This window comes from Emydura macquarii, unplaced genomic scaffold (genome assembly GCF_026122565.2).
Source record: "Emydura macquarii macquarii isolate MOO-44397 ecotype Brisbane River unplaced genomic scaffold, CSIRO-AGI_Emac_v2 contig_968, whole genome shotgun sequence".
Lineage (NCBI taxonomy): Eukaryota > Metazoa > Chordata > Testudines > Chelidae > Emydura > Emydura macquarii.
This window is the reverse complement of record NW_027131105.1, coordinates 16,009,628-16,081,716: the sequence shown is the minus strand read 5'-3', so window position 1 is coordinate 16,081,716 and position 72,089 is coordinate 16,009,628.

Genomic DNA, 72,089 nt, shown 5'->3' with positions numbered 1-72,089 from the left:
TGGGTGCACTAGAAATATAAAGAGATCGAACAGAATGGGCTCTAATCACGTAAATGTAAGAAGCAGCTATTTTAAGCTCTGCCATCCATTGTGATCTGCAAGAAAGCATGGATTCTTGCTGCCAATTTGTACTGCAGTTTCTAAAACCATGAAGAGTGAAGTAGGTTGCTGGTAATTGTCACTGGCACAAGTTCCTCACATCCACACTTTTTGTGACCAACAGAACTCCCTCATGGGAAACAGAAGAAAGTACAAGTATATTTCATGGCCCTTAAAGAGCTCGCTGGAACTGGGATCTTGTTCTGCTTACTACAGAGATAGCAATCAATGACATCTCAGAGGCAGCTGGCTGTGAATCCAAGCTTCATCTACGTATGGAGTTGTTCCAATCCAGGTAATTTATTGGGGTCTCTCACTACTTTAAAATAAACTGAATGCAAAATTACAGGGAATCCAACTAAGAAAATGCAAATACCTAAAGTGGGATAAACATATACCCCAGGATATTCTCATCAGAGAACAATAATTTAACTATGTCTTTCCATTAGCATTCACATTTACATGGTTAGAACCTGTTCTCTTCTCTTTATGCCAAGGAAAAATGTCAATAAAATGGAAGTTAAATTTGAGAGTACATATCAGTAATTTAAGATTAAAACTTTACAGGGATATTGTATTTATCCCAAAAACACACATTATAAACCAATACATTGTTAATTAACATAAAACATAAGAGAAATCCAAGCCTGTTAAGATATGGAAGAGCAGTTAAGGCACTCAAACAGCCATAATGCTGCCCTATAGAAACGCCCTGCAAGAACAATATGATTATGATTGATGCATACTAGTCTTTGTGGTCTGAGAGTATATTAAACTGATTTTATAGATACATTAGGTATCACTTTTGACAAAGCTCAAGGAGCTAATTCTGTTCCCCACTCAAGTCTCTATATGCTGTTTCACGTCTGTCACCTGCATTTTGAGGGTGACACCAGCACATATGGTGACACCCACTCATCCTTCAGGACACTCTTGTTACACACATTTGGAGGTTGAATGGCCACATTCTCTGGATCCTATCCCAAAAGAAGTGGGGGGTAAAACAAGGAAGAGAGAACCTTGGAGAGAGATTTGGAGAGAGAAGTGAAGAGGGATGAGTGAGAGAGAGAGAGCGAGAAAAAAAAAACAATTAAGTTATAAAAATAAAAGTAAAGAGAATGGAAAGGTCAGATTAGAGAGAGTTGTCTGGCAGGAAACATGTAGAACAGGAAAAGATAAAGGAAATAAGTGGGGAAAAATAAGGGACATGGATTTAAAAAAAAGTGTGAATCTAATCCTGAGTCAGTGGAAGTTTTGTCAAAAAGTTGCTGAAAGTTTGTTTTAGCCAATATTTTAATTAGTGAAATAAGTGATTTAATAGTGATTTTGCTGTTTCAAGGGAAAAAAGTAAAAATCTGAGAATATCTCCAAAATGCCTCTCCCTGCCCCCCACAGTCCCCTTGAGAGCTATATATCACGCCTACGCACATCTTGTTTTGGAAAGCTTGACAGTCATTTTGATTAATTTCAGTTTGAATCTGTAATTTCCCAGTTCTTCCTCTATTTCCTATGTTGAGGATGAGGCTTGGAAACACCTGCTAGTGACACAAGAGACACATCAGACAAACAAACAGTGTCCCGAGGGAGGCCACTCTGGGACACCACACTAAGGAAGGGCTTTTATTATAAACTGTATCTTATTATGTAGAGCATTTACGATGGCATGTGGTGCTGTATACATTTTATTGGCATGGGGTTTTGATGATCACATTATCAGGAGTGGTGGCGCCAGGAGTGAGCGAGGCATCTCCCCAATTAAGGGGCAATACAAATTTGTTAATATGCCCAAGCTATCAGTTAATTTGTTTACACCAGAAATGTGTCTGATTCTCTTACCGTTTCTATGCTTTTCTGAATCACCTGCTTTTCCCCTCCCGTTGAAGAGCATTGGTTACTACGGAAACAAAGATGTCATGGGTATGGGCAGAACTTTGGCATCCATAATTGCAGAATGAGTGCAATTTATGTAGCCATTTTGCAATTTATAGCATGATTTGAGAAGGTGATGGTATGCTTATGCTGTCCGTGTGACTGCAAATTGCTGTGATTCACACCCATGCAACTCCATTGACTTCAGTGGGTAGCACGGGCATCAGTCACTGCAGAATTTTCCCCGTCATATTCTGTTTTAGTACAACTGAAAATTGCTTTGGCAGCTGAATAGCTTCTTTGTTTATAACCAGCTTTTAACTGGCTCAGCTGCATTATGAAGCTTTGCAAAGAGATTACTTTGTCAAGGACTGAGCATATATGCTCTGAGCATGAACAATTCAGCATGAGGAGCTACACTCATTTTACATGATGCACAGGGCTGTGCAGTCTCCCTGCCTTTAACGTGTTTAAAATAAAGCGTGGGTATGTCTTGGAATTCTGTATTTTAATTTTTACTCCTGCCCCAAATTATTCTGAATTATTAATGCAATGCCAAGAGACCTGAATCAGGATCCAAGCTTGTTGTTTTACATGAGTGATCATTATTCTAATCACTGCAAAATGATCCATATTTAATCCACAATCCTGCAAGCAACCTCATGCGGACGGACCCCTGGGTTTCAATAGGGTTGCACAGAGGGGCAGACTCCTGTGTTTCTGCAGAGTCCTAGGAGTCCATGGCAATATAAGGGGCTGCGTATAGGATCAGGGCCTTGTACTGGAACTTGAGTGAGTTATGTAAGCCATGTTGACTGTCTTCTTTAACGGGGTATGTCTCGGCAGCGCTGGTGGTCTCTTTCTAGATGAGCGGGCCCTGGCTGGTTACATGCTTTTAGCTCCAGGTTGTTTACAAGTTAAATTAATTCAATTGCACGTTGTGTTCTATCTTCAGGCTTAGCATAGACTTAAGGCACTTTCCTCGGGCTTTAACAAACTTTGCTTCCCCCTCCCCTGGCTTTACAAACATTCAGGATTCATTCTGATATGTAAAAAATAAGTTACATCAAAGTTTAACAGGGGCATGATCCTGCATCAGCTGAAGTCAATGGCAAAATTCCTGTTGACTTTGCTGAGCGCAGGAGTGGGCATTTCATTTAATTACACTGGGCTGAAAACCTTACTTAGAGACACCTTGGGGCATTTTGCTTGAGTACTGACCCCAGAATTTGGCCCTCATGTGTCTTCAACTTTTGCTAGTCCATATTATCGCAAAACTCTAATTTGCAATGAGTCCTGTATTTGTGTTGATCGTTATTTTAATAGTTCTGGAGATATAGGAGCCTTGTTCTGAAAGACAAATATTACATTTGTCAGCTATACGTGTCTCCTATCCCCTTAGTCTAAACGGTGCCTCATTTCAGAGAATTTGAGGAACGATGTACTTTCTCACAAATAAATAAAAAGAGAAAGACTTCTTAGCAAGTCAGTATTTGAAAACATAACTGTATTTGTTCCCACTCATATTCCTAATATGCACAAATTTAACAAAAGCTGTCATATTGTGAGCTAATTTGTTGAATATATTATGAACAATCCACCATATGCCTAAATCTTCTTTGTACTTGTAGTTTAGTTCACTTAACTAATCAATTCCTGATTCTTTCATTCTTACAGAAAACCATGCACTGTTGCCCACTACCAACACTGCTGTGAAAGTTTATATGAAGGACTATAAAAAGTAGACAGGCAAATGGGGAAAGTTAGAGCAAAGATTCTCAAACTGACACAACATTGTTTTGTTCTACAAAATTGACTTAGGGGGAAGTTTTGGGATTTTGCAAGTTCAATTGGGGAAGTTTGTGAGATGCTTAGAAAGTCTGTAAATTTCCATGACAAATTCCTGTCCCGCCCCTTGCAAATTTTTCTGAATCATCAAATGTGCATCTGAATTACTGGGCAACCTGCACTGCTTCATGATCAGTAGAAAAACTACAGTGCAGCTGAGAACAATTCTGTCTAGCTCAGAGTTACAGCAAGATACCATTTGTTTTTATGCACCAGGCTTTATTCGACACAGAAATTAATGAAATGATTTTGTAACAAGCGAGAAAGAAAAAGATAGCTGAAGTTTGCAAAGAGGAAGTGACTTGCCTGGGGGTGGACACAGTAATGGAGAGGAAATGAGAAGAAGGGTTAAGGAGAGGCTGGGAAAAATTGTTCAGTATCAGTCAGTTGCATAAATGAAGTTAAGTAAATAAAAAATAAACAGCTTTGTGCATCATGAGGCTTTTTCTTGACTTTCCAGTAAAGAGAGGATAGACTCATCCACTCCATGAACAGAAACGATACCATGTGTCCTGGAGGTCGAAACAAAACTAATCAGCGCAGCTAGAAGGAGGATGATTTAAAAGGAAGAATAGTATTATGGTTAAGGCACCGGCCGGGCCTTGAAGAGACTGGCATACAATCCCTGGCTCTGCCACTTACTTTCTTTGTAAACTTGCACAAGTTGCTTAATCACTAACTGTAAAATATGGATAGTAATCTTTCCCTACCCCACAGGGCAGTTGGGAGGATAGTCATTGGGGATTGGGAAACCATATAAATAGATGATTAGCTTGAATATTGAATACCAGCAATGAACTGCTCACAAATGATCTACAGACCAAGAACTATTGGGCAACTCCCTTTCTCTATATAATTCTGAATACGGAATAAATTTGAGAAAGTTGCTAGCTGCCTCATGGAATTTAACGAATAAGAAAAAGAGGCAAAATTCATTGAGTAACATTTACGTATTTGCTAGGGGTAATTCTCCTCTCAGGTCTCCATGACAGCTTATGGGGCTTGTTCCTGCAGCTGTTACTTACCTGAATAAAGGCTTTCAGATTGGGCCCATCGATTTTCAAATTATGCTCTATTGACCTGTATTAAACTCTTGATGGACAGGAAGAGATATTGCTCAAGAGAGACATCTATTTCTTAGGGCTGGTCCACACTACAGAGTTTTGTCGACAAAATTGTTGACAAAACAGTGGAGGTGTACACACCAATGTAATGCCTCTGCTATGCCAATTTAATAAAATCAGCTCAACAGGAGGTGTAGGGCTTATGTTGGTGTAGATAGGGCGAACCAGTGTCAGTGTAGACACTGCGTTCCCCACATTGGCTGTTGGCTGTCATTCTTGTCAATTTGATAAGAAAGCCAGGCAGCTGGAGCTGGAGTCCAGCTGCCTGAGTGGCTTCCTCGGCTCCTGGCAAGCAACGGGAAGAGGGGTGGCAGCCCCCCAGGAGGCAAGGAGCCTGTGGAGAAGCCAGGCTCCTGGGAGGGAGCTGCCAGCAGAGCAAAATGATGGGGCACCCTCAGCTCCCCACACTGCCCCTTTTAGGTAGGGGGAGGTGCTCCTAGTGAGAACACACACCACTGACCCAAGGAGGGGAGTGTGGACAGAAACCACCTCAGTAATTAATGGTGGCTGTAAGTCAACCTAACATAGGTCAAGTTATCTTTGTAGCGTAGACAAGGCCTTAGTTTAAATTTTAAAAGGTTCAAAAACTTAACGCTGGTGCTTTTAACAGACTGCTATACAGGTGCTTTTTGGCATCTTTATTTTTACAGATTGTTCTGCTAACAGAAAGCTCGTTCATGCTGCTATAGGTCTTTGATACTTCTTGAAAAAAAATTGGCATGTTAGAAGCAGAATTAGGGGCCCAATTCTAGCTTAATTTATACTGATGAAGTCTATGGTGCTGCGCCAGTGTTCCTGAGAGCAGAATCAGGGCTTAGTTTTGACTACTCAGTAACTGGGCATAAAAGGCTACATCCAGTGTGCTACCCCATACAATCAAGAAACTACAAAAGAGGAAGAGAGTTCAGGGATTAGTTCGAGGGGTCCTTTAGTGTGGATGGCAAATACCTCAAAGGAATGACTAACTTTCCCTGGATTGCAGCACGGCAGTTCCTAGAAGAGGCTGCAGTGAAATGTACCTGATTTGTTTAATTTTGAAAATCCTGGGATTTAACAATCTTTGTGTCATCCCAACTCTCCAGATAACCTGCAGAGATTCTGACCTGGCTACTAAGTGACCTTTTATAGGATTAATGTTTTAGGAGCGCATGTGTGCATGACTCTCTCCCCGCATCATTGCATGTTTTGACTTAGTGGGGTATATTTTGTGGATGGATGAGTTGTCCTTGAGTTTGCAAACAGCAGTGACAACACTGTCTAGAATTTTGGTTTCCATTCTTATTCCTCTAGTCATTTTTTTTAGATGAATAACCTGTAGCAATCCAGCAATAGCTATTAATTACATTGCTTTTGGTAATTCATGTAATTTGCAGAGCCTTCCCCAATTGTTGTTGCTGCAGTAAAACACATAGTGCCAGATTCACAGCTGTAGAAGTCCATGTAACTTTGACTTTGATGGAGCTACACCAATTTACAGTAGCTGAGGATCTAGACAATGATGTCAAGAGGGGCACAGAGGAGTAATTGGGAGCAGAGACTGGGCTACTTTGTGATAGGGGCTAGATGAAATTTATCTTGTAGTAGACCTAGCATACCAGGTTAGCCTATTTAGTCATGCCAAACAGTGAGTTGTGAATTGGATACAGATGAATGATATTGTAGGAATATGAGTAGCATTCTGGCCTGGACCATAAAACATGCAGTCTATGATCAGTGAAATGGAATAATATACTAACTTCAACAGGTTGGGGTCCATGTAAGTATCAGCTGTCTCAATCTGTAGACAAGTAGCATCAAGGCAGATCGGTACTTGCCTGGAATACTTTCAAGAAACACTAAATGCTAGTATTTTGGGGTCTGCTCCTACAAACATTTGTTCACTTAAGTAATGCCATTGTCTGCAATGGGCCTGCTCAGAAGATTGGTATGAAGTGTTTGCAAGATGGGCCCTCTGTTTGTAAGGTGTTTTGGGATTGTCCAGGATGAAAGGCTCTGTATTGGGTAAGTATACAATGGGGTTGTTACTCTACATACTGAGTCATATAAACATTTTGTGTTTGGCTTTCCAAAGTGCCCAGCGCTGGCCTAACTGTGCCCTCATGAAAGTCAGGGGGAGTTTTATCATTGATTGAGGGGGAGCAAAATAAGCCAGTGCTGTATGTTTATGAAAATCCCATACGTCAAGCACAAATGGCTCCTAAGTACAGAACGGCTGCATGCCTGTTAACCTCATTTTGAGGGTGCAGATTAGGGGCCGGTACATGTGGGGAGGAAAGGGGTCTCCTTCCCCCCCCCTTCATGTCCCCTTTAGGGCACTGCATGCCCTCAGGGGAAAAAGGAGGGATCAGGGGCTGCAATTCTGCCTGCCCCTGGCACTGGCGGTGCAAATGGGAAGGAAGCTTATTTCTTCGCTCCCTGCAGTGTGCAACCACATATAGACCAGGCAGAATCCAGCCTCACAGAGAAGCAGTCTGAAACTATTTCTCTTACTTGAACAAGGTGGGAGAAACCAAAGGTGTCTTTTGGGTAAGGGCACAGTAGTAACAATTGCCTCATTCTCTAGTTTCAGACACACACAATGCAAATTTACACAGCAAATTTCTACAGCCCAAGTCATCTCTTTCAGCAGCAGCACACCAAGATGTTTTGCACCCTCCCTCAGCAGGGCAGAAGTCCACCCACTAAAGAAATGATTGGTGGGGCATCCCCATGGCCCCATGACAGGACAGCACTGGTTTTGTTGCTATTCCATCTTCCAGCTCAGCACAGCATGCGGTGTTGTAACAGAAATTGCCCTGGGATATTTAGAGAAAGGTGCAGTATTTTGTTGTGAAACACTGCTAATCTCTCTATACTTAAGGAGAAAGCAAGCTTTCTATTATACGCCCTATTAAAACACACACACCTCAGCCTCTATCATCAGCAGAGCAAGCTCCATGTGCGATGCAATGCCAGAGCAGGAGCTCAAGGCACATTTGACAAGGCAATTCTGAACAATGCGGGTTCAGAGCTGGAGCGTGCCTTTAAACTCAGCCATGAGCAAGGATGGGGCGGAGGCAGCATCGCCTCAGGAGTAACCCTGCAAGGAAAGCCTCTGATACACCTGTCTGGGAGAGAGTTCTTTCCCTGCTGCCCTCTTGCAGGGGGCAATAATTTGCTCCTGGCCTAGTCCAACAGCAAATTACAACACCTCCCCCACTCCCATGCTGACCTCACCCAAAATATTTTAAACACAAACGTTGTGGCATTACCTTGCCGTCTGAGGCCACAACATTATTGCTCATTCTGTATGTCTCATCTCTTTCCCCTACCCTTTGTCTGTGTGACAGGGCTGGGCTGATGCATGGTGCTGCCTAGTGGTCAGGTCACTGGGTCCCAGCTCTCCCCTGGCTCCAGTGTCCCTTGGGGGACATCACTCAGACAGTGTGGTGGTCCCCTTTCCGGTAAGTAGCAATTCAGTCCTCTAGCCAGGTCACCAGTTGAGTCCACCCCCATTATGGGGTAACAAAATCCAACATCTCAACAACTGAAAGGATCTTGAGCCCACCTCCAGGCCGCTGGGGGTTGCTCCCCCTTGTCTCAGGGCTTACAGTCTCTCTCTTTCCCCTTATCTCCAGGAACAACAGCTTTGTACCCCCCTTCACAAGAGAGTGCTTGGTAGGCAAGCCCCAGCCCTCCCTCATCACAGGACTCCAGCCCAGGGCAATACAAGAGGCAGTGATAACAAACACGCCAGCGTGCTTTGAGACTGCCCCCCTGGACCACTTCCTACCTCCTTACTTTCCCAGTCCAGCGCATGGTCAAAAGCCTCACAGATGATCCACCAGCAGTTAGAGTGGAGGGTTCCCTAGGGCTAGGGAAAGACTAGTCCCTCCTCTAGGGCCCAGGGTGGCTGCTACTCGCAGTCTTTTCCCCTCAGCCAGAACACCTACTGCAGCCTTACTCAGGCACTCCCAAAAGAAACCTCTCCCACCTACCCCTACTGAGCTGTCTGGGGCTCCTCCAGCTGGTGCAGGTTCCTCAGGTGGGGTGGGGCAGGGCGGGGCGGGGCAGGGCAGGGCAGGGCAGGGCAGAGCTACCTGGACCCAGAACTGTTCCTTAACCTGTACTGTGCCAGTGTAGGCTTTATACACCTCATCACAGTCTGTCTTGTCTCTCTAGATGGTAAGGTCTTAAGGGCAAGGTCTGTCTCCTCACACATCTGCCCCATGCCCAGCACAGTGGGGCCCCACTCTTGGCTGGGACGTCCAGACACCCTGTAATGCAAGTAATAAGGAACAGACCTCAGTTTAATGTTATAGAGAGCAATTTCTAAGATGTCATTACACTTCAAAATGGATATCCAGGACAGGGAAACTCTGGGGAGATGGGTGATGCAGCTCAGATGCTCTTTTCTTTATATGATTTCTGTGTGTGTGTGTTCCTAGGGGTACGGGTTATCTGTTAGCTTTGCTGACAAGTTTACCAGCAGCTGAATGTAACATCCATTTCATTTTCACTGTATACATGGGGCCTGTTTTCTAGTTGGTAAGATAGGGTTTATGCCAGTGTAACTATGCCTCTGCCATGCCACTCCTTACCCTCAACTTACCCCCTATGTCCCACCTGGGTGAGATTGTTCACAGTATGCTCGCTCTGTTGGCATCAGAGAGCTCCTCCATATTTGAGGAACTCACAAATTGGCCAAATTGGGCTGCTTTCTGGGTACTTTGTGCAAAGGGGCTGGAGCACAAATGCGAATCAGACTTGTGAATCAGAGTCTTTAGACTGATTAGATGAACTGAGATTGGTTTATCAATCTCAGGTCCTGGTAGATAAATGCTAACTTTGACTGGAATGTGGGCAGAGCTGCTATACAGGGACACCTGTATATCCCCCTGGCTGTTGCTGAAAGAGTTTCCATGCCAACCAGGGGGATACTGATACAAAGGCAGCAACAGGCATGGGAAGGTGCCACAAGAGCCACATTGATGCATGTACACTGGTTCCAGTACCCTGTGCGGAGGATCTGAGCTTATATCTTGTCCCCAGGAACACGTGTAGGTTCCCCCTCCCCCCTCCCCAGCTCATCCACACTTCTCCCACACACAGCCTGACTACTCAGGTTGTCCGTGGGAGGAATAGACTTCACCCTTTACGAGTGCATTTTAATCAGAAATTAATTCCATAACAGAAGGATCACTAACACCTTATGTTGGTTCAGAGATTACCAATCGACTGTTGAAGACATAGAGGAATCAGTTAAGAATTATCGGAATCCTACTACCAGGCCATAACAGAGTCTGGGCACACGTTGGCAGCAGTGTTATACCCCACCTTTAACCAAATACTTCACGTAATTTCATGTGAGCAACAACAAGGCAGCCAAGACCCCATCTGCAGTGAAACACGTAGAATGGAAGTGACGAGCCACTCTATTTTTAAGTGCACAGAAGACTAATTTTAAGAAGTGCACCAAGTTCAGAATGCCAAATCCAGACATGCACATACCCCTCAAGAGACAGACGGGCTTGTGGCCAATTCATAGGACTAGGATACAGAAGATCTGGGCTGTATTTCTTATCGTGCACAGATTCCCTGTGCAAAGGAGGTGAAATAATTTAACTGCTCTGAGCCTCAGTTTCCCCAAATATAAAAGGAGGGTACTTACCCTGGGTAAATATGGCCACTCTGAGTATGTCTGCAGTGAACCCCCCCAAAAAACATGGTAGTGAATCAGGTCAATTGTCTCAGGCTTGCGGGGTTTGGACTGCGAAGCTGAAAACTGCAATGTAGATGTTTAGGCTTGGGCTGGAGCCCAGGCTCTGAGACCCACCCCCTCACAGCTGACCCAGGCCACCTGGGGCTGTGCCATGGGTCTTTTATTGCAGCATAGACACACCATTAGAGCCATAGAGCTGAAGGCCGGAAGGGAGCACCAGATCATCTAGTCTGACCTCCAGAATATCACTTCATGTTAGTTTCCCGCTCTCGTTAATATTTATAAAGTGCTTTGAAGTCTATAAATGGAAGGCAGCATATCAGGGCAAAGTGTTGTCATATGGAGTTTTGCAGTCTATGTGAAAATTGGGCAGTAATAAAATGAAGTAGACAAGATGTGCTTTGTTTTGGTTTAATTAGCTGGTTTTGTTCTTCGGAAGAGTGAGGATGTTAGCCTCAGCATTCTGATTAAATTACAATTCCAGTAACTTTTATACATTTGTTGCATTCTGCTCATACAAAAAGCAGTTCCAATTGCACACATTTATTTTTCACTTGCTGTCACAAACTGTTGTATAGCTTCATCATTTGTTGCTAAACAGCAGCCACGTGTCTGCCCAGAGATGGTTGCATTTCAGAAGTGGATAAAATGATTGCTGCATATATAGTATGGTCAATATTTTCAAAAGTGGTCACTGACTTTGGGTGCCTAGTATGAAATATCTAATAACAGCCTACGTGGTTTGCCAAGCTCAAACAGACTATCTGTGGCAGAGCCAGGATTAGTACCCAGGTCTCTGGAATGCAAATCCTATGGCCTATCCTCCTTCTAGTCCATTTTTCTCTTGGTTAGTGCAAAATTATTTCCTACAATAATTTTTCTTGTATTTTTTTCCCCTCTAGTTTAAATGACTTTTGGTATCCCAGAAGCACAAATATAGATTCCCAAAGCATATGTTTTAAATGATCCATAATCTTTGGGTATTTGATCTAGGCTCATAGATTGCAGGCTTTTACAACCTCAGATTTCATAGGATAATATCAACTGGAATCACAGCCATCTCTATTACAGAGCAGTTGCCTACGGCAACACAACGTTCATTCAGTGACTGTTTATGAACTGGCTGCAGGGCTCAGAATGGTGGACGGTTGCCAGTTTGCCCAAGAACAGCAAAAACCCTGTAGATGGTGCTGATGGTTTAAGACAATCAAGCTGTTGGAAGCTGCTAATATTGAATTCTCCTACTGCCCTTTTGAAAAGAAGATGCTCCTTTTTCTGCCAGTGTTGATTCATCTCTACTAACTATAATGGAGTGAAAGAAACAGTCATGGATGTGTGTGTCTCCTCAGATGGTAATCACCTTAGAACACGTGTGGTTCTCGGATGCACGTGCGTATTTCCTGTTAATGTCAATGGCAGCCATGCATGCATGTTTCCAAGGGCACCATTTGACCTCTTATATTAGCCACAGAGATTCCAAGTTACTTTGCAAACTGCTTGGGCAAACTATTACATTAAGTTGCTTTTGGCCTGAGTGATCAGTAGGACCTTGGCAGAGCTATGGCTGATGCACCAATGCCTGAAAGATTTCTGATATGCAGAAGAGCCGAAGAGAATACTAAGGAGAAAAAATTAACAGTTCTAATTAAGTTAGCAAAGTGCCTTGGAGAAAAGTTCCTCACTTCAAGGGTACCATGACATTGCCAACCCATTGCAAGTAACGGCAGCAGAGGGGTTACAGAGAATGAATGTAGGGAATTTAGTCTAAGTCAGGGAAGAAAAGAAATGGGTGGAATTTAAAACTGATTTCTTCTTTACAACTAAATCATGTTAGTTTGGAAAACTTACTGAACATTCTTAGCCACTAACGTGTCTTTATTTTGACTGCTGAGGAGGTAAATCATCCTCCTAAACATGGTAGAAAACTCCAGTGACCTAGCATGTTTCATTATTATTATTATTATTATTGATTAGTTGTATTCCTACAGCATCTAGGAGCCCTAGCTATGCACAGGACACTGCTGAACTCCTTGCATCCACTACAAATGTAAATGTATTATTCCCATTGACATACTATGCTTAGCACTGAAAAAGATGTCTTTCTCATTTATTTCCATCCTCCAAGCTCTAGGATTTGAGGCTTTGAGGTTTATGTGTGATAAAGCCTTTCAATATACTGCCAGTTTAATAATACTAATCCTTCCACTCAAAGCAACTTTCATCCAACCATTAATTAAGCGCTATAATATCCCTGTAAAGGAGATATTGTAATACCCATTTCACAAATGGTTATACTGAGGCCCAAGAGAAATCAAGTGACTTAGCAAGGTCATAATGCAAATTAGTACCAGACTTGGGAACAAAACTCAAGGATCCTGCATCTGACTCCTATTTGCCTGCTCTATCCACCAGATAATACTCATTCCCTTATCTAAACACTGAAATTATGTGGCTGACTTGAATGTCCCATCTGAATTAGACATGAGCAGTTCAGGAGACATCTGCCCTTTCTATGATGGATTTGTCCAGGTCACTGGACTTCAGGGCAGAATTTCTGAAGAGCTAATTCATGAGTTGAATGCCTGTAAGACTGTAATATGGTTTAGGAAAAAATTTCAGGATCAGATGGAATCCAAATAATCCAATGCATTATTAATGACCATCCATGTTTGATTTATCCTGCAGATTACTAACTACAACTAAAGTGATCAGATTGCAAGTGTGAAAAATCAGGACAGGAGGTGGGGGGTAATAGGCACCTATAAAAGACAAAGCCCCAAATATCAGGACTGTCTCTAAATTTGGGACATCTGGTCACCCTAACTGCAACTCTTCATCCTAACTCATCTTCATCTGAACTTCATCTGCACTCTTCATCCTAACTCACCATGTTATGAATGACAACCTGAACAGCATGGTAAAGGAACTTGAGACTTTATTTTTACTTATACTTTACTTTACTTATAATTGTACTTATTTACTTACAACTTGACACTTTATTTTTCTGTGAATACTAGAGATGAGCCTGAACCAAAACCAGCTTGGTTCTGAACCCTTGGGCGGAGAGCCCCACACATTGGCTCCCTAACCCTCACTCCAAGTACCCTACTCACAGGAACCCTAATCCTAACTCCAACTGCCCAATCTATAGGAACCCTAAACCTAGGGCGAGGAACCCTACGCACAGGAATCCTATCCCTAGCTCAAAGTACCCTACCCCTAGGAATCCTTTTGGCTTCACTTCTTCCTTGCTACAGTCAGACACCATTAGATAGGCTTGGGGATCTGTGCTCTGTGACTTACGTTTGCTCTGCACTGCATTTGCAAATGGTATTGTGCTATATCCAAGCTGCCCGGTGGGGCACTAAGCTGTTTGTTGGTTTGACATCATAAGGAGGAAAAAGACTTTATTTTTGGTTTGGATAAAGAATAATAACTGGCTCTTGCTTTCCTCCTGTCTCTGCCTTGTGCTATTAATAAAATGCACGTGAGGAATATACAAATATACAACACATGTGTAACTCATCGACATAACTGATCCCTGGTTAGAATATTTTCCATGCTGTGTGTCCCCAGACAGCCCATCTTTCATGAGCATGTGACCCAGAAGAATGTGTCATGAAGACTCAAGTAGTCACCAGACTGATGAAAAGAATTCAAGGAAATTGGCGTAACATTGCCTCTTCTTTCAACCTCCATTGAGCTTACTGCTAATGCTCTCTGTAAGTTACTATAACATTAAAGCTTAGATTTACTATAATTTTACATTTTGTAAAATAGGCTTTTATAAAATCTAAGATCCTTCCATAGCTTACACCCACACACAAAGAATCTAAAAAACACAGGGTTTTTTAAACAAATAATCATTCCTTTGCAGTGTCCGAAAGCCAAAGTTGCATCTTTACAATACTCCAAATGAAACCGACTGTTAGTGTAAAACTGACATGATTGATTTGATCCTTTTTTTATTGTCCAAACTGAAAGAAATGCAAAAAATAAACCAGGCATGATAGAGAAAAGTATGCTGGATTTTTAAAGTTCCTCCACTATTCATAATCAAGAGTGTTATCAGAAACACAAGGTAACAAACGTGTTTGGTTACAGGTATGCTTTTTAATTAGACAATCTCATTTTAAGTCTAATGTTAACACTTCAAATCAAGGATGTTCAGACTGAAAGATGAAACTCCATGAATAAACTGTTTTGTCTAGAACAGTAGACTCAAGGAAGTAAGAGTTCAAGAAGACCACTTCAGCGATCCAAGCCATCATCTGGCCAATGCAAGATTATTCTCTACAGTATATTTGCTAGAATTTTGCCCAGTCTAGTTTTAAATGACTGAAATGACAAAGCTATATATAGCAGCTGTTCCATTTCCCTATGTGCATGAAATGTCCCCCCAGTCTCTATGCACCAGTTCCCTCCACAATCATATCCTTCTGAAGCCCCACTTCTTCCTTATGGCCCACAAGTAGTGAGTTACCCTGTTTAAACAATGTAGCTATCAGGATGTGTACCTATTAAATCAGATCTCATTATTGCTGTAATCCTTCCCCACCCTATTCCTGCTTTTGTTTTTTTGCTGTGTCAGGTTCTAAAACTAGGTTGTCAGCACTTCAGGGCAGAGATCATGTCATGGGTTTTCACATGTTCTGTAAAGCACCTCACAGGATTTTGTGCATCACACATTTACTCCATAACCATAATAATATTACCTGAACGAGGGATGAGGTAGAGATGGGCAAATAATTCTGAAGGCCCTGATCCAGAGTTCTTTGGACTCAATGGCAAAACTCCCATTGAGGTCAATGGTGCAGAGGAGCAGATATAAAGGGGGAGATGCTATGAGGTGATTCTGAGCAACTCCTGAACGGGGCCAAGAGTCCTCAACAGCTTCTGACTTCAACAAGAGGGAAGCGTGCTCAGCACTTTGTAGGACTGAACCCTAAATCCACAAAACAATTATCACGAGAACCATAAAACTCCTCAAACCACATTTCCTAGAAAGTTATATGTTGTCATTTCCCATCATGCAAAGCCTTAAGGGATCTTGATGTTACCATATAATTTTTAGATAGATATATATTTCTTTGCAAACTTAAGAAAGACAGAAGATAAAAAGAGTTACATTTCTCAGCTGTGACTCAATGTACCTGCCTGAGGGAAAACAAACCTACTACACCAGGTGCAAATAATCTTCAGAAGATGACTAAGGACTGATATATGCCACATTTGTGTAGCTACTTTGATATGCAGTACAGATTTATCCTTAGTTTCTTCAGCTTTTGTTCAGTGTTACTCCTTCTTTTACATAAATGCAAAAGAACATTAAAGAACGGTGTCCTAGTAAAACATCTTCAAATAGTTTAAAGATAGACCCTCTTTGTATAAATACATTTCCTCCATACCTTCCCTACCAAAGCAGATCAAAAGGCATAGAAGATTTTTTTTTAGAACTAAAGTGAGAGAAAAGCTTGGTTTCAAAATACTATTTGGAATACAGTAGCAAACCCATACAATCTATAAGGCTCTGAAAGTCAATTTCAAAGATGATTGCCATTTACAACTAGGCGGCACAGTTAGGGTTAGTGACATTACTCTTAATTATACCAAGTTAGATACTGGCATCTTTAAAGAAGAGTTTGTAGAAGATCATAAATAAACTAGATGCATAAACGTTCTGAAAGGGTGGTTTAAATAGTCATCATTTGTGAATACTGTAGAGAAATGAAGGGGGTTGGAGAGTATTCATTAATTAAATAAGTAAATTAACATGAAGGTCCCATCATGCAAGATCTCTGCCTTTCAGATGCAGAAATATTGCCAACAAAATAGCTTAATACATAGGAAAGCAGAAAGGCTGTGTCAGACCTGGGACATGATTGTGTCAGATTTGGAGCTTCGTTATGTTTTAGGGGCTCTACGTTGTATTGTAACCTTTAGTTTAGAGTGTGACCTTGATGCTATGTTCCAACCTCTTTCCTGGACTGGAGCATCATTCTGTAGCAGGGGTTTGACACCTAGTGGAAAGACAATGTCTAAGAAGCTATGACAGAGCAATCAAGGGCCATCAACACTGAATGACCCTCCTCCATTGGAACAGTGGGGTTTCTATCAGTAGGGCCATTGACTTCGAATGACTTTCTACACAAAATGCAGACAGGAGTTGGGGGCTGGAGGCTGGAGTCCAGAACTCCCATAGCTGAAGCACATGGTGAAAAGGGTGACAGAGGCTGTTTTAAACGAGGGACGCTCTTTTTTAAGCAAGGGCCAGAGCACTACAAGATGCAAAAAGGCAGGAAGGAAGTCTAAGGAATGCAGAAAAGCTCCCTAGCTTGAGAACACTGACCAAACACACAACTCAAAGGAGGGTGAGATCAGACTCCGGGAGGGTTGCATTAAGGATTTTATTGTTCATAAATCTGTAACTTTCTAGTGCTTTAAAGACTAAAATGTTATGAAATTCCTTTACTAAGCCTGTGTTCCTTGCCTGTCTTCCATGTGCTCCCTGAAGGGGTTACTCAAGAAGCTCAGAGCACCACAGCAAGGTGGAATTCTGAGGGAGCATGTATAAGGGATTAGTGGAGGACTGGGGTACTAGTTTGGGGATCTAAGGTAGCCCATCTGAAGGGTCCCACTGCCCAAGAAAGGCATCAGACACAGAGTCTGCACCTAGGAGTGTTCCTCAGAGACCCAGAGCTAGGAACAATGATCAGTCACTATCAGTCCATCCAGATAGGGGGACAGGGACAAGTTGTGACTAAAGTAGTTGAGGATTTTGTAGTGAATGAGAGAAAGTAGATCCAATACACATAGAAAAGACTCTTGCCTTTTTATGCAATCTTTTCTGATATTCCTGGTATGTCCCCAGTTACTAAGGTCTCCTTTAATCAAAGTTCTGACACTAAGGGCTGGTATACACTGGTCAACGGGAGATACGCAAGCTACATAATGTAGCTTGCCTATCTCCCATCGACGTACTTACGTTGACGTACCATGGCATCTTCATGCCCTCCCATCAACGCTGCCTTCCGCCTTTCGGGGTGGTGGACTAATTGAGTCGACCGGAGAGCGCTCTCCCATCAATTGAACAGGTCTACACAGACCTGCTCAATGGATGCCACTGCATCGATCCCTGCTACTGCGTAGTGTAGACATACCCTCAATAATTCAGTTCATGACTGTGAGCTCAATTGAATATGTCTAAACTGCATGCATATCCACCCAGCACTGACTAAACCCCCAAAATCATGTCCAAGTATACAGTAGGCTGTTCTTTGTTTTTTCCAGACTCTTGATCAGAAAACTGAATGCAATATCTTCAGGATCTTACCATGCATAAACTATTGCTTTATCCATTTGGCAACACTGGCCTATTGCATAGGGTTATGCCATCAGCTAAAGATTGTGTTCTAAATTAGGACAGATGCCTGTGAGAATTTCCTGGTTTCTTTTATGCGTGCAGTGAACATATTTTAGGGATGGGATAAGGACTCAATTAAGTAGCAAATCGGTGCTCTCCCAGATGTCTAATGAATTGCACATTAATTTCCAGGTTAAAATATTAGGCAAACCAACTTTAAAATGTGGAATTCATTGGAGTTAATTTTTGTTAGAACAAGTGTTCTAAATACCTATCCGGAAGAAAGATCAAATGTAATAGGGTGGAAAGGAAACAAAAATGAAAGAAAATAGCATGGATTTTTTCATGGCACCCACACAAATCCTAATGGAAGAGTTTGCTATTGGGCAATGAAATTGAAAAAAGAAAAAGACTGTGGCTTTACTTGTAGCATAGTAATTTATTTTAGCAATATTATGTTTCATTTAGGCTATAACAAGTATTAATAGCCCATAACTGGTCCCCCTATTGTGAGTTGCCATAGGATGGCTAAGGACAAGATGAGACATGGAGACTGAGTTATTTTCTCAGTTGCTGGGTACATTTCTGTTCTCAGTTATTCTGGTTCAAATATGGAATCACTTCAATAAAGTCAATAGAGTTACCCTTCTGAAAAACGAGGGTGAAAACAGAAGTCCACCATACTCTGTCCATGTTACACCAGTGGGGCAGTGGAGAGGAAACCTGCATCTCAGCTGACTTCGTTGTACTTCTGATCTGGCCTGATCTCACTCCCAATGAAGTCAAGTTGAATTTCCTCATTGACATCTCTTTGGATTGATGAGAGTCTGAATTAATACTGGACCTCACTTTGCAAGATTGTCGAGCTGGTATCTTTCTTTACGGGAAAAAAAAGGTGTAAAAATCTTTAATGGTTTAAAGTGAGACTTATGTTTTTAATGATCGTTTGTGTTTACAAGTTTAGTGTAATTAATAACTGGGGAATGTTTGTTGTTCATTTGAAGTTCTATGTTTACACTTCAGCAAATCCCAAAAGAATCCAGTGAGGAAGGAAGAAATGTAAGATGCATAAGTATTATATCTTACACCAGTGGTTCCCAATCCATGCCCATGGGCTAAAAGTGGACTGCGGCTCCCCTTCCGTTGGCTGCGGAAGGGAGCTGCTGCCCAAGTACCCAGGTGGCGCGTGTTGCCAGTGCAGACAGGAGATCAACGCTCCCCTTCCTCTGGCCGTAGCAGGGAGCACAGCAAAGCGCTCTGCTTGGGTCCTTAGTCTCTGGGGTCCCTGTTGGAGCTGAAGGGAGGGGAACACTGACCTCCCGTCCCACTGGCTGCAGGAGGGAGCCGCTGCCTAAGGACCCAGGTGGAGTGCACAGTTTCCCTGCTGCAGCCAGGGGGAAGGGAAATCCTCCTGGGTGAACTCCTTCCCTCTGGCTGCAGTGGGGGCAGTTGGGGGGCTGGCAGAGACTGGTGGCCCTGGTGTAAAAATTATATTTGTGACCCTCAAGCCAAAAAAGTTGAGAATCACTGTCTTACACAATGGAAGTTTTCTCTTGCTTTTTCCACCTAGAAGCTTATCATTGGTCATTTGCTCAAAATCACATGATTTCCTTGATGACAGCCTTCCTGTGCTCTGTAAACATCGGTAATTGTCAGTTTCACTTTCTAATTCCCAGGCAGTAACAACACTGTTACACAACAGTGTGTCCCAGCACTACAGTGGAATTTTTATGGGCTAAATCCAACTGATGTAAACAGAAATTTTGCCACTGACTTCAGTGAACACAGGATCAGACCCTACATCCATCCACCCATCCATCTGGTTTTTCTGAGCAGAATTTTTTTGCCAACAATGTTTTAAAAACAAACAAACAGGAAAACATTTCTATTTCTATTAGCTGTTGTTAAACACCCAGAAAATACTCTTTGGGGCCTAACACAGTCCCCCCTTGAAGTGCTGGGCTCACTTATCATGGACTGAAATATCATTAATTGAATTATTATTATTATTATTAATTGCATTGTTGGCAAAGAGAGGGGCTAATTAAATCTAATAATAATAATTAATTGCACTGATAGCATTGTCTATCTGAGGATTTGATTGTGCTAAGACTATAAAAGGATGGACTAATTTTCTCCAAGAAGAACATAATACTATTATTCTTCCTGATTATTTGTGTTGAGAAAAGGTATATCATTTAGTACTTTGCTAGTGAAGTCATTAATTTAGCAGCTGGGTATGCTACAGGCTTTCTTCAAGATCTTCAGTAACTCCTGCTTCTGACCAAATTGGATATATCTGGAATACGGCTTCTCTCACTTTATTTTAGCATTATGTTTTCCAATCCGGGTCCCCAGTCAATGGAAACCACCCCACTGACCACAGTGGTACCAGGATCAGACTTCTAGGCCCATTGGGAATCCAGGATAGACCCCGTGCAATAGTCAGAAAAAAATTAAGCAAACGTTTTTGAATCTGCTCAGTGTCTCCCTTGTCATTCTTTGGGAATCTTTGAAAGGACTAACATTGGATAGCTGTGCTGTAGCAGGTTATTAACTAATCGTGATTATGATTATATATGTATCTAGTCCCATGTGAAATGCATTTTAAAGAAATCAAAAACCTGGGGTAAAATCCTGGCACAACTGCAAAACTCCCACTGAGTTCAGTGGGGCCAAGATATCCCAGCTGGTCTCTACCTTAGAGGCTGGACAAGCACAGGCTCAAGCCTTACTGTCCTGGCTATCCCCAGAGCCAACAGTGGGGCTCCTGAACTAGTGAGTGCTACCCTTGGCAGTATGTTTGCCAATTGGGTCCTAACTTAGACCTACCCACAGGAAACAATGACAACAGACAAGGAAGGGGAGAGATGGAGGCAGCAACAAATATGAAGAGCCAAACCATATGTATGGAGTTAGTTATACGCTACATATGCAGGGTAGTTGTAGCCCTGCCGGTCCCAGAGTGACAAGGTGGGGGAGATAATATCGTTTATTGAACCAACTTTTGTTGGTGAGAGAGTCAAGCTTTCGAGCCATGCAGAGCTCTTCTTTTCCTATATATATAACTATGGTATGTATCTATATTTACATATATAAAATATGCTACATATGATAAATATGAGGCTTGAAAGAACATGGTGAGAATTTACCCTGCTATAGATCAACCCGTGGATTCATCTCTATCTAAATTTTATAGTGCCCCTTCTGAACTGGCTCCCCGTTAACTTCACTAAAGTTTACATCCAGATCTGAAATGTGTGCCTCCAGCCTGTCTCTATGATATTCATTATGAAACTAATCGAAAAAGAGTCTGGTAGCATTGGTCAGATAAGATGGCTATTGTTCTCTTGACAGCCTAAAATGTCTTAAAAATGTGAAAATATTCTGTTTCAGGATGAGTCAGAAATTACCATCCTTGCCAACTTGGAAGGCCTAGGATGTTTGTGTCAAATGGTGTCTTGGTAACAAACGTATATGTCACATTTACATACACAGTTCCATACATAATGAAATTAAAGGTCACAGCTCCTCAGAAAAAGCCCAGTTAATACTGCTATATAAAAACTGTCTGTTGTCCACAAATAGAAAGCATTCCACAGGGGTTCCATTAAATGAATAGAGCTGTCTGTATCCGCTACTATATATAGTAAATGTCTAGAGCATGCAGCTCTTCTGACTACAGGCATTTACTAGATATACCGTTAGGCCCAAAATGTTTATTTTTTCATTTTTTATTAGAAATTTTTATCAGGCCTAACTGTTGCAGCTGTATGCCTTCTATTCCATGTGGCTGGAAGTTGAAACTAGACAAATTCAGGTTGGAAATAAGGCATGCATTTTTAAGAGTGGGGGTAATTAACCATTAGAAGAATTTACCAAGGGTTGTGATGGATTCTCCATCACTGACAATTTTTAAATCAAGACTGGGTGTTTTACTGACAGATCTGCTCTAGGAATTATTTGGTGAAGTTCTGTGGCCGGTGTTATACAGGAGGTCAGACAAGATGATTACAACGGTCCCTTCTGCCTTGAAATCTATGAATCACATGGAGGACTGAGGAAGGAATTAACTTAAGGTAGCCACCGGCGCATCCCCAAAATACAGGATTTCCCCACCCCAGCCAACATAAACCTGCCACTGCCTGCATTGGCCCCACCTCCATGTACCCGCCCCCACCTGCGTCAGCCCACCTGCATGGACCCACTTCCAGCTGCACGGGCCTCCCTCCGCCGCTCATTCCACACAGAGGCTGGTGTCCCGCTGGTGTCCTCCGGTGTCCAGTTTCTCCTCCTGTCTCTTTTCATTTTTACTGGACAAAGCCACATTTGGTGCTAAATCCCTACCTGACAGAGAGAGTGCTCCACAAAACTAGGAATGGCTTCCCTAGATTGACTTATAAGGGATGATTAAGGGCCAGATCTGCCGAAATCTACAGGAGTCTTTCCAGTGTCTTCAACGTACTTTCGATCAGACTTAAAAAATGTCAGACCTGAGCCTGCATTCCCTACCCAGGGAAAACCTCCCATTGCCATCTATGAGTTTCATAAAGAGTGGAGAAAAGGGCCTTTAAATATGTGTGGCATAGCTTGACTAAGAAGGGAACATGATAATGGTCCATTGATTGTAAAGGTGTAAATACTGAAGACACAGAGGATTTATGTGCAATATAACTAGGAATAGGAAGGCCCTAAAAAAGAGAAAATTTACGGTGCATATCAGTTTAAACTTTCTAACAGTGGGCTCTACTGGCCTGTAGAATAGTCTCCCCAGGGAAGTGAGGTACTGTATTGCTTGGGACATTTGAAAGTAGACTGGAAAACCAACTAATAAAGGTACAATGGAGATCAAGTCTACACTTATAGGGAGATGGACTGGATGAGCTAATAGGATTCTTCCATCTCTAGCTTATATTATTCTAACCCCAGCAATCATTTTACAGGATGTACATTTTGTGGGGTGGCCCAGCATGTACAAAAGCTCATTACTCTGGATGGAAACAAGAAGTGTGAAAATGATGAGAGTATCACAGAATTTCATGACAAAATATTTGGGGGATTTTTCTGGGCCATTTTGATGACAAATTTTATTTTCATATATATTTATATATGGAAGTAAAACTATACATATAAACTTGAAATGCTGCATGTTTTGATGTGAAAATTGATTTTTGTCCAGCTGTGTTTTTCAACAGCTGAATGTAAAAATATGACAAGTTTGTTTTTTTTAAATTTAAAAAATAAGACTTTTGGGGGGAATGAAAACTCACAAGACTATGCAAGTATGGCTGGGACAATGCAAAAATCAGGTCATTTTTGTGAATTTGAAAGGAAATACTGAAACTTCTTATTTGAAGAGTTGCAAATTTAATTGAATTCTGCATGGCCTTAAGAGCAACTACCAAAACAAAAATGTAATTAACTAGTTAAAAGCCCAGTTATTCAAACAAACCAAAGGCTTGTACTAGTCCCTGAAGACCACCAAGCAGAGGCTTTGCTGCCCATCAGAACAGAGCACAGGAGCACTGGGTTATCCCCAATCCTGCCAAATCTTAAACACACCTATAACTTTATGCATGAGTGGTCTCTGACTTCAATGGGACTACTCCTGTGCTTAAAGTTTGCATATGCTTAAGTCTTTGCAGGATTAGAACTTTGTTAGGAATTCAGTGCCCCCTGAAAATCAGGTACTTTGAAAAAATAAATCTACCCAGGGTCCACTCGCATACTGGCCTAATACCTTTGGAACCATGCAGTGGGTGCTACTGTTATCCCTTTTCCCAAGTGGTCAGCCAATAGTCAAGGCCTTGCAGGATTGTTTCTGTTAGGATGAGAAATTGGTGTTCTGAGTCAGGTATATTATTGGTATAAAACTTGTTTACTTACAAAAAATGTCCACAAAGTCCTATTTCTCAGAACACAGTAGAAACCAACACGACCAGGCAGTTTCCTTGCTCAGAAATCTCTGTCAGTCCTGCAGGTTTTGTGCCCAAGAAGCTCTGAGTCTCTGCTTTTCTTCAGAGTCACATTCACAGCTGCATCTGCTGACTTTTTCTGTCTCCACCACACACTACACTGTAATCAGTATTCTCACCCTTGTGCTTGTAACTTGAGAAACCATACAGTCCACACAACTTAGCTTTGAACTGCCAACCAGTTTAGTGCCATAGGCAATAGTCTCACAACCTTCTTTTTTTTTTTACTACATAAAGGGAACTGATTGGTCTTTCTGTTGAGCCCGAGAGAGAGTTCTTGGCACACCCGTTGTCTCTAAGGAGGTCTGAGAATATATTTGGATGTAAGATGCACCTGCTGGCATTCATTAACACCTTTCAGCATAACACTATTAAATAGTAAGCAAATACTGTACCATGGTTTTGACTTTCCCTCAGTGTTTCCTACCTTTAGCGCATAGACAGCAACAAAAATATTCATACCATACTGAAGTAGTTGTTTGCTTTTTAATGGTGCCCCAGGCTGCTCTGTTAACATTTGGGTCCAATTTCCTACATAGAAATTGAAAGAAATTCTATTGCTATTGCTACCTTCCTTGCTGACCCTACCAAACTTCTCTTGCTTCCTCCCTCCATGTGTCAGGTAAGGTGATAGCTGCTTTCCATTAAATCTGGCAAGCCTGGACATTTCTCTATACTCCATTTTGTGACGCAGTCACTCCTTTTATATTGAAGCTAATTGAACATCAGAAGAACCCCATGACTTAAAACACGCTGTGTTTATTTTTCAGATTTCCTGGGAAAGGGAACAGCAGCCTCAGCTCTCAGCAGGGCTTAGAGATCTAGAGGACATCAGTTTCGGGAGGGCCTAATTTGAGAGATCTTAAAGCAGCCTGATTCTTGGGGAGGGAAGGGGGTGTCCTCAGCTCTGTCTGAAAATCAGAGCCCTTTTTGGAATCCCAAACTGGGCACCCAATAATTGAGGACGTCAAATCCAAATCAAGGGACACTGCTGAAAATCTGGGCCAGCAAGACTTACTGCTGTGTCAGGGAGTGACTTGAACAGTCCCCAATATTCGGAATCCACAGACTTTAACCCAAACTTTATTAAAATTTGAAATATTCACCAAATGGTGATAGGGTCGGAGAGGGTACAAACACCAATAAACACATCCCTCCTAAAAATTGTAATTTATATTTATTATTTTAAGGTCTCTTGTGTCTTTTGTTCTTTATATAACATTTGTAATTTAAAGAAACCACACTGGCACAGTGGAGCCCAAAGTACTGTTTACTAAACATACTGAAGAGGCAAGGCCTGGCTACAGTGGCTTCTGAAACATGGAAGTCAGTGCGGCCATTAAAGGGCTTACAAACTGTTTAAAGTAGGGCTGTCAAACGCAGGGTGCTGGAACAATTTGTATAGCGGGAGTGCTGAGAGCCACTGAACCAAGCTGTAAACCCTGTATATGAGGGAAACCACTGCAAGCCAGGGAGTGCAGCAGCACCCCAGCATCCCTAGTTCCTGCACTTAGGGTCAAATGATTTTTAAAAAATTGCAATTAATCGCAGTTTTAATCACACTGTTAAACAATAATACAATACCAATTTAAATTTATTATTAATACTTTTGGATTTTTTCCCACATTTTCAAATCTATTAATTTCAATTACAACTCAGAATACCAAGTGTACTGTGCTCACTTTATATTATGATTTTTATTACAAATATTTGCACTGTAAAAAACAAACAAAAGAAATAGTATTTTTCAGTTCACCTCATACAAGTACTGTAATGCATCTCTTTATCGTGAAAGTGCAATTTACAAAAGTAGAATTTTTATTTTATTATTTTTTTACATAACTGCACTCAAAAACAAAACAATGTAAAACTTTAGAGTCTATGAGTTGACGCATGAAGGGGTATACAAATGTTTAGCGTATCTGGCACGTAAATGCCTTGCAACCTTGGCCACAGCAGGGCCATGAAAATTCCTGGTCTCACTTTCAGGTGACATTGTAAATCAGAAGCGGGCAACATTATCTCCCATAAATGTAAACAAACTTGCTTGTCTTAGCGATTGACTGAACAAGAAGTAAGACTGAGTGGACTTGTACTAGGTGTATTTGAAAAATACTATTTCGTTTATCTCTTTTACAGTGCAAATATTTGTAATAAAAATAATAATATAAAGTGAGCACTGTTCACTTTGTATTCTGTGTTGTAACTGAAATAAAAACATTTGAAAATGTAGGAAAACACAAAAATACATATAATACATTTAAATTATTATTCTATTATTGTTTAACAATGTGATTAAAATGACGATTAATCACGACTTTTTTTTAATCTAGTTGATTTGTTTTGTGTTAATTACATGCATTAACTGTGATTAATTGACAGTCCTAGTTTGAAGGGATACTACTATATTCCTGTACACTACAGGGCCATATATTAATTCAGTCAAAATCATGCACACCTTCCATGTTTCAGGATGCTCTTCAGGGCTTGGGGGCACTAGCAGGAGACATTTTAGCTACTCCTATGCAACACTAAGGCATAATACTGCCCTTTATGTTTTACCAGGGTTTTCCATATAACTTTATAGATACATTAGAAAAAATATTTCCTCTCTCTTTCCTCACCACCATTGTTGACTCTTATTTCTTGTCACTAGCTTCTGTTTCCCATGGATCTACCTCTCCACCTCCTTTCCTTGTCCCTACCTCTCTTGTCTCATCTCTTCCTTTTACAGTTCCCTTTCTCTCACCTCTCTGTCTTTCATATAAGCTCTCAGGCTCATTTCTGAGGCTCTTCTTTTTAAAAAACAGTCCTATACACAGTGTTTTCTCACCTTCTTTAAAATTATCTTTTGTTGCTGTTTGTCCTGCAGCGAAGAGGAAAATAATACTCTAGTGCTCTGCACTTAATTGATCATTCCTCCATCTAAATCAGTGGTTCTCAACCTTTCCAGACTACTGTCCCCCTTTTAGGAGTCTGATTTGTTTTGCATACACCCAAGTTTCACCTCCCTTAAAAACTACTTGCTTACAAAAGCAGACATAAAAATACAAAGGTGTCACAGCACATTATTACTGAAAAATTGCTTCCTTTCTCATTTTTACCATATAATTATGGAATAAATCAATTGGACTATAAATACTGTACTTACATTTCAGTGTACGGTATAAAGAGTAGTATAAACAAGTCATTGTCGGTATGAAATTTTAGTTTGTACTGATTTCACTAGTGTTTTTTATGTAGCCTGTTGTAAAACTAGGCAAATACCTAGATGAGTTGATGTCCCCCCGGAAGACCTCTGCGTATCCCCATGGGTACACGTACCCCTGGTTGAGAAGCACTCCTTTGGACCAATCAGAAATGACACTCCAAAAGCCATTTTCTAATTGCTGCTGTGTTTGCTTGTTCTCATTCATGGATCATTTGGAGTAAGGATCAGGTTGGAACTGAATTTTTTTTTTGGGGGGGGGGGGGGGATGTTTTGCAAGGAAAGGATGTGTGGGTGTCACTTAGCTGCAGTTAAGGAACTTTATGACTTATGGCCTCTCTAGTTAGAGACAACTATAATCTAACTGATCTGGCATGGCACCAAAATGTTTACCTGCAAAATTCATTTTGTGAAGGGATTTTGCTTCTCCGTACATATGGTTTGGAAAGTCCATTGTTTTCTGGACCTGGATATAGCAATCATTCAGGTATAATAGAAGTTACCCAAATCATTCCTTATATAGTAACATGGTCTTACCTTATATACCATGCACCCTGTCTCCTCACACATACACCCCATTAAGTGTACTGCAATAGCCTCTTTTCCCCTTGTTGGTTAGACTTCCTTCTTGGTTATGGTCATTTGGAATTTGTGGTTAGTGCACCATTTAAAATTCATTTCTTTATCTGTATTTGTATCACAAGTGCTCAGAGACATGTGGCTGTGAAGATAAAGTAATCTTCAAAACACCAGCACAAACGTTCACTGCTGAGAGCATTAGTTGCTCGGATGTGGTGTCGCTAATTATGGTTTGACACCTTTGAGAAATGTGGATCCTGGGGAAGTTTTAAACGAACTGGTTTAAAGCTGTCAGGAGGTGAATCACTATTGCTCTGTACAGTGCACAGAATGCAGTGGGTGCTGAAGCCCTCACATAAATAAAGGGACTTGCTGGGGTTTATGGCTGTTTTGCATCTATGGAGGGCATAATGCATATTTGGGAAGCTGGCTCTTTGACTTTACAAACATAAAGTGGCCTGATGCTCCCCTCCTTGTACCTTTTGTTGCAGTTTGTCACTAGACTAACTACACCACTCACCCCTCCTGGTCTCTTTGAATGCACTTCTGCTTAGGTCTTGGGCCTCAGACCATCACCTCTCATAGGGAGCAATCACATAATTCCCCCACTCTCCGACCAGGCCTAGTCACTATGTACCAACTCTGTGATTGCCTCAGCAGGCCTGAGGTAGGGTCAGTACCTGCAGTTCTGCGCCTCAGCATCTGAAACCAGCATTATCCAGTGAGCAGACAGCCTTCTTAAAGCAAAGCATTGTTTATTTGGAACTAAGCATTTCAGAGAAAAAGATCGTAGAATAATAAACAATCCATGCCATGGGCCTATCTTCCTTGATACCATCCCCTGAAAGTTTGGGGAGGCCCCAACTGCTTCAGACATTGTTGCAGACCTGTCTATGCCCAAGTCAGTCCGGTTGCCCCAGAGAGAAGCTCACTGACTTCTCCCTCCCTCTCTCTCTCCAGAAAATCTATTTAACTGTTTGATCTCTAGGTTCCCAACTCTGGCAAAACAGCAGTGTAATTTTGGAGCCTGGAAGTGGCATTTTCACAACTAATAGCTTGGCCATTGTCTTGTTATTGCCCCCAAGTGTTTGTTGGGTGGCAGCTTATGTAGAATGATTGTGTTGCCTTCCTGTGTGTTTTTCCAACAGCCCCCTTTTAATCTAAATTAATATATTCTGCCAGGAAAGCCCACTAACATGGCTAACAGCGACTACTCATTGAACAGGTCACATACAGTATTCCTAAAATTATTACAGATCAGTATTCCTGGATTATTACATAGCAGCTACACATGCACCACACCTTATATTATGCTTTACACCTACACACAGTGGGTGTAAAGCAATTATTCAGTCAGAATTCTCATTTGATCATGGCAGTGGTAGTGTTTTCACAGGTATAAATGACAATACAAGGCCCAAAGGAGGGGAGAATCGGTTCCCAGGAGTGCAATGAAATAGAAAGGTAGACTTAAATTGGTTGCTGGCATCCCCTAATTTTGAAGGTAGATTGTTCAAGTGGATTATTCATGCTAGGCAGAGCCACACAGAAAAGCTATATGTAACCAGATGATCTTTGTAGCTAAACTGCAGACAAGCAACTCAATGGAATTGCAATCTGGTTTTCCTGCTATGCTTTCTGATCTGATTATCAGAGCCTCAGATTTTATCCTTTTTAAACTATCTGTCTCTCTCTTTCTTCAAGATTGGCTCCGTGGCCACAACACAACATAAGAAGTCAATTCCTCTAACCTTCCCCCTCCACAGAATAGATCCGACCTGGTCCTATGACTATTGTCCTAAGACTACAGCCGTTGTTTAACTTTGCAGCTGCCCCCAGTATATTCCAATATAACTGCTTTCAATGCCAGCAGAAAGGTTTCTCATCTTAGAAATAACACGCTGGAATTCAGAGAACGCCTGCAGCATCTTGGAGCAGCTCAACCTTTTTACCTGTCTCTGGTAAACATAGAACATTACTCATTCGTACCAGGGAAGAACACGATTACCAGTTATTTTGCATGTAGTACTAGACTCAACACACTCCCTGGAATTAAAGGGGTCAAGGTACAAGAGGATACTGCAGAAGGTGAAAGGATTGTTTTGTTTATCTTTACTCTTGCCTGAGCTATCCTGGCTTGTGTGAGTACATGAGCCAGTCAGGTATAATCCCATATTACAAGGACTCAGCCTCCATGTAAGATTTAAGCATCTGATTCTGGCTGCTGCCAAAAAGAGAGATTAGGCTGAAAATGTTCCAGCTTGAAAATAAACCACTGAAGCCAGTATCAGGGCCTCCCCCTCTCCCCGGACAATAAGCAGCAAAGCCCAGCAGCCTGACACTTCGGCAAATGCAGAGAAAAGCAGTTAAAGCTTCTTTGGAATGAAATGTTACAGGACCCCGATAACAAGAGGCAGATCTTATTTGAAGCCAGGGGGCAAAGTGCCACCTGTAGCCATTTGAATGGGGCCATCAGACCTCTTGAAATGCACAGACATTTTATAACACTTTCTGATCCTCATGCAATTGAACTGCAATCGGTCTTCTTCCACCACCTGTGTTTGTCTGATATACACCACAAAAACCAGGTTTATTCTAGGCTGATTGCTGCCTGAGAAAAGTCAGTTTCCCCCACAAGCCTTAAGAAAGGGCAATCTTTTCACTAGAGTTAGAGATCCTGGATGTAAGGGTTTCTGCTACAGAATAAAGATGTGAAATGTACTTTTTAGTTGGATGAGCAAAACCTCTGTGAAAAATTATCTCCAGGGGCTTGAATCTAAGTTATTCCATTCCTGCACTTCCAGCAGGTATAGGAAGCAGGGTTGGAGTTGCCTTTAAAGCTACCCATATTCTGAGCCCATGCAGAGGATCTCTCCCAGGGCTGGTGTAAATTAGAAAACCCTTAAGTCTGCTCTAAATTATGCTCTGCTTTCCAGGGTCAACTATAGGCCCAAGGAAGCAGAAAATTGTCCTAGTGCATTGCATTCTAGGCATGGCCCCTATGTTGGGGGTTTGATGCCAGCTCTGCCTTGGCTAGGAAGGGCCCCTTCACAGGCAGTATCCAAAGGGGGCTTTTCCACCTTCTTTTAAGGCCTCTTTATGCTGCTCTGGGGGAGGGGGGTAAGTAAGATATTTTCCCTTTAAATATGGTGTAAATCTTATTGTAGGGCAGATCATCTTGAGAAGGTGAGCATGTGTCTTCAGTTGTGCCCCAAGTCACTGTGATCTTTGAATTAATACACTAAGAGGCAGTATTAAGGTAAAGACCAAGCAGCTTTACTGAAATGCTTTTCACTGAGCTACAAGTTCCTATGGAACTAAACACCAAAATGTCCTGTCTCGGCCTCTGTAAAACCTGACCAATACTGCACCTCAGGCTACGTCTTCGCTACCAAAAGGTGGGGGGTTACAGCGATATAACGAACGGGCAATCATTATCTCATTGTAAAACACTGATGGAGACCAGGGGCCATGGGTTTACCACTAGAAAAACTAGGCGAGGTCAACACTATACCCCCTGCCCATGGATGACCTCTCCTAGTTTACCTCATGGAAAAACTATGGTGTCTTGTCTTGCTCTGGACTTTAGAGCAGGATACTTACTCCGTGTTAGTTCTCGTGCTATAAAAACATACTCTTTGTGTTAGCAGTAAAGACACACCCTCTATCAGAGAAATTGTTTCTGACACCAGCTCGTGGTCACCTTATGCCTCAAGTGGGGGAGGGGGCATAATTACCATTGGGATCTCATCCAAGATGGTGCACAACAGTGGGTGTCCATAAGAATCATTGTAAATCATTCACATTGCTGGGAGTCATCAATGGAGTATGTTATCTTCTGAGGCTGCTATAATGATTACAACGGCAACCATTTCTAAATCCTTATCTCTCCCTATTTAAACAAGCTGGGTCGCATGACTGTATAGTTCGGTTTGTCAACTAAAATGACAATAAAGCAATTTCCCAGTTAGCTCTTAGTTTGTTCACCTCTGTGCTGATCCTGAATAATGGTGCTTGACTATCCCTTGTCACGCATATAATGCTGAACTGGGACTGAGATTTAGCTCATTGAACCTGTGGACACATATTTAAAGTCACTGGGCCAGGGTCTGGTCTGTGTAAATCTGAAATAACTCCGTTACAGTCATAAGCCTTTGATTTTAATTATGTTACTTTGGATTTGCACTCAAGAAATTGAGAGTGCTTAGTCTCTCTGTGCCTCTGGTACCTTGCAGAGAGAAAAAGAGATAGGTACTATTTATACATCACATATTTAATTGCAGCTTTCTGCCAGGATTTTTTTTTATCTTTTGGAGCACAATTTTTTCTAAAATGTAGATCCAGACTTGGTTTTGTTAAAATACATTCAAACCTTTAACCTGAAAAAGTGGTCCCAGTTTGCCAATCAGATAATAAGCTTAGTTCTTAATCATGCTTTATTTGTAGCTGACTGTGTAGTTATGGCTGCATCTTATCTAACAGGAGAAACTTGAAACTAGAGTTTTACAACAATAAAAACCTGCTTGTCACCAGCAACCTGCCAGTGACTCATATTTTTGCAGTCAAGTTCCCCCGAAAAGGTAATTTGCAAAAGAAATATATCCATGCCCCTGGCTGGCAAAATGCTGGTCTAATAAAACATCAAGTAAATCAATTACCAAAACAATTTGATCTCATAGTATTTTTAAATGTTGATGATTACTAATCTTAAAGGTAAAGGTTATTAACCAAGCAAGCATGGCTCTGTTTGCTTTTGTGACCATGATTCTAGAGGTTTTTAAAGGGACACTGTTATGTCAAATTTGCCCTATATTTAAGATTTCTAAAAAAAACTTTTACAAACCTTAAGACAAATGGAAATGGGTTAATGTTGTTTTTTAAATTTCCAATAAAAACTTAACAAAAAGTAAACTTTCCCCTGCAGCATTAGCAACCAAACATTGCAACATGATGTTAGTACATGAGCACCTATAAGAGAGAAATTAACTTGAAACAGAAAGTGAAACTGACTAGTCTATTTTCATTGCCCAAGTTGGAAGAGATGCAGAAAACCAACAGAGAGCATAAATAGTTAAAAACAAATTAGGTGTTCTATGTAACATAGGTAACTGGTTTTAATAATATAGAATTATTAATTATTTTAACATGATATTGAGCCTTTAAAATTATGCACTGACTGCAGTTTAAAGAGGAAATCTCTCCTATTACACAAAGCATTAGGATTTCTAAAAGAGGGTGAAAAACGGATGATAGGAAGATGAAATACTGAACTATTCTCATAAGGGTAATGTCACTGGCACACAGTGCTGACTGCTGGTGACGTATTAATTACGTGTACAATTGCTGGTGTTTCTTAACTGGTCAGAAAACAACATCTCATCTGTAACTTGGGTGAGAATCCTGAGAGGGTCTGGAGCTACAATAGTCACTGGCCACTGTTCTTATCACATCAGAGACATCTGTGACTGAATGTATGAATTTACTATAAAAACATATCAAATCTGTAGCTTCAGAATGATACAGCAGATTGTGAAGAAATCAAATAACCTACACACCCCTATGGAAAATGGAATCTACCATTTTTGCTGAGGGGGGAGAGAGAAACCTTGGTCATGCCAGGATTATAAAGCATCCCTTCTCTACAAACCAATCACATCTCAGAATGGGCATCCTCATGAGGGCCTGCTGTTTTGATAAGGGTGTCTCCTACAAAGAGCAAACAGGCATCCTAGAAAATGATTGTCACCTCATTCCAAGCTGCATACGGTGAACAGATGTCCCGATAAAATCAGGACTCTCCCGATATTTAACCCTTTGTCCCATGTCCCAATCATGTATGACTGTGACTCCATTTTCCCCAATATTCAGGTAAAAATTCAGTTCCTAGCTGCCGTGGGGGGGGAGGAGGGGAGGGGAGAGGAGAGGAGAAGCCAGAGATCCCAGCTGTTGCGGGCGGCCCTGCAGCTCTGAACTCCTGCGGTGGCAGGGAGATCCAGATCCCCCCCATGGTGGCAGGGTGTTCTGAGTCCCCTGCCCATGACTGCTGGGAGTTCCGGGTCCTCCTGCCCCCCACTCCCCTGTGTCCCGATATTTTACTGTTGTGATCTGGTCACCCTAAAGCTGCAGCCCCTTTTCTTCCAGTTTTGGTCAAGAAAATATCAATAAACTGGATGAGAGGAGATGGAAGGTGAGCAGGGGGTGGAGGAATACTAATAGAAAATGGTTTGGGACAGATTTTGTACAATAAGCCAGCAGGGGAGAAGGTGTTAAGCTGACAATTGGATGGTACCATGTCAAGGGAAGGGAGGTTGTGTCATTATCAATCTATGCTAAGGAGAACAATTAGGTGAGTTAAAACTGCTATTAAGGCCATACTGGTCCTTGCTGTGTCCTTATTGTACTTGGTGGAGTCACATCAAGGATAAATTTAGAATATAAAGATTTGTAAAACAGGACAAATCATCCCTGGTATTGGTCTTTATGGGTGTGCCTAGGAAATATGCCTGTGAATATAAGAGCATCTTCATTCTTTTCCTTAGCATAGGTGAGAACTGCTTAATGAGTGACTTCAGAGCTCCCTCATCCTGAGAAATCCATGGAGGACTTTTATAATCCTAGAAGCAAGGAGGTGGACTAAGCCAATACTCTGTGTTCCACTGATTGAACACTTCTCTACATGCATCCCTTTCTGCCATATTTAAGCTTTCATCTAAAAAAAAAAAAAGGCTAGCTTTTGTGGCTGCAAAGAGACACCTTGGAACATGAACTGAGGCATGATGGGAAACTGCTGATGGACAGCCTGAACAAGAGGGTTACAAAACACTAAGTTCATCTCAACTGAAGTATTAACTCTGAAGCCTAATGATGAACTCCCCAGTTGGGCTACATTGTTAACTATTTCACTGCTGATCATTTTAGCAGGAACATTTGGGAACTCTGAGTGGGATTTGAAGCATCACCATTATTTCCCCACGTAGGAGTATTAGTACTAAATGCACCTTTTACAAAAAAACAGGAAAAATGTAGATTTTTAACTCTGTTTCTAATAAATATACATATGTTCTCAAGTACATATACACAAACAGGAATGTCAGGCATGGACACCCATACCAAAACTAAAATAACATGCACTTAGAGCCCTCAGATGAAAAGGCTGTAAAAAAACCAACCCCACAGTCGTATCTTTGATTTGAAGCCAGATGAGGTACAAGACAAAGAATTCATGGAGGACAAATAAAAGAAGGTTCACTCATTGCATTTGGAACTGGGATCTTTAATTGGTCACCAAGTGAACTAAGATAACCAAGTAAACATTGTAAATATTAATCTTTAAGGGTAAACAGTACTCCCGACAACAGGAAGCCTGATAAGAGATGGATGTTGCCATCAGTGTGATGGAGTCTGTTTAATTTCCTTAACTTATATGCCTGGAAAGGGATCAGGAAGGGGAACTTGTGCTATCATTCAAAAGAAGTCAATTCATGCTATTCATAGCTAATATGGGAGAGGTGAAACACTGATTGTTTTGGGTTCCTTTTTAAATCATTATTATTTGCTAATGGCTTTAAGCATTTTGAGCCAAATTTGAAGTCTTGCATTTCTAAAGAGAGTTGTTACAGCAAGGGTTGCAGTAGCAATCTAAGTTTCTCCATACTGCCCTGCCAGCCGACACATCAAACTGACTCTGGGGGATTGCTTCGAAGAGGGAGATGCCAATAAGGGTTTCCATTATGGAAGTGGGTTTTATGGTGTGCTGCTGAGAACTGAGCTGAGACCTCACCGTTATGCTCATTTCCCTCGGCCACTCAACAAGCTTCTGATGACAGTGTAGTACACCTCAATGAGTAAGTGGTAGAATCCTTCTCCAGCAGGTGATGACTTTCAGGCTATGTCTACACTTGGAGCCGGGGGGGTGATTCCCAGCTCGAATAGACATACTTGTGCTAGCTCTCATTGACCTAGCATGCTAAAAATAGTAGCATCACCACAGTAGCACAGACAGGAGCCAGCAGCAGCATGGACTAGCTGCCCGGAGTACAAATTCACCTAGAATACAAACCCACCTGGATGGAGCTAACACAAGTATGTCTTCTTGACCTGGGAATCATACCCCTGGTGCTAAGGGTTGACAGAGCCTTAGCTACTACTGACTTGAGCTGCATTTGAACTAGTGAACTGGAGGTCAATTCCCTCTCCTGAGCCTTGTGGTGTCCCCTGTTATGTATTTATCAGAAGGAGAATCAACAGTGAATTTTATCTACAGTGATTGAACTCTAGTGAGATAAAACTGGATTCTTTAATCAAGGACACATAAATAGAACAGCTCCCAGCAGCCTCTGCAATCGCCTTCCTTCATCTCCCTCGCCTGTTCTCTTGCATGTGTTATCTTTACCTACTTTTGCTCCATCTAATTAGCATTAGTACTTACAATGCTATGTCTTAGGGTGAGCAAATCATCCTGTAAACTAAGAAAGTGATAAGGGGTACTCAAACCTCATGCTCCAGGGCAAATAGTGATTGCTTGATTGAGAAAGGAAGGAGTTATCCCTTTCCTTTAAGTATTACACATAAAATGAAAGTTGACATCTGGCCTTTGTCCTTTAGAGATGAACTGGGCTATTTAAAATGAATGTCTTTAAACACTAAACACGTTTGTAAAAGACAGGTGTAACTACAGTTTTAAGAGGAAGCATTCTTTACTGTATAGTTCTATGGCGTTGTGAAGATGTTCTGTAAACTATGGTAAAGTTTGCAGTGTTGTTGTAGCTGTGTTGATCCCATGATGTTAGAGATACATTGTGGGTGAGGTTATATCTTTTATTGGACCAACTTCTCTTGGTGAAAGAGACAAACTTTCAAGATTACAGAGACCTGAAGAAGAGCTCTGTGTAAGCTCAAAAGCTTCTCTCTTTCCACAACAGACAGTCCAATAAAAGATATTATCTTGCCCACCTTGTCTTTGTGATAAAGCTTGTCGTATAAGGCTTATCATTAAATTATCTTTTTGGATTATTGGAGATTTGATTTGATTTTTTAAATGACTCAGTACCAGTCAAGATAATCATCAAGGTCAGGAGAAGCTGACAGAAATATGCAAACACAATTATTGCTGGGTCCTTTTAAACCCTTGAAGACAAAGAGGAGAGAAAATGTCCTTCATTTTGAAGTCCAGGTGGTTTTTAACATTGTCTTGCCTTTGATATTTCCATATTTCTGGCCTTTTGAAATTTCCACTGATGTGTAAATACACATAAAAATGACTTATTAACCCTATAGAAGAAGATTGTCTTCTGGGTTGAGGTACACCTAAATTCTGAGCATCAAAGGGAAGCACATCTACTTTTAATGATATCTTACATGAGGATGTTTGTGAAACAATGTGTTGCAAATGAAAGGAGCCAGGTATTCAGCTGATGTAAATCCACAACTGTCAGTGATTGAGACACAGGTGCCACCTAGAGAAAATATCAGTGGAGGGGTATAGCTTTAGAACCTTCACTACTGCTGGTCGTTTCCAGCCTTTGGAATCAAGACGTTAGTAATAGGAACCATGATCCAGTCTACTGGAATTTCTCTGGAACAGATCTAGGAAGGGTCCAATCAGCTTTTGTGGGACTCTGTACAGATGAAATTATATATGGTATTTATACAGCCCTCATCACCACAGTATCTGAGCACACGATGAGGTATGGAAGTACCATTATCCCCATTTTATAGGTGGCAAATTGACGCACAGAGCAGCTAAGTGACTCATCCAATGTCATGCAGGAAGTATGTGGTGGAGAAGAGGAGTGAACCCTAATGTCTCATGTCCTAAGCCAGTGCCCTAACCACTGGACCATCCTTCCTTTCATCCTGAAACACTCCATGCTAGTTGATCAGATAGAGGATCAGATTATAATAGAGTCTTCATGTGAATTTGAATGTCTCTATCTTTCCTATAGCTGTTTGAGTCAAACTCAAACAAAGGAACAATTTGCTTGAGCTAAAAATGTCAAATTATCAGAATAACATCCATACATCCCTCCTTGGGACCAATCATGAAGTCTGGACTCTGTTTTTAATCACACTTTGTTCAGACAAAACATCCAGTCTGAAAAAAGAATAAGTAAGAAATGTCTGAAAACTGAGTTTGGATTTTGCCTTTCATTTGTTAACTGTACTGTATCTGGTTTTATCCTTAAGTTTTAGGCTAATGAACCAAGAATTTTGCTTTTGTTTAGTGTCTTTTAGCTACAATTCTGTACCATTTGTAGTCATGATGCTCTATAAATAATTAAAATACAATAATTTACAATGTTGGAAGACTTGGTTACTTGGGAGACTGTTATGGGACGTGAAGCCTTTTATCTCCAGGTCACCATCTGGAAATCAGCCCAGGTCTGTAATGACTAGAAGCTGTTACCATCTAATAGCTTCTTTTGGGGACTTCTGTGACATGAGTTGGTGAGTCTCAGTCTAGTTCAACATCTGACCATTGGCAATATCGGATAAAGACAATCTCTACACTACAATGCTTGCAGTTTAAAAGGCCGACAAAGGTTCATATCATGCAAACATTAACTACAGGGTGTATTGCTTACTTAAATAGAAACTACACATGGTAGTAAGCCATATGTTCCATAGTAAGTGTACGCAGCAGTTGATTCCGAAAGAAGACACAAGACCAGAGGGAAACACCGAGGAAGGTTTCAGCTTGCTTGGGACATTTTTTGTTCTTATTCATCATCATTATACTTCTTGTGAACACCACAGAAGAAGCCAGAAATTAGGAGTGACTTGAACAATTTCTTTTTATTAATATAGGGCTAGATTGTGACTCAGACTGTACACCCATGCAGAAGGGTATGAGGAAATTAAGAACTCCATGCACTGATTTACTTGGACCTTGGATCCAGGTGCATAGGAATAAATAAGGACCAGCTGCTTCCTCCCCAGAGCAGGTTGTTGAGGAATTGGTAGACTTTGCCCTGGTCTACACTTACCTGGAGATTCGGCAGCAGTCGACGGGAGTTACGCAAACTATGCAGAGTAGCTTGTGTGACTCACGTTGACTGCTCTGCTTCCCTTCTACACGCTGTCTACACTGCACTGTGCCGACGGGAACAGCATTCCCGTCAACGCAGTGCTACGCTACTTGGGGGGGTGGTTTACCAGCGTCTACACTGAAAGATCGATCTGGTGGCGGTGAATTTGCCGCCATCAGTATAGGCATGGCCTTCGTCTCCACTGCCCCCAGCTCCATACACACTTACTGGTCAGAGTAGCTGAGCCAGTGCAGTGGGATGAGGGAGAGTTTGGCCGGTGGGGGGCTGAAGCTCCCTTGGAATGGGAGGTGCTGGAGTGATAGGAAGGGAAGTGAGGGAGTCTGGGGGGAAAACTGATTCCAGGCTGGGATGGAGGTTTCGAAAGGTTACTACCTGCTCCTGAGCCATTTCCAGCCCCTCCAGGGCCCACTCCCTGCTCTCCCTCCTGAGCCTGAGGGCTATGGTGGCCGCTCCAACCCCTCCACCCCCTGCTTTTGCCTCTGCCCTATCCCTGGTGCGCACAAAAATATTTTTATTGGGAGGAGTGCTAGCTCCTCTTCCCCCGCCAGTCCATCCACCTCTGGGGAGGGTAATGAATTATCCATGGTATAGGCCAGCTAATCTCTAGGAGCAAGAAGGAAGCAGAGAAACCACTGTGACTCAGCAGTGTCTCTCTCAGTCACAAGACCAGACTCTCAGAAAGTGTAAATCAGCCCAGCTCCACTGAAGTAAATGGAGCTGCACTAAAACCTTGTCTATACTAGAAAGTGTTGTCAACGCAAGTGACAGCGATGATAAAAAAGCACTGTAATTACAAAGCTTGTGCTGTCCACACAGCACTCATTATGTCATCAAAGTGCGCCCACAGTTGGTGCTTTAGCAGCTATGCCACTGTGCAACTCACCACCATGTGACGTTAGGGGTTGCGGTAAGGCAGAGAGAATCGCAGTACATCATGGGTGTGGGCTTAATATCCCATGATCCAGTGGTTTCCATCCCCTCATTCCATGGGTTTCCAACTGCATTTAATGGCCTTTTTCAACAGCCCCTGTTTCCTGTGCGCTCACCATCTCCAACTGAAAGAATGGATACTGCACTACTCTCCACTGTTGTTGTCCGTGTTCTGAACACATTGCAGCTGGTCATGCAATATATCATGAGCTCCCAATTGGAGCAGGAATCCGAGGTGCCTGACCTACTGTGTGCCATGCAAACAAACAATGCTGGATTACTGTTGGCATTTATGTAGCATCTGCATGCACACTGTGCTCTGTCACTTTTGAGTGCATAAACCAAGCACTGAGTGGTGAGGTCACATCGTTAGCAGGTCTGCGATGACGAGCAGTGGCTGCAGAACATTTGAATGCACAAAACCACCTTCATGGAATTCTGTGCAGAGCTCACCCCTACCCTGCGGCACAAGGACACCAGAATGAGAGCTGCCCTCTTGGTGGAGAAGCGTGTGGTGATCACTGTGTGGAAGCGGGCAACTCCAGATTGCTACTAGTTGGTCACTAATCAGTTTGGAGTCGGGAAGTCCATCATTGGAGCTGTGTTACCACAAGTGTGCTGGGCCATTAATCGCATTGTGCTATGAAGGACTGAGTGTGACACACTCCACCCCCATGTACAGCCTTATTGTGTATCGTTCAGGTTCATCCTTATAGTGTAATTGTGTATTGTTTAATGCAAGGTATGTCATGTAAAATGTTTTTGGAATGCTCATGGCATACTGAACCTTATTGTTATAGTGATATCTTTGTTGCAATATCATATGTATGATTATGAGGCTCTGCTATGCAATAGTCCCAAACATGTGTCTCATGGCTTGAGACAAATCCAGGCAAAATTCTCCAAAAACAAAGAGGCAGTTCATGCCTCATTAAGACATGCATAAAACAAACCAGCTCTTTCAGGAACAATGGACTAGCCTAAGCATCGATAAAGGAATACTCATTGACTCAGGTGGAGGAAGCCATACAGGACATTGTCTGTCAGTGGATCCCAAAAGAGAGGGATGAGGCCCCATAGGGGAGGCAAAGGTACATGTTATAAAGAAGAGATATTTTGCAAGCTCTTTCTCTCTCTCTCTTCCACTCCCATCTACAAACAACATCAAGCAACTGAAGCAGTTATCACAGGGGGAGAGCCTGGTTGGAGGCTGACCAACCAGCCTGTGGTGAGAATTATCTAAGAGGATAAGGTTGCTGAAAGTTTTAAGCTTAGTTTAAGAATGCAATTTGCCTTTTATTTACTTATGATCAAATCTGACCTGCTTTCCTTTGACTTATAATCACTTAAAATCTTTCTGTACTTAATCAATTTGTTTGTTTTATCTAAAGCACTGCATGTGGTTTGGGTATGTGTAGAGACTTCATTTAAAGTGACAAAACTGGTGCCTATCAATTTCTTTGATAAATTGATGAATGAATGATGAGCTTGTGAGGTTCAGTGGGCAGCACTGAAAATTGCAAGAGTTATGTTCCTAAGGTTGAATCTGGGACTGAGGGTGCTTCCAGGAGTCATTCTATTGCATAATCCTATGAGGGGCTGGCCAGAAGCACTCACTCAGTGAATTAAGGGCTGCTTGCTTGCAGGAGGCTGTGTGTGGGCTGACCAGAAGTGGGGGTTCACATAATGAGGCTGAGCAAGACAGGCTCCCGGGATGAGGGATTGGGGTGACATAGCTATATATCAGTCCAGATTTCAGAGAGGAATGCCACACTGAGTCTTAGAAATGTGCGTGAAATAGTGGATGACTTCACAGCAATGGGATTCCCTAACTGTGGCGGGGCAATAGATAGCACACATATCTCAATTTTGGCCCTGGACCATCTTGCGATAGAGTACATCAATAGAAAAGGGTATTTCTCTATGGTACTGCAGATGCTTGTGGATAACTGTGGGCATTTCACTGACAACAGTGTGGGTTGGTCAGGGAGGGTGCATGATGCATGCATCTTCATGAACACTGACCTGTACAGAAAGCTGCAAGCAGAGACTTTCTTTCCAGACCAAAAGATTCCAATGGGGGATGTTGAAATACCCATAGTGATCCTGGGAGACCCAGCCTATCCCTTACTGGCATTGCTCATGAAGCCTTATAGAGGCAACCTGGATAGCAGCAAGGAACACTTCAATAACAGGTTGAGCAGGTGATGAATGACCATTGAATGAGCGCTTGGAGATTAAAAGCTCACTGGTGATGCCTTTAGGGCAGGTTAGACCTAAATGATGAAAATATTGCCATGGTTATAGCTGCCTGCTGTGTGTTCCACAGCACCAAGTTAAAGGTGAAGAGTTTCCCTCTGGCTGAGATGCAGAGGCAGATCACCTTGAGGCTGACTATGAACAACCAGATGTCAGGGCTATTACAGGTGATACAATGACAGGCCATTTGAATCAGGGAGGCCTTGAGAAGCCATTTTGACAATGAACAACACTAAGGTGTCTTTGTAAACAGCACTGTGCCATGCTATGGCTTCTATCCATGTTGCCCTGTGTATCAATGTGAGCTGCAACCACCATGTGCAACAGACCCATGGGTCTCTTGGTGGTGGAGGTAGGGTCGCCACCGAGGATGGCTTCCAGCTCCTTATAGAAGCATCAGGTCTTTGACTCTGTACCAGAGCAATGGTTTGATTCCCTGGCCTTTTAGTACCCATTGCAGCTCCTTGATTTTCACATGGCACTGCAGCATGCCCCGTTCATAGCCCTTCTCCACCATTAAATGAGAAATTTGACCATACATCTCGAAGTTCCTTTGGCTGGAGCAGACTGGGACTGCACAGTCTCCTCTCCCCAAATGCCGATCAGATCCAGAAGCTCCAATGTGCTCCAAACGGGAGAGCATTTGGTGTGTGGTGCCACCATGGTCAGTTGCGAAGATGAGATGTAAGCTCTCCATGCCGACCAAGCAGGAAGTGGAATTTCAAAAATTCCCAGGACTTTAAAGGGGAAGGGGCGGATGGTTGCAGGGCAGTGGAGTTCAAACTGATGGCCAGCGCAGTCAGAAAGGGTATTGAGGGACACTTCCTGGAGGCCATTTACTGTGACAGAACCAAGTGCGGTGTCTACACTGATGCTTTGTTGCTAAAAGTTTGGTGCAAAAAGCTCTATGCTTCTCGCTGAGCTTTTCACAAAATCAAGGGAGTTGAGTCGGTAGGGGATTGCAGTGCATACACCACCACTGTTTTGGTGCAAAAATATTACTTTGGTCAACAAAAATCTGTAGTGTAGACCAGGCTTTAGTTACAGCTGTTGAGGACCTGACCCACCCCACCTCCAACAGCTCCTCCTGGGTTGTGCATCTCATGCCACACCCCTTGCTCAGGGTTCTGCCTAAAGACAAAGTCTATCCCATAATTTAAGTGCCAAGGTTGTGGCTAAAATGAAAGATAAATGAAAGGCTAAAATGAAAGATAATTTCTGCTCCAGGGCTTTGTAGAGCATAAAGTACCCTCTCTCCTCCATGGAAGTAGTGCTCCAAGATCAAAGCGGAGAAACACAGGGCTAAATTCTGCTCACTTTCACTTGTGTCTTTCCCACTGACATCACCAGCTACTTCCTCAGGACTAAAACTACCTAATTCTTAAAGATTACTGACTGCCTGGATTTAATAGTCTCAAAACTGAAACACAGTTTTAGCAGTGCCCTCTACATCAAAGAGCTATAACAGCAAGTTCCTAATAAAGCACCTATCTTTTTGATGGATCATTTCCTTATTAAACCCATGATCACAGAGAGTGAGACATACTGTAATATTTATTTCCTCTACTACAGGGGATAGCTTCCTGTGTAAAAAATTGGCAGTGTTTCATGGGATTAGACTCAGTCACATGAAAATGAAGGCAGAATCTGCCCTACCAACTTCTTCTATTTTCTTTGTCATGCTGATTTCAAAATGTTTGGTCACAAGATTTGCAGTTGATATTCATTTACTTAAATCATGATGGGGTTTCCCTTTCCTTCTAACGAGCCTATGGTGCCAGAAATCTGCCTCTCCTCTTTACTGCAATAGGATTAGTGCTGGTAAATCGTCAACTCCTGCACTCTGATAGATAAAATCATACATAGGCCTTACTTGTCTACTACTTGAAGAGAAAGTAAATTGCATGACACTTGTTGGCTGTAGAGGACTCAAACAGCTTTCTAAATGGCTAACTATCAGCCAGTACAAGCAGTGGGTATTGGCCACTGTCATAGACAGGATCCTAAACTAAATGAACTATTGGTCTGATCTAGTCTGGTAATTTCCATTCTCCCCAATGTGCTTAGAGTATAATTCAGACCAACACCACAAACTAGAGATGGCCTGAGCCACCAAGTTCAGATTCAAACTTCTTCAAACACTGAGGGATTTGGATCCCAGGTTTATGTTTGGGTTCCTCTCTACCACAAATACAAATGGTAGCAGAATTGGAGTACATATAACCAATGCCAGCAGGGTTGGCATGAGGGACCTTCTATGCTAAACGCACAAATCTCTACCACTTGAGCTAAAGGAGTAAATCTACAAGTTGGTAGCTGTAGCAGACTCACAAACCTCTTCTGTGGGCCAGCCACTAAAAAGAGGCCACACTCGTAGCATGTGTTACATGCTCAGCCTAGGAGAGAAGAGGATCAAGGGAAGATTTACTGAAAATGAGTTTGAAGGAGGGAGCTGATGGAGGGGAAATAGTTTACAGTTGAGATTGAGAAGAGACTTTACTGTATAGGAATAAGGTCATACCCCTTTAAACAGCTTGGTTGCCCTCACGTAGTGCTTACTGTGTTTGGCTTAACAGAGCAGCGGTCTGTATGTAGCTGGGCCTTGCATATATTGAGCAAACAGTTATTAGGAACTCAATCCTGCCTTTGTGGTTTCTTCATGTTATTGGCTGTGTAAAAATCAAAAGACACAGAGACAAAAGGAATTAAGAAGAGAGACTTAGGAAGAGCATCGATCATGTGTGCATATGTATGAGTGCATGCACAACAGTAGAAGGAAACAAAATCTGAGATGGCACCACAGTATGCAGAGCTTTGAAGGTTAGGACAAGTTGACTGAAGAAGATGTGGAAACAGATGGAGTCAGGGAGGAAGAGGAAAGGTGATATAGCCAGAGCAGTGGGATAGGAAGATCATTTTAGCTGCAGCCCTTTGGAGGGAGAGGGGAGGAGGTTGCAGTACCCGAAGGAAGAGCTGACCAAGGACTGGACTGGGGTTTAAGCAGCTGGGGCATAGAATAAAAGGGAGATTGTAAAGCGATATGGAATCAGACATGACAGAACTTTCCCAGAGTCATGAGATGAGAACATGAATTTACGTTACCTCCCCAGCTGATGGGGCAAGCGGCAGCTGTGCACTGACCAATGCTCCCAGAGGGATTGTGCTCAGGACAGGCAGAAATTGCTGTCAACAGAGCTGGGGCCAAGGACGCCTGAACTGCCCCTGGTACTAGACCTCATAGGTGCAGATCTACTCACCAGGCTCCTCCATGTCCCTTTCACGGACTTTACCATCCTGACTGTACATACTAGCTTCCCTAAGACCAGGAATGAAGGGCTGGGATTATGCAGGAGTGTAAACGGGGAAGTGTTTTATTCCTGCCTCCCACTTTCCAAAGTACACCCATGCAAGGCTAGCAGCAATCTGATCCAGATGCAGGGAGAGACGGAAGCTGTTAGCATGAAGATTAAAACCAACTAACTTATGAACAACACAAACAGTACAACAGAGCACAGCTACTGCTAATGGTATAGGCCACCTCCAAGGCTAAACTCTGATCTCAATGAAAATCAGGAGCAACTCCATTAAAATCAAGCCCACAGCATGTCTAAGAGACCACAGATGACATGGTACTGACCTTGAAGAAGGAACCCATAAGGACACTGCCTCCAAAGAGGTAACCTGAGCCTTGCCCATTCTACACAGCAACATGGTTCACTCTGAGTGCAGGTCATGGTTTCAGGCTCACGGTTTGTGAAGGAACAGAAAATCTTTTCACTTTCCAATGCGCATTTATTTCCTGTCACAAATGTAGGGGCGCCCACGTTCACAGCTTTTTATAGCAGACTACCAATATTTTGCAAGCACAGCCCAATAGTTTCTCAGCTCCAGTAAGTACACGATGAGTGGAAAGATGGCTCCTCACTTGCATTTCAGAGGCAATGCAGACAGGTGCAATAAATTCAGTAGAGTGGTTCTGGCTGCAAGCAGCTTTTTGCAGTCAAGCACAGAGAACAAAACCACTTATTCAGAGGGGGCTTGGTTTTACACATGATTCTCCAAGTGTATGGTCTCTCGGTTGTGGTACATGATAGGACTCAGGAGAGCTAGAGATTGTGTTCAAGTGGCTAGTTAATGAATACAAGTTAATGGGTCTAAATTTAAAGTGTTTCACTCCTCAACATTAAAAGCCTCTACAATTCATTTAACATTTTCTGGCTATGAAAGGGGGAAGGAGGAAGGTTAGTATTGTACTCTTCTAAATCAAGGAGACTGCTCTGATGCTTGTTAGAGTTACACTCCAGCCTTTTAATTAACTGTGACAAGTATCAAGTCTTCAGACCAACTGAGCCTCATTGAATAGATGCCTGTACTCCATGGAGTGCAGTACCAATCTCATCTTGCTGCTGCCTACATGAATGTGGCTTAAATCTGCAAACAAAGGCAGGGACATTAATGTCCCAAAACATTATAATCCCTGCACCTTGATTTAGCTCCATATAAAATGGATCATATATTCAGGCTATAGAAATTCCCCGAGCTGGGTGGGAAAAGGAGAGACTAATTTGTTCCTGCATCAAAGAATCATTAAAGAAACATTGACTTGTATTTTAGGCCCTGCCATTTGTTCTGTAATACAACAGATATTTAGCATTTACACAGCATGTTTCAAATGTCTGTCTTAAAATGCTTCAGAAAAGTGGGTAGAGGTTGTCATCCTTATTTTACTGACTGGGAAACTAAAGCAGAGAGAGGTTAAGTGATTTGCCCATGGTTACTTGTGACTCAGTTGCACTCAGGAATAGTGCCCAGATCTCCAGTGTCTCAGATCAGTGCCAAAGCCATGGGACCACACTACCTTGGAAAGAAGTGTTCACATTAATTTTTGTTTTATTGGAATTACATCACCGTGAAACTGGATTAATAACAGTGAGTTGGGCCCTTAATGTCAGCTAGTTCTCCTTTAGACACTGTTCCATTGACATGATCAAAGAATTCTAATAGATTAGAGTGGCATGCTGTTCTTTTACAAGAGCCCATGGTCTTCATAACGTGTATCTAATGGTTTCATACTTCATTTCCACCAATTTATCTGGTAGTGAGGTAAGACTCTCTGGTAAGATCATCCCAAGTGCCTGTTTCAAAGATAGATACAGCCTTTGCTACTCTCCAGTCCTCTAACATAACATCTGTTTTTACTGAGAGACTGCATATTGGGACACTGGAAGCAGCACAAAAAGCTCCGAGCAAACACATCCCTACAAGTAATCAGTAATGAAGGTGGGAGAAGACATGTGAAGCATTTCCATTTCTTCTCAGGAACCTGGGGGATGCAGAGGAGGAAAGATGATGTTAAATGGAGACCAAGAGAGATGCAGTAACCACATTGTGATACTCAAGGTCCCTGTCATACCATCAACTGACTACCCACCAGGTAGGATAGTCGGGCGCTTGATGTTATATTACAATGTGTGTGCCAAAATGTTACTTCCCATCTCTAATGACCTCCTGTCACCATAACCCAGTGAGATGTTGTGATATCCCTCCACAGTTGCTCTGTGGTTGTCTGCAATGCAACAAATTCTATTGCCGCCACCATTAACTGACGGGATGTTGACTATCTCAGATACAAAATATTAACATAGATAAGGATTTTTAAGAGAGAATTTTAACCTGGCAGAGTCTTTTTAATGTAGAAAGGTGGCACCATAATCCTTTATGGAATCATGATGTGAATGTTTCCTTAAATAAAATTAGATCCATTTCCACCACAGGTCAGTTCTACTGGGCTCTGTGTTCCATCCATTTGTGCCTGCAAAAAGGGAAGGTCCTTTTTGAAAATATAGACCACTTAACTAATATCAAAGTTGGTTCACTCATCCCCTGGGACTGTAATTTTATTTGCCTACTGCTGATGCTAGTTGCATCTCAGCAATAGATAACGAAACCAATGCTAAGGATTATTTATAAACTTATGACTCCTTGAGACAGAAGAGGCAGCATATCATCCCTTATGAAAGTCCTTCTGGACCCAGCAACTTGTACACAATATTCTATCTTAATAAAAAGGATATCACAATAAGTACTTTGTCCACTACTATTGTACCCTTTATCACATCGGCAGGGCACGACAACAAAAATCTCCTCCAGCCAATCCTACTTCCTTGTAAGAATCCCTACAAGACACAGCAGTAATGCTTTGATAGAACAGTTTTAACAGTTTATATAAAGCAGAATAAAAGATCAGGAAATATTTGTGTGTAATCCAATTACACTAATTAAAATAATTTTTCCACTAACTTGTTGCAGAACAGTTTACCTGGCACATCTAGCACTGGCACACACAGAGGTCAAGTACAGCCTTTACAAGAGTGGGAGGGGCGGGGGGGGGGGGAAGTGTTGCCTGACACACACTCTATGTTTAACAGTGGTTTTATATCTTATGAGTATATAGTTTAGCAATTGACAGGTGAGAAAGGAATACCGGTTGGATCATCTCTGCTCACCATCTCACCTTCCACTATGCAGCTGTGCTACAAGCTATAGCCCAGACTAGAATGCTTCCCTAAAGTGGTACTTTGGAGATTGGGAAATAAGTGCTGAAGTCCTATATACATATATATATATATCATTAGTCCCAGCAAGTGGCTAGTGGCTGAGTCTGCAGTAGAGGCAAGGTGCTGCTCCTATTGCTCCTAGTGGAACATGTCGTGATGTTTAAAAGTACCCAGATGTTCCCAGATATCCTCAGCAGTGCTCTAGATCTGTCACTGAAGTGTCCTGTAAGTGTAACAATCTTTCGGGGGGTCTTAGGAAGGGAAGAGCAATCCATTTCAGAGGGAAAAAAGGGATGGTTACAACTGTCAACCTCCTCCTTCACTTTCAATCATCCCCTGTCCTTTTATGCCACCTGAAAAACTCAACTTCCTTCAGATAACCTCCACCCTCCCCAACTGTCAATATTCCCCTGACTCCTCCATTCCATATGATGACCCTCTAATAGGCCCCTGGCTCCCTGCAACACCTTCCCAATACACAACCCTAGAATCAAATCCTTGGCTTCCCCCATTTGACCCTCCAACAACTCTAGTCACCTTCTTATCTGTAGCTTTCCAGCAATAGTCTGACAAGGAGCACCAGCTCCATCTTCCCATCTTCAAGCCCTACAATACAACACTGATTTTCTTTCCCTCTTTGTATTGCCTCGGAAGACCCCCAGCTCTTCAATGGGCCACCATTACTCTCTCTCATAAACACCATCTCCTCTGAGGGGTGGAAATTTCTCCTTTTCCATAGAGAAGCTTCACTGGTTTTAGAGGGGTTTTTCTAGAGGGGAGGGAGGAGAAAAATTAATAGTTTCATGCCATGCAAAGAGCAGCCCTGGATAACCAGGGATAGCAGAACCTTGTTCATGCTCTAAGCGACATTTGATGGTGTGGGAAGGATCCATCGTAAATTATAATTACTATCAGCTTCAATGATTAAAGCTGTGACCTCAGGAAAACATGATTGTTCCCGAGATAGACTGATTGAAATAGGAGGGAAGATCTCATCCCACTAGTGATTGAGGAGCGGGGCTATGAGGAACAGTACTGGTTACCCCAGGAGGGAGGGAGAGCTGCCCCCTTTGTTTTAATCCCAGGCATCAGAATTCTTTTGCACCACACTAGTTCTCTCTCTCACTGACAGATCCTAAACCGAATTACAGGGGCAGAATGTCTGGCTGATATAGCCTGTTGTTCTTATCACCAAAGGACCACCTAGCATGAGATCACGGAATGCGTGGGGACTTCACGTCTAGCACCGCAGCACTACAGGCACTTCCTTGACCCCACAGTCTTCCATGGCCTGGCCTTGGGGCCAACTCACATTAACTTCTAGCCCCTTTTGCAGTAATGAAACTATAACTTCAAACTAATAGCTCCTCTGTCCCCCTCAGGCCACTCTAAATTCTTCTGCTTCACCCCCACCCTTGGGCCCTGCAGAGTTCCTCCTCTACTATTTCTTGTTCAGCAGGATTCCCCTACTGCCTCCCTTCCCCAGGGACTCTGGTAGTTTACCTCAGATCTCCCTTACAGGCCCTATCTCTGGGCTTCCCCCACAAAAGCCTAACCTGTTTCTGGGGGTCTCTTCCAATCCTACAGGCCTTTCCCAGAGGGGATACTCTTCTTATTCCTCTCTCCTGAGTCTCTGTTCTCTAACTTCATTTTCCACTCAGTTTATATATTCTTGTCCGGACCCTTTTGCAGCCGGGGTCACTAATTATCATTAAGTTGCCATATCATTATCAGATGAAGGCTAGCTAGAAAGTCATAGGCAAGGCTCAGCCCAGCTTGCCTTAAGGGCCAACTAGCCCATTGACAGCCCAGTTATATTTGCCTGTTCTTAGAATTTTGATGTCCGTACATATACCATACATTTAAATTACTACCCAGACCTGTGTGTTTACCTGAATTATGAATTAATTTTTTCTCTCTCTGAATGATTGGTGGAGGTTCCATCCCTTATGCCTCTGAGTTTCTTAACAAATGAAATGTGCTGCTGAATGTTCCAGGTATATCCAACAAGAGTACAGCTGCTGCTGTAGGCTGAGCTGGCTAATTTTCCAGGAAGAATACACCCAGTGTATTATTGAATGTTCCACATAGGCCCTCAGGTCTGGCTTAACCACTATGTTACTACAGTTATACACAAGTGTCAAATAAATGGAGTTACAAAACTAGAGTAACACAGTGGTGAATCAGGCCCTCGGTCGATGGTGATGAATGCAATATAAATGCTTAGGTTGATCAATCCAAGATAGATAGATAGAACAATAGATTAGATCTGGGTCAAATGAACCTACTGTGCTGCTGGTGCATACACCATTTACACCTCGGTAGAATGCATCTGCGATGTTGAGGAACGTTCCAGATATGACTGGGCAAAGGACACCTGCTATGCTGTTGAATGTGCAAAACATGTTCTAGCGGTTGGTTGATTGATTGTAATGGAATATCAACAGAACATTGTCACCACTGCTGCTGGTGCACAGGGTCCAACAGCCAAAGGACCAAAATATACAGTAAATCCAAGTTAGGGATTTTTTAGGCTCTGTCACTTCTTTCATTCTTATTTAGAGGGCTTTCAGTGCATCCATTTATGTTGGACCAGAACCTTCAAGTTACCTTCAATCCACGATTATGTTTTGATAATCAGATATATTCTGTTATTCAAATGCCCTACTTCTATCTCAGGAATGCAGCTAGATTACGGTTTGTGTGATCCCAGGGAAATGGTGAGATGCTGATCCATTCTTGGGTTACATCTATCTCTGTGGACAGCTTTAACAGGCAGGACCATGAATACATTGCAGCTTAATCCAAATTCATCTGCAAGATTGCCACCTGAGACTAACTGTTCATGTCTCAGTTTCACCAGGCTTTAAATCCCATCAGCACTGTCCCACTAAGGCAGTGTATTGATTTTAACAATTCCTCTGTGAACACTTAATGCTGTTCATTTGTCTGATCCTTCACATACGAGTACATTACTCCTGGCTCAGCCTTTTAGTTTGCTGCTGGTGGACTGTATTAATGAGCTGAATAGGAGTAAAGAGCAAGCTAATTAAATTCATAGATGATCCGTCTAACCTGCAGGGTATTGCAAACACCAGTGCGGACAGAAAAATAATAGAAAGGGTGTTACAAATATAAGCATGGAATAAATGAATTTCTGCCTGGGAAAAGGTAATGCATCTGGAGGAAAATAATATAAAATACCAAGATTTAATAGATGAATCATGGATAGGTATTAATGCCAATAGAGACCTGAGGGTGATAGTAGACAGTAACTTAGATAACAGCTTGCAATGGAACATGGTTTTAATAAGAACAACCTACAACTAATGTGATTTGGAACTTTATTGATCAGGAACACTGCTCAGCCTCTCTATATTTCATTGAGAGCTGAGCATCTCAGTGCCAGAAATATGTCAAAAAATTGAGAAGAAAAGGACCAAAAATGAGAGCTCGATTTACAAGGAAAGATTAAAAGAACTAAGTATGAGTGGCATGGTCAAATGGATGGGGGGAAAAGTATAATAACTAGCCAGGGTCTGCTAGGTGAGAACACCAAAAAAGGAAAGGAATCGTTTAAGGAGGTCCAAGGGGTCCAGCTGGGAAAAATGCAATGAAGTTTTGAAACGGAAAATGTAAGGTAACTATCCAGAAACATTTTCTAATAGTGAGAACAGTTAGACTGTGGAATTGGCTCCCAAGGAAAGTAGCAGCAGCTCCCGAATTTGGGTCATTTATGGGCCAAATGGGATTAATTATTTTTTTTAAATGGATAATTTTAATAAAAATAACAGCCAGATCCTAAGCTGGTGTAAATCAGCATAGCACCATTGAATCCAATGGCGATTTACATCAGCTGAGGATCTGGCCCCCATGTGTAACTACTGTAACTCACAGGCTCTCAATTATGAGTTGTCATTTACACCATCTTTAAATCTGCAGTATTCCCTTGTCTTTTACATTTGTTACTTAATACCTGTTTTAATACATATATCAGAAAATTGAGTGTGATTGTAAAATGCTCAGGGAGATTAGAGAGGTTACAAAAAGAGAAAACCTAATAATAAGGTGGGATTTCAACTATCCCCATATTGACTGGGTATTTGTCACCTCAGGATGGGACACACAGATACAATTTCTAAAAACCACTAATGGCTGCTTCTTGGAGCTGCTGGTCCTGGAACTCACCAGGGGAGAGGCAATTCTTGATTTAGTCCTAAGTGGCATACAGGATCGAGTCCAAGAGGTGAAGATAGCTGAACCACTCAGTAATAGCAACCATTATGTAATTAAATTTAACATCCTTGTAGGGGGGAAAATACTAAAGAAACCTACCACAGTTGTGTTTAACTTAAAAAAGGGAACTATATACAAATGAGGACGCTATTAAATGGAAATCAAAAGGAACAGTCACAAGAATGAAATGGCTGGAAACTATTTAAAAGCATTATAATGGAGGCTCAAACTAAATATAGGCCCCCCCAAATAAAAAACAAAATTAATAATTTAAAAAAACAGTAAAAGGACAAAATATGCCACCATGGCAAAAAAGAGTAAAAGAGGCAGTTTGAGGCAAAAAGGCATCTTTCCTGAGCAATAAAGATGGGTTGGATATAAGATAACCAGAGCCTGGAGGTAATATATGTTGGTCCCACTGAAGTTGATGGGAATTTTGTCATTGACTTAATGGAGCCAGGATTTCACCCCAGGGGCATCCAGTAAACATCTGTGTTATTTTTGCTTGCTCCTCCCAACCAGTGTCCTTCCCAGAGGTCCCACCACTACTTCAGGATTCTTCAAGGGAAAAATGTAAAACCCTTCATAATATACCTTTCCTAACTTTGCAATACTAAAACAAGGTGTGGAAATTTCTTCATGACTCTCCCAATAATCAACTTAAACTCTGAACTAAGAGGTTAATAATATCCCTGATAATTTCTAACAATTTGTCTGACGTTTGTCTTTCACCTTGAATTTTCAAAGATACTGGAATTATTCCTTCTAGCAAGGTAGCTAAAAAGCCATGCTTTCTTTTTCTTGTGCAGGGCATGTGTAGTGCAGTAGCAAGGACTATGCAACATCAAGCACTTTCTTCTGGGATGCTCTTATTTAAAGGTGATCTGAAAGATGAAACTTAAAGGCTTTGGCATTTCTTCTGCACCAGTTGAAGATACATGAGTTATCTAAAGATGTGAAAGTTACTGCATTATGAGAATTTTGTATGTTTCAGAGGGAAAGACAGAACTCTTTACTTGGTTCATGCAATGTGATTAGCAAGGAACTGGCTCAGAGACATGAAACTTTATATATTGCACTTCAATTTATGTTTTACAAACGTTAGGTTATCCTCTCAAATCACCTGTGAGGAAGGTTAATATAAACCAGTTGGACATGGGGGACTCTGAGATATAGAGAGCACAGAGTCTGCACATATGCCTTGTAAATGATTCAGGATCTTATACAGATTTTCATTGCTTGGTTTTATAGAGATTTCCAGTTCATCTGGCTCAGTGTCATCAAAAAACTTGAACAATGTCATGTCGAAAGATTCAGCAAGGCTCATGAATCTCTCAGACTGCCCAGATTTGCATGAAAATCCACTAACTTCTGGAGATGCTCTGGAATCATGTGAGGTATGTGGTTTTGCAGGAATCTGGTGTGTAGTTCTTGCCATTCTGCTTTGTTTTGAAATTGTTGGGTTCAAGTGCGTGACTTGGAGTGGAATTTGGGGGTGGATGTGTTCAAATTCACACAGAAACAAACCAAAAGAATTCCCAAGATTCATATACCTCTCCCCCAAAAAGATGGATGTGCTGCTGGGCTGGAAGGCAATTTCATATGAAAGTCATGCCCTTCTTGTATACCTAATCCAGGAATTTAACAGGGACTTTTTTAAAATAACTATATTTAGATGTGTATGTTCTGCAACCTCAGCTTTATTTAATTTTCCTGATTACTGAAGAATGAATTCCAGTCCTTAGATGATGAGATGCCTAGCACAGAGCAATGGCCTTGTTCCTTTTTTCAAAGAGGTAGGGTGTTTTTTTGTTTGTTTTTGATTTGTGTTGTGGGGAGTGAGTTTAGACCTGGTGAGAGGTTCTGGCTTGACAGCCCCAGAGACTGAAATCTTGTACTCATCCATACATTCATCTGTCCAGTAGTGGCAGTAGCAGTGCAAGCATTGCCCCTATTTCCCCATTCATTGTGCCTGAACCATGAGAAGGAGTGACTATAAAGGGGCAAGAGAGGAATTTCCACCTCAGAATTAGTCTTTGGCTTCCTTGCTGGGGTTGTCAACAAAAGAGGCAAATGTGACCGTGGGTTTTGTGATTTGGACACCTATCCATTAGGAACTGGATGGAGAGAACTTCAACTCATTTCATGTAGGCCCCTAATAGCTAATTGATATTAGTATCTTGGATTCTTTAATCTCTGGTAAATCACGAGGTTTGTTCTATGCTTACTTGGCCTTTTTTTTTTTTTTTTATTTCATTCAATAGCTTAAGGGTACTTGCAGCAGAAAGTGAAAGACTTAATTGGAAAAACAGTCGAGTGGTTAGATTAGGATAGTGGGAGCTAAGACTTCTGGGTTCTAGTCCTAGTTTTGCCACTGACTTGCTGTGTAATCTTGGGCAAATGACTTAACTTCTCTGTTCCTCAGTTTATCCATCTGCAGAAAAAGTGTAATACTTACCTCCTGAACCTCAGAGCTGTGTTGTGACTCATATTGGCTCTGCTCCTGCAATTCATTGTATAGAAGATGCAGTAATGCATCCATGTGCACTGAATTTCAGGGATTCCTTAAGGAACCCTTGTAAAGGGTCTGGGGATCCTCAGAAAGGTAGAGCTATTATTATTGATTAATTGATACATTGGGAAAAGAAATGGGTGCCCCCTCCAGGTTAAACAAATGCCAGTTGAGTCTCAAACAATTGCATCAAGAGCTTTTTATGGTTAGTATCCAAATTTCCTTTCACCTTCATCTGGCATTTCCCTACTAGTCCAGCACTGAGATAAAGGAAGTGAGAGAGATAAATGACAACTGGTAAACTGAGCAAGTTCTAAATGAAACCTCCAGCCCAGGTTGGCAGACTTGTACTAACTCTATTCAAGAGAACATTTCAGAACATTAAAAGGACATTAGGGTAAGAGTGAAGAAACAAAAAACAAGCCAGTACGAGATGTTAAGTTTTTGTGAGTTTCCTCAAATAAAGACTCCAGTTCAATGCTACTGACCACTACGGTCAAACTACAATAATTTTTTAAATGTATTCCTTTGTTCCACCCCTCTCCCTCTCTTGAACTTGAGTGACTTTATCATTCATCACGTTTTCCAAAATCAATGCATTCTTCCAAAAGTTCACAACAACTCACAAGAAAATTCTCCAGAGAAAAGCCATCAGCCCAGTGGAGTCAGAAAGAATAAAACAAACCAAAACTCAAAGAAAACAACAACAAAAAACCCACCCAAGAGAGACTAGAAACTGAATTCAAGAGGGAGAATTCAGGAAAAGTGCTGTGTGCGTTAGCCAGCAAATCTTAAACAATATTAACTTCTTAACAACAATAATTGTGTTTTCTTTAACTAACAAAAGATATTGTAAGCCGATACATGTTTTGGGGGTAGATAAGGTTTTCATTGGACACTTCTGTTATTGACTTAGGACTTGGCAAATAACTTGTATTTAGCTATGGGATGAAAATTTGACATGTATTTGCTTCTAATTGAGGCAGAGATACAAGGCTGTCTGTAATATTCCAGTTCCCTGTTAAATCCAAGTCAGAATACACTGGGCCCCATTCTGCCCTTACATATATCTGTGCTAAGCTTAATGAAATTAGGATGCGTGAATATAACCAAGGGCAGAATTTAGCTTGTGTCTATCTCCCAGTAGAAGAATCATAGAAATGTAGACTGGAAGGGACCACGAGGGATCATCTAGTCCAGTCCCCTGCACTTATGTCAGGGCTAAGTATTATCTAGACCATCCCTGATAGGTGTTTGTCCAGCTTGCTCTTAAAAATCTCCAATGATGGAGATTCCACAACCTCCCTAGGCAATTATTTCAGTGTTTAACTATGCTGAAAGTTAGTAAGTTTTTCCTAATTTCCAGCCTACACTGCCCTTGCTGCAATTTAAACCCATTGCTTCTTGTCCTATCCTCAGAGATTGAGAACAATCTTTCTCCCTCCTCCTTGTAACAACCTTTTTTGTACTTGAAAACTGTTGTCATGTCCCTCCTCAGTCTTCTCCTCTCCAGACTAAACAAACCCAGTTTTTTCAATCTTCCCTCACAGGTCATGTTTTCTAGACCTTTAATCATTTTTGTTGCTCTTCTCTGAACTTTCTCCAATTTGTCCACATCTTTCCTGAAATATGGCACCCAGAACTGGATACAATACTCCAGCTGAGGCTTATTCAGTGCGGAGTAGAATGGAAGAATTACTTCTTGGGTCTTGCTTACACCACTCCTGCTAACATCCCAGAAGGATGTTTGCATTTTTTGCAGTAGTGTTACACTGTTGATTCATATGTGGCTAATGATCCACTATGACCCCCAGATTGCTTTCCTCAGGATTCCTTCCTAGGCAGCCATTTTCCATTTTGTATGTATGCAGCTGACTGTGCCTTCCTAAATGGAGAACTTTGCATTTGTCCTTATTGAATTTCATCCTATTTACTTCAGACCATTTCTCTAGTTTGTCCAGATCATTTTGAATTTCAATTCTGTCCTCCAAAGCACTTGCAACCCCTCCCAGCTTGGTATCATCTGCACACTTTTTAAGTGTATTCTCAATGCCATTATCTAAATCATTAATGAAGATATTGAACAGAACCGGACCCAGAGCTGATCCCTGTATTGTGTAGATAAACCCCTGTGTTTGTGTGGACTGTAGAAGTGGCAGTATGGAACTTCAAGTGTATGGTAGCAAGATCCTCATGGTGACTTAATGCGCAGTAGCAGAGAGTGCTGTAGATTTACAGCTTCCCTTGTCATGCATTAAATCACCATATAGACAAGACCTCAGTTTCTTCATCTATAAAAAGCAGCTATTAAAGTTTACATGCTTATGTGCTTTGAAATCTTCAGGAAAAGGCAATATACGTGTGCAAAATCTTTCCCTAATGTTGTTTTAATGTTCTCAAATGTGTATTGCATGTGCTTGCTCCTGCTCTATTTAAATAGCATTAGCTATAGTACAATACGAACCAAATGTAAAGTTCTAAAATTCTAAGAGGAAACAGACTATGATAAGTTCTATCAGATATTCTATTTGGAGCACTTTTTTTCTAGAACCAGAAAACTGTGTGGTACATGTGAATCCGTATCAGAAAAGAAGTATTTTATTACTAGGAACAGTATACAAGATGCCAGCTGTGAAAATATACAGTAATTTGTGGCCAGAGTATTTAAGATTCCAAGCTCTTGGAGAAAGAGATTGCCTCTATTATAAGAGCACCTAGGCTATTTTGGGTACTACCACATAAATGACAGATAATCAGCTGGACATGAGCTCCCAATGCAACTCTGTGTCCAGAAAGGCTAATGCAGATACGTGAACTCTAGAGTTGCGATTTCGGAGTAAAACTAAGCCTCACTCATGGTCTCACAATAGAGCTCTCAAATGTCAGGATTTTCTTTTTGCAGCAGACACATAAATGTGTTTCTAGTCAAACAGGAATTATCCCACCCTAAATAAAGGAACCATGGTTTCCAAAGTACTTTGAAAGACAATGCGAATTATTTTACATAGGAGATAAACAAAGCTAACAACAGACAGCATGGCTACACACCAGCATGGCTACACACCAGACAAACTTCATCTGAGATATAAAGAAGGGGGGAGGGCTAACCCTCAAATAAACAACTGAAACAACTGAAAAGAAAATCCTGAAATTTGAGAGTTCTAAAAATGAGGGTTAGTTTTGCTTAGAAATTTTGCCAGCCCCCCCCCCCAGGCACAGTGGTTGGTGTTCCAGCTGTCAGCCATGGGCGACTGCTCCCCTGCCAACCTGGGAAGTGGGAGAAGGGACCCCATTGCAGCCTCTAAAAGCCCCGGGGAGGGTGAAGAACCATAAGGAGCAGAGGTGAGGCTGGGGAGGGGGCTGAAGTGAGGAGGGTGAAGGTGAGGTCTGATGGGGTGGGAGGGTTTTATTGATAGAGGATTCTGAGCACATGGGGTGAGTGCTGGGAGGGTGAACTGAGGGTGGTGGTGGTCGATGGGGTAGGAGTGCTGAATTGATGGGGTGGTGATGATGGGAGCTAAGGGATTGAATTGAGGGGTTTGGGGAGAGAACTGATGGGGTGCCGGGGAACAGAATTAATTGCTGTGCAGGAGATGGGCAGATGTGTGGGTGAGCCCCTGCAGCAGGGGGAAATCAAAAATCAAGAGACTGACCTAAAAAACACAATATAATCCTTTTTTAAATCTCATGATTTTTGGGGCCAATCTCATGATTTTGGGGGTTCCGACTCATGATTTTTGATCTCTTGAAGTTGACAATACAGTACTGCTAATGCAATCATTGGATGCATAAACAGGGGAATCTTGAGTAGGAGTAGAGAGGTTATATTACCTCTGTATTAGGCACTGGTGTAACTCCTACTAGAAGACTGTGTCCAGTTCTGGTGTCCACAATTCAAGAGGGATGCCATCAAAACTGGAAAGGATTCAAAGAAAAACCATGAGAATGATTAAAGGATTGGAAGACATGCCTTATAGTTGGAGACATAAGGAGCTCAATCTATTTAGCTTATCAAAGAGATGTTTAAGTGATGACTAGATCAAGTTCCTCCCTGAGGCACAGAAATCTCAGAATAGAGGTCTCTTCAATCTAGACAACATAGATATAACAAGATCCAAAGGCTGAAATTTAAAGCTAGACAACTGCAGGCCAGAAATAACATTTTTTAACAGTGAAGGTAATTGTTCCAGTGGTTAATTTATCAAGGGTTGTGGTGGAGTCACCATCACTAGAAATTTTTAAATCAAGATTAAAAGTTGTTGTTGTTTTAAAGATATTCTTGGAACCGAAGCAAAGATTAATACAGGAAAGTCCTAGGGTCTGTTACTCAGGAGGTCCAACTAGCCAATCACAATGGTCCCTTCTAGCCTTAAAATCTATTAATCTAAAAGCTGTAATAATAAAGAGCTTTCATTTTGATTCAGGTGTTATTCTTACATTTCAGGGGTTAGATGTCTTTGACTTTTTCATGCTAACTATTTTTCAGTGTAAGTGCTGATTAAAAGTGTTGGCTTGACAGCTCTGCAAAATGAGGCCTTTCTATGCCAATTATCTTCAGCAGATATAGCATTGGAGGGAGCAGAGCAGGTTACAGTATACAGGAATCAATTTGCAAGCACATAGAAAACCTATCTTTGCTTTTCTTTTAGCAGGTTGGATTCTGACATCCTTGCACCGAGAAACACCAAACTCCATGAGCAGACCCATTAAATCAATGGAAGTACTCTTAGTCTTGCTCAGTGTGAGGAAGGGTACCAAAATCTACCCCAAAGAAAACTCTGGAGATTTTCAAAATATTAGATCAGCAAATCCCACCTAAGTTTTGATTGCAAGTATCCCAACTGAACTTGCAATTATACCTAATTGTGTGGACTCAGGATCATGTATAAGCCTACATTTATTCCCTGCTCCACAGACCATAATTAAAAGTAGACTTTGTCCCTATTCACAGGATGAGTTTGATACCCCTTATGGGGAATATAAATTTGGCAGAGCAGAGATTGAGTTCTCTTACTTCCCTGTAATCAATCACGCACATCTTTGGTACTGAATACATTTTATATAAGGATATTCATAAATGTTTTGACTAACTCATTTGTTTCAATTTTGTAAAGAAATCTAAGAGGAGTTTTGCTTATTTTGATGTTCCCATGAAAATGTTTTCCACAGCTTTCCAAAAAATACTGTAACAATCTAGCCAGTGTATATACTTGGTCCTGCCTCAGTGCGGAGGGGGAGGGTTGGGCTTGATGACCTTCCAAGGTCTCTTCTAGCCCTCCATTTATATGATTTTATATACCGTATTTCCCCATGTATAAGACGCTCCCATGTATAAGACACACCTTAATTTTGGGGCCCGAAATTTGAAAATAAATGTATTACGGTACATCACCGGTAAGTACCACTGTAGAAGACGCACCCAGTTTTTAGACCCCAAATTTTTTGAAAAAAGGTGCGTCTTATACATGGGGAAATACGGTATCTTTGCCCTTTGTATGATAGACTCAGAACTGTTTAACTGTCATAGGACCTATACTGCTAACAGCTAACTAGGATACATATTTGGCTTAAAAGTAGTAGGTTTTTTTGGAGTAGGAAGATTTGTATTCTATCCTTGGTGTTGCTATGAAGTGCCATCTGGCCACAATGCACAGCCTAGTAACAACTGTGAAGTCCTCAGATGGCCCTGGATTTGTTACAATATGTCAGTGATCCCTCAAGTGAACTAAAAAACCCCATACCAGTGTGAATTTAAGGGCTAGATAAAGAAGAACAAGCTCTATTCCCTCCTGAAGAGGATTAGATAATTTGATTATTTTTTTATTATTAACTGGAACAATTCCAAGCCCAAACAAAATTGATGTGGTGAGATCAAAAGGAAGTTACATATCCTAGAAACAATACCTCTGCAAACAATTAAATACAGTCACATACACCAGAGAATAAATAAAAGAAACCAAAGTACCTTGATAAGGATAACAGAAGCAAGAACAGAGCCCAAGTTTAATTCAGGGAAGTAATCTTCCCTTTCTCCTTCAAACGCGTGAGAATCCATATCTCTGGTTGGGTAGGAGACTCAACCCCCCACCCCTATTCTGACAGATGATGACCTGGCCTCATTTATACACATCTCTGTCACCATCTGTCTGGACTACAGCAATGCAATGCATGAAAACATCAGCCCTTTGGAAACTCCAACTAGTACAGAATGCTACAATGCATCACATCATCCACATGGGTTACTGCAAACACATCACAACTGTCCTGTGCTCTCTATACTGGCTTCCCATAGAATACCGAATGAAGTTCAAGGTCTTGTTCTTTTGCTCAAAGTGCTCAATGGCCTGGGACCAGTCTACCTAAAAGATCACCTAGTGCTGGACTGGGAGCTGCACTTGGCAACTTTGCTCTTCAAGCACAATGGAACTTTCTATCAGAAGGGTAAAGCCGGTCTATGCAGGAGACAGAGCTTTCTTGGGGGCTGGTCCTGGACTGTGGAACAAACTCCCGAAGAAACTTAAGGACCATCATATGGACGTGGTCCTTTTGCCTGCCCTCCATAACATAAATGTGTTGTAGTGTGCATATAGATGTTTAAAAAAAACAAACAAACAACCTTAGCAAAACAGATCGCTTTACTGCGCACACAATTCTCTCCCTGGGAGAAGATGAGAGAACTAACCACGTGCAATAGATGTTAGTCACATCACATAATGCACTATTGGAATACTGGAAGGTGCTCAGGCAGTATGCAGATGAGGGCAGAATAAAAACCGAATAGAATAGAATAGAATAGAATAGAATAGAATAGCAAGTCTTCTGACTCCCAGTTCAGTGCCTTATGCACTGAATCAGGATGCCTCCACAAAGACAGCACAAACATGGCCAGAGAGAATTCCTTCACAAATCCAGAGACTGTGTAATTTTATTGTATTTATTTTTTGCAGCATTCATCCAGCTCTTCTTTACATGCAGGCACAGCTTTCACTGATTTCAATGGGAGCCATATGAATGCATCTATTCTAAGTTCAAGATATTCACTATCAGTTCTGGATCGTTTTATATAAGCTGCTATCCACTTTCTATCAGTATAGACATGCAACATGGCTGGAAAAAGAGGAACAAAGGATTTTATTTGTTTCTTTGTTCTGTTCAGTTTTCTTGAAATAGTTGGTCCAACACATTTGTAAATGTTGCCTAGAATTACATTCCAAGTTCCAAGAGTAAACACTAAACTAGCTAATATATATAGAAGTGTCCCTGCTCTTCCAATGTATCTAGGCAACCTTGCAACACAAAGTTATAAAGCGTGACTAGTTGTTCAAAAGCATTCTCAGCTATTTCCTCTGATTTTTCTTCATGACATTTTCCACTAGGCTCTATTTGTATTTCACATCAGGAAGGGGGTGGGAGGAATAATGTGAATGTTCCCTTTCTGCAGACCAAGAGCAAAATATTTACTTTCAGACTAAAAGGAGTTTTACTTTAAGGGAAACAATAAGAAAGAACAAAAACAAAGTCTTCAGACTAGATCACAGCCTGTGTAACTCCTCTATAACATGCTGCAGCAATTCTGGAAACAAAATGGCTTCCTAACGCTACAGACAGCAGAATTCTATAGAACAGTGTTTCTCAATTAAATTTGGCCACGGAACCCTTTTGAACTCCATAAATAATTGCAGAACCCCCCAAACTCTTAACAGTCTTCAAATGTCGAAATAAGTAAAGGTCAGCATTTCTCAATTAAATTACACTTAAATTACACTTATATTGGATACCCTCTGCCAGAAAATCCGGGACATCTTCCCTTTTTCAGCGGCGCGGAGAACAGCAGATCGGCGGCGGAGAACAGCTGCTCTTGGCGGCGGAGAACAGCTGATCGGCGGCGCAGAGAACAGCTGCTCTCAGCGGCGGCGAACAGCTGATCGGCGGCGTGGAGAACAGCTGCTCGCGGAACCCTAACAGTGTTCCCGCGGAACCCCAGGGTTCCGCGGAACACCAATTGAGAAACACTGCTATAGAAAGATTTAACAGCTACATAGCCATGTACATCACAGTGAGACCGTCTCAAAATGTACTTTGCTACTTTGACAGATAGAACCGTGTCACTAACAGAGGGACTAACTAGAGCTGGTTGAAACTTTTCATATGAAAAAATTTCCCATTGGAAAATGTGGTTTCATTTAAATATATATTTTCCAAAGGGAAATGTACATTTCTTCTTTTCCCCCCGATCAGGAGAACTTGGTTTAGTGCTGACTTTTCAAAATGAAATATTTCTTTCATTTCAAAATATCCATTCAGAATGAAAACCATCATTTCAAAACAAGCTTTGTGGGGCAGAGACTGTCTTTGTTCTCTGTTTATAAAGCACCTGGCACAATAGGGTCCTGATATGAACTAGGGTTTCTAAGTGCTAGGGTAATAATAATATTGAGTAGTTTCATTTTGATCAAAAAGCCGGCACTTTTTGTTTTGACATTTCTGATATGAAACTTTTTGAATTTTTTGTTCCATTAAATTTGGTTGATGGTTCTTTGTGATTTGGAGTCATGGAATTTCATGGCCCTAATAATCCGCAGGTGAAATAAGAAAAGTAACAACTGATGTTAGGAAGAGTCAAATTAATTGGACAAGTTTCATTGAATATTCATGAGTCTACCACATCACAAACGTCTCCAGAACAAACTTGCATTGGCTGATCAGACCAGGATACCTGACACTGTTCTTAGCTGCTTTGTGGAAGCAGTAGTCTTGTGTAAATAAATCCTTCTGTGTGTGTTTCATACACCCCTGGTTCCTCCCTTTGCCATGGAGGAAGTTGTGGGTGCAAAGGGAAAACGTTGACAAGTAAAGTTCATAACCTCGCTGCACGAGTTGTTTTTCGTGAAGTTGTTTTTGCTGAGAGCTGAGTTTGACAATCTGGAACATTGAGGTCAGCAGTGGATTTCTTTGGTGTTATGTTTGCTTTTTGGTCCCAGAGCTGTTCTCTAGTCTTGCCATCTAGTGATAACAGGTTAAGATTTTGGTCTTAAATAGAAAGCATAAGCTCACACTCAAGAGTTTTTGTTCACATCAGTGTCCAACAATGGCATGTTAGGATCATGGAAAGACATTGTTTTCATGAACCTCGTCTATTTCAAAGGTGCTGACATAAACTCATAGATGATCACATCACCACTTAAATCCCCAGAATGGTATCAACGACAGGGGGCAGTGGGACCATGTGGGAATTTCTCCCCAGCCATCAGGAACCCCCTTCAACCTTTAGGGCCTTTCACTAGGGCCTTTACACAGTCCCCAGATGATTTGGGGGGAGGGGTTGTTTTTGGTTTTTGTCTCTCATGCTGATCCTGATCTGTGGTATGGGTGATCAGCGTGGAAAGACGATTTGGTTATCACTGGTGCAGGAGAGGATGTAGGCTGGGATTTATATTTTGCATTGGTCATATCATCAGGATTGTCCTGTAGACCTTGGATCTGTGCAGGGCTATTTGTTTTATTATTACTGTCTAGCTGCAGTGATAATACAAATAGAATGTCCTCATGTTCTTCTATTCCAGTTTATATGTGGGGTCTGTAAGTAAACATTCAGTCTGGGGCCATTGACCGAGGATATGGGGAAAAAAGGGAACCTCGTGGTTCCAATTTACCAAGTTCTGACTTTAAAGGCACTTTAATAAATAAGGAACCAAACATTACCAAAAAAATGTAAAGGGAATTAAAGTTCCCATCTTTGAATCCATAAAGAACAAGAGAGGAGAAAACATATCCCAAATAAAGCAAGAATTGTTTCCCCAAGGAAATGCTTTCAAAAGTCACCAGGAGGTATCAGTTGCTGTCTAACTTTTGTAGCACATTGCATCTCTGCAGTCATGGAAACAGTGTCCAAAAGAAGATGTTTTTGTGGGTAAAGCATAGGATTAGGAGTCAGGAGATTTCTGGCCCTGCCACAGGTTTCCTATGGGACCTTAGTCATATCACTTAGCCATTCTGCACCTCAATTTCCCCATTATAAAACAAGAAGAATTATGTTGATTTATTTAATATGTGGAGGGCAGATTTTGAGATTCAGTTCATAATTGCTTGTGAAGTGCTTTGAGATCTTGGGTTCAAAGGCGTTACAAAAGAGCACAGTATTCTTAGTGGCTTTATCCTTTTGACACTGCTGTTATACAGAAAAGGGTCTCAGTTTTACATTCTTGTGACATGTAGCAATGGGCAGGTGCTACCTACCTATATATGCACTGATCAGCTTTCCATGATGGTGAGCCATGCTGGATTTGCTGCTGTCAAGCTCTCACATCAATGTGAGCAAGGCTGAGGGGTTTGCTTTTCACTGTAACGTGGTAACTCAAGCACAAGCTCACACAACAAAAAAATGTCACCTCCTTGAAGGTTTTGATAAACAAATGCCTTGGCAACAGCTTGCAGTTCAGGGTTACCTCTATGGTACACAGATCTGATTTTATTTCCTTAATATCAAAAGCAGCTGGGGCCATCCAGGGTTTACTTGATGAGAAATAACTCCTCATGTGGCCAACTCTCCCTTTCCCCCCAGAAAAATAATTCATCCATTTAGGTGATCAAAATATATTACAGGCACAAACCCCTCCCACAGCAGGGTAGATTTTTCATAGCCATGGAATGGGCATGGTTCTGCCACAGGACCAGTGGGCTGAATGCTGGCACCCTACATTAGGGGTCTGCGCCCTCTAGAGAGAGTGGAGCTGTGTTGTAAGGACACCAGTGCATCTCTAGCATGAGGAGGAATGGAGATCAGGCAGGCAGATCCACCACTCTGTGGATCCACTTGTCATTCCTTCCCCCTCCGCTGTGGAGTGGGCACATAGGAACCCCGGAGGCTTGTGGCTGCAGTAGTTGCACTGTTACTCTGTGGTCTAGGAGGATTCTTTCCTTCCTTACCCCAGCTTGTGTAACTGCCGTTTCCCCCTTCCCAAAACATGCACAACCTGGTTACTTGGGCTGCTTGCTGGGAACAGGATTTGGGCCTTAAGAAGGACCTGATCCAAAACCAATTGAAATCAATGGGAGTCTTTCCAATGACACCAGTGGGCTTTGAATTAGGCCCTAATAAAGGAGACCAATGACGAGTGAAATCCCATGGCCATGGGAAAGTCTATACGCAGCAGAAATGAGGGGGTGGGAAGTGGAGAGACTGAGTAGATCTACCTTAGTGGTGGTTTTGCCTGAATAAGGATAAGGATTGGATTGATCAAGGATGGAAGCAGCTCCCCACCCTTTTCTTGAGAGAAACAAATCAGACAGACCGACAGCAACCATTGGGAGTATGTGTGTTTGGAGAATTGACAGCAAGGCAAAGTTTCATTCACAAAGAGTAAAGCTGAATGTGGATTAAGTTGAACAAGTGGAACTGTACTAAACCCTGTGCATTGCTCTGTCCATGGAGCTGAGCTACTTCTAGTTCAACTCCTCCCATGGCCTGTTTTCGTGGTGTGCCATCAATGACAGCTCCTCCAGGGAACATGGGCTCTCTGATTCCAGTTCCACAGAAAGCAGCAAAATCCAGGGTTCCTAGCAATGCAGAAACATAGGAAGCAGCCATCAATATATGACAATAAAAAAGGACATTTGACTCCTGAAAATCTGGGTGGTGTTTATTTTAATGCAATTTGTAAATCTCAAGTGTGAAAACACAACAAATGGAAACCAGTTAAAAGAGATGGACCAGATCTTCAGTTGGTGTCAGTGGTCATAGCTCCATGGACTTCAACAGGGCTATGCTGATTTATACCGGCTGAGGACCAGCTCACATATTATGCTTGATTTTTATTTTTTTTTTAAGTAACAGAAGCCTTCCTGGATCTTTTTTCCCTATCAAAGCAAAACACTGGCCAATCCAGTGGCTGTAATGCAGCAAATCTGTCCTCTTGAGAGTGGTTACTATCCCAAGGGGAATTAACAGAATACGATCCTTGCCCTTAGGAAAAACACAGGGACTGCAATTATGCCTAGCCCCTGGGTAAGGGTTGCGAGGTGGGGGGAAGAAGAGGGAAGGGTCCTTGCTAGCCAGAATTGATGATCTCCCTGCTGAAGCTACAGCATATGGATTGGTGTAACCTTCCATTGTTGGAAGGAAGGGTGGGGAGGTGGGGGGAAGGGAGATCCTAGCAACTGAAATACTGGGCTAGTTGCTGTCTTCAAATATACAGCTGACAACCTGGCAGGATCTTCCATGCTATAAAATAAATATAATACATGTCATCAGCACCCCTCATTATCCACTTCAGCAGCCCAGAACTATCAGGTAATTACATCTCCTTTCTTCCTTTCTTTTTTGTGCTCACTCCACACTGAATAACTAACAGGTATGCATCTACCATTGCCATCCTCTTGCGAAGTACTTGCATGACTCCTCTACATGCATGTTAAAAAACAAGAGCTCAGTCTCCACTAAAATCATGATGTAGGAAAATGAAGTGGTAAAGTCTGGTAGAACAAGTGGCCACATCTGGGCAATTTTCTTCTCTTTCAGATCTGCATATCAACAATGATATGGCGGGACATGCTACATAAAGCCTAAGAAAATATAAAACACCTTGCCAGATACAGAGTGATCCAGATCCAGAGGCCAAATTCATACATGGCACAACTTCAATAACTTCAGTGGAGTTCCTCCAAGACTGAATTTGGCCCAGAGAATCTACATGGATACAAGCCTGGGCCAGTAACTGCAGCGTTGGTCTGAGCTGCTGTACCTTCTGGCACTTGCCTGGTTCCATTCTCGCCAGTAGTCAAGTTCAATTCATCACTGTGGCAGCAAGAAGGAACAAAGAAGTCAGGCTCTTACTGTGAATCAATGGCATTCCGTGACTCGAGTAACTTTGTTAAGTTCTGGGAACCCTGTGTCATGGGCAATGAAAACTATCAGAGATCTGTATGAGGAGGAGTTGAAAGGAATGGGGGTATTTAGTTTAGAGAAGAGACAAATAGAAGGAGACATGAGAGGATTATATAAAGTCATGAATGATATAGAAAAGCAAACAGTCTTATTTATCCTCTGTCATAGTACAAAGGGACAAGCAAGGAAATTGAAAAGCAGCAAATATAAAAATTATAAAGGAAATACTTGGTGGTAGCCACTGATAAGAGACAGGACCCTGGACTGGATGGACTCTTGCTCTGATCCAGAATGGGGATTTTTTCCCCTACTATTTATTTATTTAAGAAGTTGTAAGAGGTTTACAAATCCTTGACACATTAAGATCAGAAACAGAGCAATCATCATTACCACGGTGAGCTTTTCATTAAAGAGACGTCATACATTAATATGATCTCTCTGCTTAACAGGTTGTTACCATATTACAGAGGGAGCACACCATAACAGTGCTCAGGGCCTAGCCATTTCTGAATTTAATTGTGTCTCCTTGGTTGGGTATAAGGTAAAGATGGGCCCAAACTGTGAGATTTGGACTTAGAACACTTGAAAATTCAGGGATGTTTTGATATCAGGGGGGCTGACTTGATATCAGGGGGGCCCGCCTTTAATTTAGTGCCTGTTCCTGCTCCCGGTGAAGCGAATGGAAAGACTCTTATTGACTTCAGTGGGAGCTGGATCAGGCCCTGAAGGAAGTGCTAGAGTCTGCTAGAGAAGATACATTGTATCATTCATTCCATCCCCTTTTGCCAATGCAGAACCACACCTTACAGTCTATTGTCCGTTGCCCTGCACTGTTTAGTGTTAACTGTCTCTGGAAACAAGTGTCCCACCTCTTCCCTCCAGAGGCTATTCCACAACCTAACAGGTCTCATCCTTAGGAAACCTTTCCTGTGATTCAGCTCACATTCATCCCATTGCTCCTTGTTAAAGCCTCTAAACAATTCCTCTCTTGTCTTAATCAATACTCTCTGCATTCCTCCTCATGGGACGGGTCTGGTTATTTCAGCCTCTATTTGTGCTTAGCTCTGTACTGGGAGAACTTAAGAAAATTGCTGCAAGAATCATGTTGGTCACACAAACATTGCTTATTGGATTAGAACTTCATTCTTCCCAATACTGTCCTGATCCAAGCTTGTGTGAAACCAGATCTGCACTCTCACATCCATAGCCCTGCACAAGAGCCAGATCTATTTATAGAAGATCCCCAAATCATAACATTTCCAGGAAAACATACTGCTTGTGGGAAAGAGAGAATACGGTCAAGGCAAAGCTCTGGAAAGGAAGGTGAGAAGAGTCCTTCCACAGGCAAGGTTGTTTCTTCTGATGCACATTTTACTGGAAAGGGAACAGATTCAGGTTGTAACAAATACCACTCAGAATGGCTCATCTCAAGTGGGAGAGATGCCATGTGCTCAACCCACATGATGGGGTCTCCATAATGAACCGCTGATGTGCCAAGAGCTGGTATGTTCCTGAAAAAGTGAAGGTGGATTATAGATAGCAGAGGTGCAATGAGCATGGACAGTTCTTCGCTGCATGTTCTGCCAACAAACACTTGTTCAGAACCACTGTATAGGGACTGTAATGTAAACCTGGTCATGGATGCTTTGTAGTTTGTCTTTCTCAGCACAGATGGGCCTATGGGCTAGCAGATCAGCGAGCTGCTAGTCAAGATGCATCCCATGAATCTGTCTAGTAGGTTGCCCATTGCTGTTACACATCTGTGTAATGTGGTTACATCAGGTGATATCCCCAGGAGCTATGGTTTGTGACTGCTGCTTACTGGGTATCAGAAGCTGCTTAGACAGTAGCCTAGCAGTGATTTTGTGTGGTGTCCCATGCTGCACTAGCTGGGCAGGTAGTGCCATTGTCCAAGACTTGTACTGGCTTGCACTTCACTCCCCAGGAAAGGTCATGCTCACTTTTGGATAGATTGTTGTGCACTGATGCACAATGGCCCTTTGCCTCCCATCACAGAGAAGTGCCAGTTCTGTGCCTGATCTGACCCCATCTCCTGTACCCAACAAGCTCAGGGCTGGGTAATAAGGGGAGTGCTCTCACTAATACCCTTTCCAGGAACTGCCAAAGATGAAGAGATTTTATGGCAGTCTTGACACCTCCCTTCATCCTAGTAAGATCATGGAGCGCTTGAGCACTGCTTATTTAGGTCAATTAAGTTCATTAAGGGGTATCAGCATCCTGGGATGCTGCATTAAGCTGTCCATTAGGTTTTTTTATAGCACTGTCTTGAAGTGACTGACAGCAGATTTCAGATGCATTAGGGGACACTTTTGAACAGTTGAGCTTTTGTTTCCTAAATGCTCTTGGCTCAACCACTAGAACTCATCTGAAAATGCTATTTACACTGGTGTAGTATAAAAATATATCTGCGATACCGTACATACCATTCAGCTTGTCAGCAAGAATGAGGACCCAAAACTCAGGATCTTCCCTGCATGCCCTTCCTATTTTATGCATAATATATTCATCAAGATCTTCATCAACGCACTCCAAGGTCTTTTGTTTAGCAACTAGAGCCTTAAATAATGTAGGGCCTGCAATCCTGAGGGACCCCTTCTCACCTCATGACAAAATGGCAGTGGAATTTGAGAGGACTAGAATAGATGCCCATCCAAAGACATGGTCTGGAGAGGATGGGAAGCAGGGCCTTCTTCATGGTGGGTTTGTCTCTAGATTTCTCTCCCTGCTTAACATACGCTAAAATCCATTGTGGGTATTATTCAGGGCTAGACTATTGTCCTTATGTGTTGAGTTGTGTGCATGTTGTGGAGGTGGGATGTAGAGGTTTGAAAGGCTCATCTTCTGCTCTAATTCAGGCACTTAATTTGTTTACTCATGTTTTCAGTTCATTTTTTGTGAAAGTGCCCAGAGGCCTTCAGGCTTCAAAACTGACTATTATTATTGTGCATGTTACAGGTTGTAGCTTTAATTCAGTTTTGCTTTGGATTCTGAGTGATGATGATTCACTGAACTTTCTTGTGTTTCAGAATATTGTAGAGTGCTGGCATGTGTGTGTGTGTGTGTGTATTTGCATATCACCACTGCCCTCTAGAGGGGATCAATGCCCTCTAAATAAGGGAGACAAGGTGGGTGAGGGAATATCTTTTACTGGGCTAACCCCACCCAACTTGCTTCTTTAATATCCTGGGCCAAACACAGCAACAGCAACACAGCATACTGTATACTGTAAATGAGGGGGCTGATTCTGAGTACAACAAACAGAAGGAGTCTCAAAGGTGCTAATGAAGCTCCCTAATACTAGCTGTTTCTCTGCTGGCCCCTGCCCCAGCCACAGGGCTGACTCTACAATATACTGGTTAGTAACAGCCCCAAAGGGCATCTGCCAGCAAGGGACTTCTGGAGGACAGTTCTTCCCCAACCACAACACAACCTGTATGCTGGACACTGGGGACTACAGAGGGCAGGGGGAGATGAAGTAGGAGCCATTTATGTTGCTTCCATGCATGCTTGGGACTCCCCAGGCCAAGGATTACCCAGCTGCTTTAAGGCCCCTTTGCACCACCAGAGTGGCCCAAAGGACTCAGACCACAACTCAAGATCTGGCCCCACATGTTCAAATGTGCACCAGCTGTCTCAGTAGATTGGCCAAGCATTGAATAGGCCATACAGAATGAACTCACCCCTACAAATGGTCCCTCCAAATCAAAGCTGAGGGACATTGGCAAAGGCTAATGTGTGAGTTTCTTCTGGTGTCACTGGCTGTTCTTTAATAATCCTGCAGACATTTCAAGCCACCACCTTCTATAAGCACTACATTCAGTCTAGCTCAGTGGGGCCCCACTCTGATTATGGGAGGTAAAGAGGGATGAAAGAAAGA